This window comes from Falco cherrug, chromosome 15 (genome assembly GCF_023634085.1).
Source record: "Falco cherrug isolate bFalChe1 chromosome 15, bFalChe1.pri, whole genome shotgun sequence".
NCBI classification, from domain to species: domain Eukaryota; kingdom Metazoa; phylum Chordata; class Aves; order Falconiformes; family Falconidae; genus Falco; species Falco cherrug.
This window is the reverse complement of record NC_073711.1, coordinates 1,946,192-2,016,624: the sequence shown is the minus strand read 5'-3', so window position 1 is coordinate 2,016,624 and position 70,433 is coordinate 1,946,192. Positions and strand designations below refer to the sequence as shown.

General features: G+C 50.5%; 1 protein-coding gene and 1 long non-coding RNA gene across 2 annotated transcripts; one reads left to right on the top strand and one right to left on the bottom strand.

Annotated features, from left to right (window-relative positions):
* The first annotated feature begins 29,036 nt into the window (after positions 1–29,036).
* Positions 29,037–34,361, top strand: LOC114016616 (uncharacterized). Its single transcript, XR_003561186.2, has 4 exons — positions 29,037–29,204; positions 30,996–31,037; positions 31,749–31,915; positions 32,416–34,361. It is a non-coding gene; the product is annotated as an uncharacterized LOC114016616 (long non-coding RNA).
* An 8,733-nt stretch (positions 34,362–43,094) lies between these two features.
* Positions 43,095–61,708, bottom strand: LOC102047475 (BTB/POZ domain-containing protein KCTD8-like). The gene is made up of 3 exons (XM_027809310.2): positions 61,594–61,708; positions 54,320–54,442; positions 43,095–43,984 (listed from the first exon to the last, which is right to left on the bottom strand). The coding sequence occupies exons 1-3, from the start codon at positions 61,691–61,693 to the stop codon at positions 43,482–43,484; spliced, it is 726 nt and encodes a 241-aa protein (XP_027665111.2). The 5' UTR covers positions 61,694–61,708; the 3' UTR covers positions 43,095–43,481.
* Positions 61,709–70,433: the final 8,725 nt, after the last annotated feature.

Below are 70,433 nucleotides of genomic sequence, written 5' to 3'. Positions count from 1 at the left end.
TCTGTAGAAGGGCCATTTTTGGGGCTTTCTGTCCGTCCATCCATCCATCCATCCATCCATCCATCCATCCATCCATCCATCCATCATTAATCCATGCATTTTTATGATGCAGACCAGAACAACACATTTTTCAGAGTATGTCCCCACTGTGTGGTCCCACTGAAACCAGCCTGGCCAGCTGTGGATGTGCACAGAGGCTGGAGGGGGGACAATCTCAGGTTGGCAAGAAGAGGCTGAAACAACCCTTCTCCCATGAGAAATAACTCCCTAAAACTCTTCAAGGTCTTCAGTGCACTTTTAGGAAAACATGTCAGTGTTTCTATCTGAGATGCTCAGAGTCTGGCTTTAAGTGTGGTAGATGTCAAAACATACAAAAAAGCCAAGTATTTCACGTAAAAAAGCCAAGTATTTCACGTGTCCTGAATGGGTTTAGACTTTGGGGTTTTGTTTTTGTTTTTGTTTTTTGTGTAGAACTGTAATTAGCAACATCCCCAGCCCAGGCAGCTCTTCCCACAGTGTAGCAACAGACCCGTCCTGCTCCTGGGGGCTGGCAGAAGCCTGGGGACTTTCTATAAACCCCTTTCAGCTGCAGGTCACCATGGGATGGGAATGGACCATCCCTGTGGTGCTCCCTGCATCCCATGGCCACAACCAGCCCCCCTTGCACCCTGTCGCTGCTGTGGGCCTTAAGGGGGTCCATCATAACGAGGGGTGCCTGGGACCCCCCTAACTTCCAGCAGGGCAAGTGACCCTCACTGCAGGGAGCGGTGTCTGGCTGAGTGACAGCAGGGACCTTTCCTATTGAAACCTGTGACTGCAGTGCCATTTGCTGCATGGCCTCCGTGCTACTGAAATGTAAAATAAATGGGTTTTTTTTCTTTTCTTTCCAGCCTCGGCTGGCAGAGGAATTGTCAAGGTTGTATTTATATTTATTAGATTCATCTTCATGGCTCCCAGGGAGTGCTGCGCTGACACCCAGAACAAATCACAGTGCCAGGGAAGGACAGGGAGAGTTACTGGAGAGTTATTGAGGAGAGCAGATGTGCAGTGAGCAACGGCGAGCAGGCACGGTGAGCACGCTGCGTGTGCCTCAGGCAAGCCTCCTGCCCCCCACATCACGGCAAGGCAGAGGAGCCTCCGTGCTCGACCATCGGCTTAGCCCAGGACTGCTGGCAATGGAAACCAAAAGGCAGTTTCCCACTTTTTTTAGTTTTCTCCATGGCATGAACTGCCGTGCTGGGAAATCTCACCCGCAGCAGAAATCTGGAGGCTGCAAGAAAAGTGACTGAAGAAGTCTTGAGGTTCAGGTAAGGCAGCGGCTTTGAGAGTCCTGAAGCAAGAGGGGAGCATCTCTCCTAAGAGGCACTGGTTCCTCTTCCCAGAGGGGCTCCTGGCCATGGCCCAAGTCCCTGAGCTTTGTGGGACTGCTAGTCGCGGATGGATAGATGACAAAATCACTTCTGAAAATGGGGATGAGCAACATGCATCGTTTAGTGCTGCTGTGGGCAGAGGAGGGACATAATATCTGAATCCAGTGACTTGCTTCTGAGTCTGAAGCTCCTGCCATCCACATCTGCCAAGGGAATAAGGCATCTAAATCTCTTGTGTCTGCTTCTAGGTGTTTGTTCTGATTTGGAAAATAGGCCCCTGGACCTCTTCAGTTGTGTCTTGAGCATCCAAATGAATTCCTGCAGGGAGGCAGTGGTACAGGGCTGTGTACCCACCCTGCCATCCTTCTGGAGCACCTACACCCCCATCTCGCAGCTAGATCACCTTGTGCAAAGGAGGATTTTGCAGGAGCCTTGTAACAGACTGCAGTTCCCCTACGAGAACGTAGCGATGTATGTAAGGCATGTAGCGAATTAGTGTTTAAATGTCACAGAGCTTTGGCATAAGGAGGACACTTAGCACAAGCTCATCAGAAGATCCTTTGCTATTTATAGAGGTGGCAACGGTCTTCTACAAAGGGAGCAAGACCCTTTCTCTACCAGTGGGAAAGTGGCAGAAGGACTCGTAGTTGCGCTTGCCAACAGTTCAGCCCCAGATCTTGGACTAAACCCCAGGATTTTTGGTCTTCAGGGCCTTGTGCTGTCCCTAATGCTCATCTCCTTGACCTTGCTGGAGGAGGCACCATGGGTTTGTCACACTGCTGCCTGCAGTCAGCTGTATGCCAGGGACCTGTGCTCAAAGGATCACATCCCTGGGTCCCTGTTTGACCAGGGGAAGGGGAATGACAGTAGAGCCAATGCACTTTGCAAAAGCCTTCTGGGAGCCAAGAGCAGATGTACCAGCCAGGAGGCATTGTCCCATCAACTCCCAAAGTGCCAGTTCTCCAAAATCCCAGAAAAGTTCAGCTTTCAGTAAACTATGCAAAATGCAAGGAGAAAAGACAATATTCTCACTTTCTCCTTTCCTTGGGCTCCAGGTCCATCACGAGCCTTGCTGTAACGGACCACGGATCACAGATGAGTTTACCTCTGGGGGCTTCCCTGAGGAGCTGGATGGGAAGGGTGGGCTGGAGACCCTCAGCATGCACTGAAGAAGCAAGTGCTCCAGGTCAAGGGGTGGCTACAGCGCCAGGAACGGGTGAGGGGATTTGGGAAAGGCTTGGGAATGATGTAGGCACCTCCCCGTGACTGGGACAGTGCTGGGAGGCCTGCAGGGGGGCCGGTGGCAGCTTTGAGGTGCTGCGATCTCCCGCACAAGGGTGCCTGCAGCAGCTCTTTCCCCTGGAGGGGTTCACATCCAAGAGGAGACACTTGAAGTTTCAGCTTGAAATGCTGAAAGATCAAAGCCTGCCTGCGAGCCTTCATCCCAGCAGGCAGGGGGAAGAGGGGTGGGCAGACAAAGCAGCAGCAGACGCTGTCACCTTTACATCCTGGGCTAAAGGCCGTTGGCAGTAAAATGCCAGCCCCGCCAGGCTGCTTTGCATCCAAATCAGCTGCTCACTCCTGCTGCTCTTCAGAGGTGTTGGGAGCCTGTGCTGGCCTTGATCTGCTCCTGCTATTTGTTTCAATTGATTTATTTTTAGATTTGTGGAGAGGAAGAAAGCAACAAATAAATAACTTTCCATCCCCACCCCCAACATCTCAGATCCCGGTGAGCTCCTTGCGGACTGCTTGCAGGGTGATGGAAATCATCTTCACCCTTCCTCCACCCTCTGCTTCTCCCCAGCAGCACCCAGCAAGCCATCCATCACTTGCTGTGCTCAGCCTTGAGAACAGAAGGTCTGTGGGGTCAGCAGCCACCCCCTTTTCTGCCTTGTCCTGCTAAACTCAGACACCTTTGGGTTTGGAGCCCTGTTTCATGGAGCTGCGCTATTCTGCAGATGGTGCTTCAGAAAGCACTAGCCTGGAGGACCTCTTGGTTGAGATGGAGAGGGCAAGGTGGGCAAGGCATCCATATATTCCTCCTGGCTGCCCCCATCCTACCCCATCCTCCCCTTTCCAACAGCTCCAAGAGCTGCCTGGCAGCACTGCAGCAGGCTGGAGGGATGGGCAGTGGCTTGTGGTGGTCCCAGGAAGATCTGTGCTTCATGTGATCGCGCTGCAAGGAGAAGCATTTGCATGAGATGACCGGAACGATGCAACCAGGCCTTGCTGGCAAGAGTTATTTTGACCGTAACCCTGTGAAAGACATGCTGCATCATGGCTGGCACCATGTGGTATCTCCTCTGATGCTGGCCAGCAGTCCTGTCCCCGCCTGCAGCGTGTTACGGGTGTTCTGGTCCTTCCAACAGCTCCAGCGGGGAGGGAAGGCAGAGCTGAGGCACTGGGACTGTGCGGTTCCTCTTTGGGGTGCTGCTGTTGCAAACGAAAGGCTGGGATTTCCAGGTCACTCTGCCTGTTCTCCACATCTGCTGGTACCTGCTCCCGCCTGGCCGTGGCTGCGCGGGGCCAAGGAGTGTGGCTGACCTCCCTCTCTAAGCTGCTGGTGTCAGCAGGCAGAAGCCACCACGAGCAGATGAAGCTAGGGTTGCTTCCACAGCCTGCCTTGCGATGCTGCCGGCTGCAGGGACGTGCCAGAGCTCTCCCGAGGCAGCTGAGCAGTGACGTTACTTCTCGGGTGTGTGTTCCTGTGCTGCAGCATCTGCTCCCATTCATGCACATCACAGTCAATGTGCTGCCCTGGTGCAGCCTGGCATCTTCCCTTGCAGACCTGCTACGAGAGTCTGGGAGGGGTTAATGTATGGGAAACCTGAAGAGGTGGTGTCCTTCCTCAGCTAACTGGAGCAGGACAAAGGTGCAGGTGCTGTTTTTAGAGGAGCCTTACCCTGGGCTGACTCACAGGTTGTCTTGTGAATTCTCCCCACATGATGCATCTAAGACCTATCACACTGGTGGGCAGGACCACGTGTTTCTCTTCCCATGTGCCCCGGAAGGGAGCATCACTTCTCTGGGTCGAATGGGACTGCGGTCCTGGGAATACATTTTGCTTCTTCATCCCAATATTTCAACTGCACCAGCTCCAGCTCCCTTCTCCCCATGAACTGCTGACACCGGGGTGTATCACATCTGCCATGAGAGGCTGCTGGCATCACACGGGAACTCAGGCAGCTCCCTACAGAGCGGTTGTGTCCCCACAGTAGTTAGAAACCTTTGCTCTCTTTAAGTTGAACCACAGCCACTGTCACTTGCCTGGTATTTATTGAGACATAACTTGCAGACTGCATATAAAAAAAAAAAAAAAGAAAGAGGGGGGTAGCAGGGGGGAGTCTGTCTCTGTTTGCTGGCCTGTAGGAAATAAAGGGCAGAGTCCCCTGCACCAGCTTGCAGGTAGCTCGCTCTTATCTGCACTGCAACGCGCTGTTGCATTGCTCTCTGCACTCACTCAGAAAACGCCAAGGCAGGACAGCATTTGCAGAGCTCAGCCAGCCTATCCGGCAGGGTTACTCAGCAAGAACAGCCCTGAAAGCAAGAAAGAGCCCAGGACGATTGCTGTTAAACAGGGACAAATTAAATGCCCCAGGAGCAGATACCATTCAGCCTCATTGAATAAACACGCCTGAGAAGATTTCTATAATAAAGCAGAGCTGGGCAGTGCAGTCTCAATTGGCTCTTGGTCCGGAGCAGAGCCGCAAGGTGCTGCTCATGCATTTTAGGATGCTACTAGTGTAATAAATAATAAATGATTTGGTACGAGCAGTCATTAGGGCTTTTCCTCAGTGGGGGCGGTCAGCTGCTCTGGCAGCGTGCCTGAGGCTGGAGGTGGAGGGGTCAGTCGGGGTACCCACGGGGCCAGTCTGCCTAATCCCCGCGGCCAGACAGCGTGTCTGGGATGCAGCACGGAGCCAGACCTGCTGCTCGGGGACCCTGGCAGCAGTGAGGGGCAGGCAGGACCCAGCTGGGGGGGATGCTTTGGGTGAGGGTCCCCTGAGTCGAGCCGGTGGGAGCAGTGGCACCCAGCCACTGCCTTCCCGGGTGGCCAGGCGGCTGCTTTCTTGTGCAAAAAGGAGAGTCGCTTGGACGAAGGGATGTGAGGTTCATAAATCAGGGACTGCGGCTCGCACGAGTGGCATTTATGGCTCCCCCAGCACCAGTGCGCTGCTGGGGAATGATGCAGAGCCCTTGCCCGGCTTGGCTTTGATCCCAGAGCATTTCGGCACCTCCTGTCCCCTACCTGCTGCTGCTATTCATCCAAAACCTCAACTTCTCGACTGGGAAATGCCACATTGCACTGCGCCTTCACCTTCTGCCTGGCACAGGGAGTCGTGCCCAGCACCCTTACCCCGCTCACCTGCACCTCCACTTCTGGCAGTGCTGGTGGAGACAGCTTCTGCTGATGAACCTGTACATGACTGCTTTAAACTGAAGCAGAAGAAGCTCTTGAATTTCCAAATCTATAAGCACTTGACAGATCCCTATCGCCCCAGGAGGGCAGAGCTCTAATCACAACACGCCACCTGACAGGTATTTTTTCAGATTTAATAACTTCAAGGAATACCAGTTAACCCCAGGGCACACCTGCGGTGGTCCGTATCTTTCCTAGATCTCTGACAGCACTGGACACATTGCCAGCCTTTCCCTTAGCCAATATTTCTCTAACTTAACGTGATATCACCTATGTGCTGATAAAATAACAGTGTTCTTCCCATGATGCAGACAGAGCTGGGTGAGGGAGGGTGTCAGCTCCTTTGGGAGTGTCTGGCCACAAAAGAGAAATTTAGGACAAGAGGTCTGGGCAAACTCCGTGTATCTCTGCAGATGTCCTGGAGACTGAAATATTCAAGCATCCTCAGGCTTAAGGGACCCTCTTTTCCCCATTTGGTGCAGTTTTGCTGAGCTGGGAAGGGTGGGCATGTTCTCTGAGGACCAAGAGCATCCATGTAGCACGTCCTGAAATGAGACAGTTTTCTGTGACCTGAATTGTCTAATTGAGGCAGGAGAAAAGGCTCTTCCCTGTTCTGGTCCCTTGTCATCATCCAAGTATATACAATACTTAACCTTTCACCTGCCCTGCACTTCTTTTTACAAAGAAATGCTGTGAAAGGAGCTTTTTGCACAGACCCATCCAGGCTGGAAATTGTAAATTCAATTAAACACTAAACTGTTTTTTGCAGCAGTGTCTGCTGCATGGTACCTCATCCATCCGTGCTGCAGGAGCAGCAGGGCAGCCATCCTGTGAATAATTGAGCTCTATGGAAAGCAACCAAGACAGGGAAAGGTTTTGATTTCCACTGTGCTGACACCCTGCTGGAAAGGCCTCCTCGGAAAGCTGCCGGGGCTCCTGCTGCAATTAACCCTGCCCAGGGCACCCGCAGGTGGGAGCTCCCCCAGGAGCCCGAGAGTGTGGAGGCTGAGTCTGCTGGGGAAAGCGGCAGCAGCATCATTAAGGTGGCTTTTCTCGAGGTCTCTGTGCGCAGGGGAGGTGGGTCAGCATGCACCAGGGTGCTAACGAGGATGCTGGGGACCCTGCAATGAGCGGTCACCGCAGATGGGAGGGCAGGATGGGGCTGTAAGAGGGAGCAAGGAGAGCAAAGTGCTTCCAGGCACAAATACCTGCATTTCTGAGAAGGAAGATTTGGGTCAAATTTGGTGATCTGTTTTCAGTTAAACAAGCAGAAAGGGAGAGCTGCCCGTGGGGAGCAACCCAGCACCCCACAGCACCCATGGGTGAGACTGTGGAAGGGGGATGTGTGCCGCTGGTGGAACTTCACCATTCCTGCTTGCACCTCCCCAACTCTGCGCTGGGAAGATGATGTATCCAGGGAAGGAACATTATCTGGGGTATTTTTCCTTCTCCCTGTTGCAATCACAGAGATGGTTTGTGGTTTCTCCTGACCCTGCTTTTGGCAGGGATGCTGGGATGATCCTGCCTCTCCACGATCCTGCAGTTCACATCCCCCTTTTCCTTCCCTCTCACTTTTTTTATCTCTGGCTACACACCGAGAGCAGGCAATACTCTGCCGGAGTAGACCTGCTGTGCACACCCTGAGGGAGAGGAGCTGCCGGGTTAGGACCCCTGGGCTCCTTCAGCCCCACAGACCATGCAAACCGTGATGAGCTGCAGGGACCAAACAAGCTTCCAGCTGTGCTTGAAGGCAGCTCCAGGTTCATAATTAAATCCCAAGGCTTGGCAAACCAGGGCAAGGGAAAGCTGCTGGGAATGCCCTGGCTGTGCCATGATGGGAAGCAGTACATCACTTCAGAGGGAAGGTGGTCCAGCTTTCACACCCTGCCCACCCCCTGGGAAGCCTCAGTTTGCAGTAGCATGACCCCTCAGCCAAGGCACAAGGAAAGAGAGAAGGCTTGGGTCGATCAAGCAGAATTTAGGGAGTGGTGTTGTTTGGCAACAGCAGGAGGAGGAAACCACTGTGTCATCCCAGAGCGCTTCACGTGGCCCAAAGCAAAGCACTGTGCTGAGGTTACTGGAGTTCTGCACTTTATGGAGCTCTTTAAAAAGAAAAAAGAGCAGATGTCATTTTAAAGGAAGAAAATGTTGCCCTGAAGCCAAGAAATCATGAAGTATCATTAAGAGATCAAATGGAAACACTTAAAGAAACGTCAACAAAAGATGTCCTGACACTTTCAGAAAGGTTCCCCTCATGTTTTGCACTGGAGCTATTTGTCAGATTTGACCTCAGTTTGCAGTCTCTTTCCCTCCTCTTCCTTTTTGGAGAAAATTTCCAGCAGCCAGAGGCATCACCCATCCCTGAGGAGCACAAAATCCAGCTGGGAGCCAGCTGCGTGTCCCCAGCTCCTGGTCCTGGGCTAGGCACCCAGGCCAGCTTCTGGTCCCTTTCACCAGACTCCCATCTCCAGATGGAGCTGGCAGGACTTGGGGAGGCTTTCCAGCTCAGCCCTTTCTCCTGCTATTCCAAAACATTTTGTAAACTCTTCCCAAGGCTTTTTCCTTTTGTTATTGCCTCCGGGTCAGAAAAGATTCTTCCTTTGACAGATGAAGCTAGTGGAGAGTGAATGCTGCGACCCAAACATTGTTTGCTTTACAGCGCAGCAGGGGAAATTCTGACTGCTCTAGGAAGATGTTATTTTGTTCTCTAAACCATTCCGGGTTCTGCTTTTGTTTGTGGAAATCACATAACACACCTTGAAAAACATAGCAATGAATGTTGCTGCTGATGGCCACCCCTCCCTGCCTGCCTCCGGAGCCTGAGCTGGTTTTGTTCGCTCTGGGGCAGATCAGAGCTGTGCTACCTTTCTGGGGACTGCTATCCCAGCAAGACACGTTCCCAAAGGATAGCCCATATCCCAACAGGGTGTCTTCCCAAAAGTCAGTGTGGCTGAGGATGCCCTGTCTGGGGGGAACCAGCAGAAGATGCAAACGCTGCCCCAGGCAAGGACCCCAGGGCTCGGGGGTGAACCCCGGCTGATTTACTTACAAGCAGAGGTGCAGACTATGAGCCCACCCTCAGCTCCATCCTGAAAGATGATTTCTCTTGTGCCTTTCCCATCTCTGGCTGCAGGTCCTCTAGCCTCTGGCAGAGTTTCTTCCCTGGAGTTCCCAGTTTCTTGGAGCCTGCTGTAAAGAGGTGGCTAGAGCAGAGAGACCAAAAAGAGCAACCCCACAGCAATAACCCCACAGAAGAAAGCATCACATCTGCTGCAGAGCAGAAAGCATGTGGTGAGAGCTGGTGGGTGATAACACCCATGCACCGCTGCAGGGATAAGCCCAAAAGTAGAGGGAGATAAAACTTGATACTCTCAGAATAACTCAATGGCAAGATCACTTGGCAATCCGTTAACCCTCTTTATCACTGACCTGTCACTAACCTGCATCTCCAGGATGCTGCACCTACAGCCACAGCAAAAATGCAATTTCCCAAGCCCTGGACACCCAGGGGCTGGATCTCAGCTGAGACAGCTAGAGGGGAAGAACCCATGCCGTGCCACCTTTGGCCAGGTCCGCTGGCAACTCCCCCAGAGTACTTGGTACTTTGCTGTGCACCACATGAACTGTAAATCTGTGAGTTTTCAGGGGAAAGAGAAACACTGCAAGACCCCAGAGAGGCGGCTCCCTGTGGGGAATCACTCCGTCAAAACAAGCACCACAAGATCAGCATTCTGGGAACCGCTGGTTCCTCCTGCACTCAGGAGCCGTCAATGGTAGATAACTCGCATCTGCTTCTGAAAGCAAGAGATTAGTCTAATTTAGTATAAGCTTAGATATCAGCAACCAAATCTAATTACAAGGATGCGTCAGGCTCATTGATCACTTTAAATGGCAACACAAAAAGTTTGGCCCATTGCATAAGAACTGCAGCGTGTCTCAGCCTGCGCTGTTTTATCAGGGGAAGTTGCTTCCCCAGTTAGCTGGTATTGACGGGAGTGCAGTGCTGTGCCGATGGCAGTGCGTGGCTTGTGTTATATTAAAAATATAATTTGTGCTTACTGGAAATAATAAAAAGCAATTCCAGAAATACTCGGTGGAAATGCAGATTCCAAGGATTTTTTTTTCACAGTAAATGGGATTTCTGCATCAGCCAAACCTCCAGCACTTCCCATGTCTCTGGCTAAGGGAAGAGGCAAAGCAAGGATGCCACAGCTCTTGAAGCCCCTCTTCCCAGTGCTTCCTCTAGCAGACAAAGTACCAAGAGCTCTTCTGTCATCAGCGAATCCATCAGCTCATTTCAGCCCTCTGCGCTCTGTGCAGCAGGTGATGCTCATCTAAATGAAGCCACAGCTCTACCCCTGGCAAGGCAGCTTCTAGCTCTCAGCTTTCCTTGTGATAGTTTAATGCTCCTCCAGACTTGGCAGCAAAAATGGGAGGAGGAGTGCAGAAAGTGACAACTGAACAGAGGCTTTATGGACCCAGGCTCACGTGAGACATCGTATTTATCACCTGCCTCTGCTCTAGCTCTGGAATATTGTCAGAGGTGCTTGGTGGGGTTTGAATGGACAGACTAGCTCATCGTGAGGAGCTGTGGGCTGGAGACCAAGCCCAAAGCCTCTGAGGTCCATCCTTATCTCTCAGACCCATTAAACCTGTGATCTCGGGCAGGCACCAAATAGCCCAGTGCACCTCAATGCAAAGGGTTGCTAGCTCAGGGGGATATTCTGTTTTCTTTCATTTTTTTCTGTGCTCAGACATCCTCCGAGAGCCCATTCCTTCCTGCAGGCTCAGCACACCCAGTGCCACCTCATGGCTGGGGCTACAAAATCAGGGATGGAGGGAGCAAGGCACAGCTGTACAGCTCCAGGCAGGACGTTCAGCTGCTGGGGGATTAGAGCTGCCAATGTGTCTGGGTGCTGAGAAGGGCAAAGAACAGGGGTACAGAGGGCTGGCCAGTCTGACACCTCGCTGCCTGCTGCCCTCAAGAAACTCAAAGCTTTGAGCCTTGACCAGGGGTTGCCTCAGCTCTTTTCTTGTACCTGTGCCCCAGACTGTGATCTGTCATCTCCAGAAGGGTGGAGGAAGGAGAAGGAGGAAGGGCTGCCAGGCTTCGGCAATGGGTCTGTGTTTCTGTGGGCACAGAGACCACTCCAGGGCAAGGGGAAGGGCCGTGCAGCCTCTTGGCGAGGCTTGGGTGCAGGGGTTTGGATGGAAGTTGTCCTGGCCTCCCTCCCTCCTTCCATTGCTGATGTATCCCCTGCAGAGAGGTTCACAGGGAGGGAAAAGCACCTGAAGACATAGGACTGAGCCCAGCATCCCCATGGCTGCATCCAGGGATGCGTGGAGCACCTTGTACCCCACTACACCAGCATATGAGCCTCACTGGCTCCCACAGGGTCCTTATCCAAAGCAGCATCACAGCAGCACCCATGGGGAGAAAAGACTCAAACCCCTCATAATTCGCCCAAACTCCTGCCTGCTTCCCGACACACGGTGCTTAAGCAAGTCTAAAACCAGATTGCCCTGCTGCAGTGTTGCTATAACAAATATATATCCAGTCCCTTGCCTGCTTCTCTAGCATTATTACACGCTGTTAACGCTCTGCAGGGTAGGCAGCCCCCAGCCAAGGGCGTTGGGCACCTTTGTGAGGACAGGGCAGGTCTGGAGTCCAGTCAGAACCAAGCCGTTCCCTACAGAAAACAAGCCCTTCAACATATGCAAATCTACTCAGATTCAAAGTTTACGTCCTCCAAAAAGAGACCATCATAGCCAAACAGAGGGAAAACCCCCATTCTGTCAACATTTACACAGCAGAAATTAGTTTTTGGGGGCTTTTTGCTCCCCCAGGGCAGGAAGGTTTTATTGTTTTGTGCAATGCTTCTGCACAAGGAGCAGTCCCCACGCACAAGCCTGTTGTTTTGGAGTTCCCACCATCTTGCTTTGAGTGCAAGATCTTCCAAGGGACACACTGCCACCCTGCAAAAAGAAGAGAAGCAGACCAGTGGAGCATTTTAAAAGATAAAATAAAGCTTAGTCAGTCAGGTACCCTCTCGATACTGACTCAAGATGCATTTTGGATGAGTTGTTTTATAGATGGGGTGATGCCTGTTCAAGGCAGGAGTCCTGTAGTGCGAGAGAGACGATGAGGATGGAGCAGTTCAGTAATGGGTTTTGGTGTATATCGCCGCAGCTCCTGCAATGTCCAACGAAGCAAATGATTGCATCTGTGGCATCAATCATTTAGTGTCATTAGACAAGAAGCTCTGTCACAAGATGAGCATCTCCTGCTTGGAAAATAAGTGTCTCAGCTTTGCCTTGGTGCTGATGCATCAGCGGGGGACCCATTCTCCTGTGACAATGGTCTCTATCTGGCATTATTCCTGCCTGGGAAAACACAGAAACACAACAACCCTCTTTGCTACCCAGATGTGCTTGTACAAAGGGTATTTCATCTTCGAATTTGAGAGGTACAGGATGCCACACAGCCCAAGTTTGTCACCAAACTGCAGGAAAAGCCAGACGACTCCTGTGCTCTGAGTTTGCTCGCAAGGCTGCTGCAGTGAGCTGGTGCCTGGGCAAAGGGTGTCTCAGGGAGACAAATCTGTGTCTAAAATGGATGTGAGGGGGATGGACAACAGCAGAACACCCCTGATTGCACCTGACGTGCACCATGTTTATCTCTGGACAGGATGATTAAAGTCCCTGTATTTGTGAACAGCAAGTGATACACATTCCTTTATTCACTAACACTTAGTTGTGTCCCCAGAAAGAAACTTTTCTAGTTACATCAGTTGCTGAATGAAGTTAGAAATTATTCACAGCCCTGAAATAATACATACCTCTGATCGGGCAGTTGCCATCCATAAAGGCATGGTCAAAGGCATGAGCTATTATCTGAACATTTGCTCTCCTCGGGAAGCTCATTTCCATACAGAACTGCACCTCGTGCAATATATCTCCAGGAGTGATCACTTAATGCCTCAGCTCCAGGGAACGGGACCAAAAAAGTGAGTGAAAACTATTGATCTGGTTTTAAGTAGAGCTGTATCTATTAATCTGGGAACACTAATCACTGGGGGTTTGACAAGAACACGAGGTTTCCAGTGCCGCATTAACACTCTCCATCCTCTTGGGCAAAGCCTGAGGAAGACAGAGCTGCTTTCACAGCTTGGCCTAATGGCATGCACAGAGCAGTCTCGGAGGCATCAACAGGCAGGAAAGCCTTGCAAGAAGTACATCTCCCTGCACACACACAAACACACATTATTCCTGGTGTTTGACAGCTTCTCTGGCCAGAGGGATAACATGGGAGAGATGTTCCTGGGAAGCCCCAAGGACTGTCTTCATCTTAGTGTTATCCCCATGAGCCTACACTGGATGTAGCTTTGTGAAGGTAGCAGCATGGTGGCTTCATGTCTCCTCAGGGGTATTCATCACTTCACTTTCATCTTTTGGTAAGCCAGAAATGACATAATGAAGCTCAAGACCAACCAAGCTGGGGAATTTTGCAGGGATTAAAAAAAACAGCAAAGAAACTCCTTGGTGGCTGAATGTATTTCTCAATTTTTTTTAATAGGGTAAACACTCTTAGCCAGCCATAAAGGGGTACAATTGAGAACACAGACTTAAATCTGAAACCAAGCAAGCTGGGAGGAGGAAGAGGAGGAGGAGGAGGAGGAGGAGGAGGAGGAGGAGGAGGAGGAGGAGGAGGAGGAGGAGGAGGACCCATTCTTCTGCTGCCGGGGAGGAAGAAGGAAGCAGAGTTTTCCGGAGGGTGTTTTTAACTGCTCTGGGGCTCAGCTGTGATTTTTCCAAACCAGCGCTCCTGCCCCCAGTCACAGTGGTTTCTGCATTGCTTGATTACAGAAGCACAGCCAAAACTTCAATTTTACCCAATTTCCTCAGCTTTCTAGGAGACAACTGCCTGAGCAGGGCAATTGAGGGTGGGGAGAGTCAATTCTCTAAGTGAAAAGAAAATAAAAAAACAACTGAAGCAGAAATAGAAGAGACTAACACAAGCTACCGAGTGACCCTCCAAGAAAAACTCCTCGACATTTTCCCCTGCTCCTCTTACTGCTGGCAGAAACCCATCTTGCAGAGCCATGACTTGTCACCACTCTTCCACCTCTGCTGCTAGCTTGGGTCTCGTCCTTCCTCCCTTATCCCCAACCTCAGGCTCCCAGGCTTCCCTCCCGAGAGCCTCATAAGCATAAAACCATCATGCCCAGCTTCTTGTTTTATGCATGAGTGAAGTCTTTGAAAGAAAGGAGAAGACATTTCAGTATGTTGTGTGAGTTGAGGTCATTCTCAGTGACACTCTCCAGCTCACCCCCCAGCACTGTGGCCGCCCCAGCAGCCAAGGAAAGGCACCGGGCTGGAGCAAGCTGCCTGGGTGTCTGCCCACGGCAGCGCTGCTCCTGCAGTAGCCCTTATGAGAACCAGCGAGGGCGTCAGGCTGGAGCTGTACGAGGCAGTTCTCCAGCTGGATGCATCAGGCTTTGGTTGTCGCTTGTGCTCAGACACAGCCTCTTCCTGCTACAGCCCTGTCAGGTGCACCCTGCCGCTGCTCTGTCACCTCTCCTGGGTCAGGCTGTCACAGAGACAGACCTCCTGCCAAAATCTCAGTTTTATGTCAGCCCTCAGAGCAGCCTGCCCTGGCAGCTCCTGTCTTCCCAGTCTGTGATTCCCAGTAACCCCATTTGGGTCTTTGCTGACCTTTCATGGCAGGGGTAGCAGCTTTCTTTCAAAGCTAACACTGGAGACATCAACCTCTGCTGCTGCAGCAAGTGCTATGGAGCAAGATATGGTGGGCACCAGCAATGCTGGCTCTCCCTGCTTCAGCTTCCTTGACTGTTGTGGTCTCAAATGCCACAAGCTGTGGGACTGTCCTCTTGGATTATATACTTTTAATTAGGTGTTACTGGGCCTCACCAACAGCCTTTCCTCTGAGCACTGTAACCTGCTGAAAACAGTGGTCAGCAGAGGAGACCCCAGAATGAATCCTCGGGGGTTGTTGATGGCAATGCTGAGTCTTCAGATCAATTCTCATGTTCTCCAGGCTGATGCATGCGGTCTGCTGACCCAGGCCAGGCTACTGGCACTTCCAGTGGTGCTTTTGCAAATACCAAGTTAAATCTTTGCCATGTATGCTCATGTTCCGGAAAACCAGATCACTGGTTATTGGTTACAAGGGTTCAATAAAGGCTTCATTTTTGATGATGAAAGGTGCTAGCAGAGACTAGTCCCACCCAGCGCTGCTGATGGGAGCAGATACCTCTTCTGCAGCAGTCTCCCAAGGGCCCTCTACCTTCATCCTCTCTCCAAGGGCTTGTGGAAGGGTTGGATTGCTCTTCCCCGATTAAACAGTTGTGACTGGAGGCTCTAGGTGACTGGAGGTGAGGTTTCAAGAAGCAAGGAAAGCCAACAGCTCACCCAAAGGGTCTCCAGTTGCCTATTCACTTTTTTCCTCCACATTTTCAGCATTTTCTGGTTTCTCTTTAAAACTTCTTTAGGATGAAAAAGCTGTATCTTCTGTTTCTCTTTGACGTAGCCAGGTCCATCAGCCACATCCTGGCTCTTGTCATCCCAGCTCAGATTCTTCTCCAACCTCCCTGGGTGGTCAGGAATTGGGTGAAGACTTCCAGTGTTTTAACAATTTCATTCCATAGGCTATCTTGATTTGTAACTACATGTTTTGCAGGAGGGACAGTCATTCAATGCAGTGGTGAACAGCAAATGACCACCCAACTCTTCCTCCAGAGCAGAACAACATGAATTAAAGCTCCTGCAGATCTGGCCCTGGGCTACAGCTGCTTGGCACAAGCTCCTTCAACAGGCTATGAAACAAATTAGCCCTCAAGAACTCGCTTGCAGAGGATCATACACATAGGGGTCTGCTCCAGCCTGCCTTTTCCTCCTTCGTTAATCCTCATCCTGATGGTGGTTTTTTCAGAGCATCTTCAGTTCTGGGTCCTGAGCCAGTCACTTCACCAACAATCATCACCATCTCCCACCCAAAATGAGTGAAATTTAGAATCCGAACCCCAGACATGTACATTTTAACCTGCACGTCAATGGGGTACCAGGAGAGTTCCATTGCAGAACATCTGATTTTGTGGAGATGGTAGAGCACACATTAAAATTACACATATTTTAAAGCAACCTTTTCATTTTCTACACTGGTCTGGCAGCCCAGGGAATGGCTTACACGAGCGTCCTGTGCCTCTGGCTCCCAGGACACTTGGCCTGGGAACACAAACAGGGATGCCAGCAGCGAGGTGGAGGCTCTGCACAGGCAGGGCGCTCCCTTGCCCGAGCTGTGCATCACAGCCATAGATGAAAGTGGCTGGTTTTTGCAGCCTTGGTGAATTATAAACGCAATCAGCGGCTGCAAAGGTCGCCCTGCACTTCAGCAGAGGCCTTTTCAATGCTAATGTATGCGGCAGGCAGGGAGCAGGCTTCTCGACTCAGATGAGGGGCTCTCGAAAGCCTGATTTCATAAAGTCACCTTCCAGTTTCTCTGCCAGAGGTGGCTGCTGACTTTAGTGCTGCTGATTTATGAATAGGTGGAAGCAGCCAGACTTTGAAGCCTGTTGATCTTTATAGCCTACCCCACAAAGATGGAGCTTTTTCTTTTCCTTACTGTGTTGCTGTAGTTTTGCCCTATTTTCCTGCTCAACAGGAAAACCATCCCACTGAAGATGACTTGTGACCCACCAGCTTTCATTTCCCAGCTGGCTTATGCTTTGTCCAAAGACAAAGGTTGTTCCGGCAGTGTCCCAGGCAGGGATCCTGGTTCCTGGGACTACACACGTGGATACTGCCCGCTGGAGGGTGAAGGCTGTTTTGGCTGCATCAGCAAGGGAAGAGTCCTTAAACCTCAGCCAGTTCCCCCTTCTGCTGGGTTAGTACAGCCAGGCTTCTAAGTACTGCTAGTTTGCATGACATTAAAAGATGTCCTGTCCAGAATTTTCCATATGCCCTTCCTCTCTCTCTCCCTACACTCCAAGAGGAAGAACAAGAGGTGAGTTAGCTGCAGGAAACGGCTTTCTCCTCAAGCCCAAAGTCATTGGTGCAGTCATTGTGCACAGCAATCCCATGTATGATGCATAAAAAGCTTGTTCCATGCTTCTGTTAGTGGAAATAATCCATATTGGCCTGGAATTTAACCTAATCCACCTTGAAGACTGTGAGGGATGAATGGGTGGATGAAAGTGTCAGCTGAGAGCTGCATTGCCTCAGCAGCCAGTTCCTCTTGAGCAGAATCCCTCTGTTCAGCTCCAGACTGGGGGTGAAACCCCATCTCCTCTCGCAGCTGTGGAAGTGGGAAATGGTGACCTGGCACAAAAGCTCCTACAAAAAGCCTCCCCTTTTGGAGCAAGGTGAAATAACATCTGAAGCTGCAGAGGGTATATGAGCAGCCCTTAGTGCCATTACAGGGCAGTAGCACTTCTGAGGTAGTACCTCCTCTCCTAAGACCAGACCCAGAAGCAGTGGGGCTGCCAGCAGGAGCCCTGCCATCACCTGAGAGAAGCAAAATACTAAAATCCAATCAAGTGGATGTGGACAAGTCAGGCAGCCAAAGCCACCATGAAGGTCATGCAGAAAGCTGGTGCTTCAGCCAAGAGTGTTGCAGCATCCTGTGTTAGGTGCCTGATGCAGCCTGAAGCGGATGTCATGAAGATAGCCCCACTGTCCACCTCTTGGGATGTAAGCAGTAGTATTGCTGGTTTTGCGGCAGCAGTATTGAATTTATGACAGGAAAGTAATGAATTCCCTGTTTGGGCTCCCAGACTGTTAGAAATCACTATAACAGCCTGCCTTATCTCTTGCACTATAGACCTGCTCCAACTGTCAGAGTACAGAACAGAGCTAAGAAATGGAGCAGAACCCCACAGAAGGGTCTGAATGAAACTCACCTCCCGCAAAGACAGGAGCCACAGGGACAGCTTCATCCAAAGTCCCACGGCCAAAAAGTTTACCCTTCTGGCTTGGGCTGGCAGTGGATATGCATTAGCTTTGCTGTTTTTCTTTTGGAAATTGAGATTTGTTTCTCTCAGCAAGAGTGAGCAGGAAAAACCCTGAGATTTCCCACTTATTAATAACACTTCTAGCTAAGTCTGAGGCTTTAAGTCTTATTTATTGATTAGAGCTGGTGCAGAAATGGAACATTTGTCTTAAACTTTTGCAGAAAACTAAACCCAGCCTATGACATTTTTCACTGTTAGAAGCCTTTCTTACCCCAGTAAAATCTGGAGGGGGAAAAAACATATTAGGACAACCAGGTGGATCAAACACTCTAACCTACTGTTTTGCATGAGGCAGGTAAAAGCCTGACTGTCCTCAGGTCTTCTGCACCTCTACTCAAACCGGGTGAAAGTGGTGCTCTGGTTTGGGTGCTCTTTGAGGCAGGGAATGATTGACAGAGAGATACAGGTGGCTAGTGCGGTGACAAGTTTTGTTGACTTAGCCAGGCAGGCAAAAAAAAGTTAATTTTCTTGAGGTTTTCTTTTAAAAAGTGAGAAATGTGTATGTTTATTTGTCAGTTAAAAGAATCGGTTTATGGGGACTTCTGAATGACTTCCTTCTGGGGACCTAGTGGGCAGGAGCAGCAATACACAGAGCAGTCTCAAGACCAAACAAAAACCTGAATAAGAATATGCAGATGTTCACCTGTCATCTTTCATGAGAGAAACGCAATAGAAAGCCAGGACCATTCTTGATATGTTACTAAGCTAACAAAGGTATTTAAGCGACTGGATGCTCAAGCAATCCTTTGCAGGAAAATTCTCCCTCTTAGAAGTGCAAAAAAGATGTCATGGAACAAGATCAGCCTGGCTCTTACCTGGTGATGTTATTAGGAAGGCGTGCAATGCTTGCTTACTGGTGGGAAGATCCACGGTTGGCGGTGGCATGGGGAGTGGGGGCAGGGGGGGAGTCTCTTTTCAACAGATGGCCTTCAGATGAGGCCATCCAGAATCACAGCAAGCAAGACAGATAGTAGATCAGTAGTCTATTGAAATTCAGGATGGAGAGAAGAGCCGGAGACACTTGTGGGATTTGAAGCAAACAGTGCCTCCTACAACTCAATTAGATGCATTGTAGATCAATTCAGCTGCAGGACTGAGCTCTTTAACAGCTCTGGGCAGCAGAAGCACATGTTTGGCCCCAGTGTAGCTCTAGGACAGAGGGTCTGCCAGTGCCTTGCCACCCCCAGGGGAGGCAGGATGGCCTGAAGATGCTCCTGCAACAAAAGGACAACTGTCCTCTGCGCATACAAGTGCTCCAGCCCTGAAATGAATTAATGTCTGAAGTATGATTATATTAAGAATCTGAGGGGAATTAAATCCAGGGATGAACTGTGTAGCCAGGAGCACAGAAGTGGCTGACCAAACGTGCCATGTAAGCTACAGCCAGCCACCAGCTAGCGCTGACTGCAGGCTGATACCTGCTGTGGGAATATCTAAACAACCTGCATGGAGTGAGCTGCTCAAGGTCGGCCTTAAAATGGTAAGTCATTGAGACCAAGTTCAGTAGCATGGAATACCCGAGGGGTTAAGGCTATATGTAGCTCTTGGCACAGTCAAGTAAGCAATGCAGTAGCTGTGATGTGGAGGCACCACTGACCCGCAGCCAGAGGCCTCCCAGGGAGCAAGTGTCCCTTTCCCATGCTTCCCTCACTGCCAGCATCAGCGCCAACTGCACCATGTCGGTATGTGCTCTGCAGAGGCAGGAAGGGAGGAATTACAGCATATTGATTTGTCCCTGCCTGCTTGGCTTTGTGATTCACACCCGGCCATCACCTTGGTCAGTGAAGCAATAAGCCATTGACCAGCGTATAATAGAGGGACTCAGTGTGAAGCTTGCAGCCCTTGTGCCATCTCCCCAGCCTGTGCTGCTGGCTTTGTTCAGCAGGTCCATGGCAAAGCTCCTGCCTGCCCTCCTCCCCCAGCACTGCCAGCTGGCTGGACCACTTCTCCCCCAGAAAGCCAGGATCCTGACATTTTCCAAACAATCAGAAAAGAGGAGAAAATAACTACTTGCGCACATCTCAGGGCATACACAGCGTTTTATTATACAGTCTGTGGCTGCAGGATCAACTTTCCTGATTATTTTAATTTCCAGGGCTCAGGAACTTCCCAAGAAAGGAACAGACTGAGATGCTCAGTCACCATAATGCTGCCCTCAAGCATATCCATAGCTCCTCCCAATTTAATGTCACCTGCAAACCTTAAGCAAGTATTCCATCCCCTCCAGGTTATTAAAGGCATTGACTAGGGCAGACCTTTGAAGTATTCCACTTGCTGCTGGTCTCCAGGTAGAGTCCAGTTTCTCAAGCTCATACCCAGGAGTCCCTCCCCACAAGGGCAAAGGCTCTGCCTCCAGAAAAGACAGTAAGGTGCCAAGAGTGTGACTCCACCCTTGAATGGAAGTGACTCTGCCTTTCCTACCACCACCTTTGTTACAGAAGGGCTTAGATGTGCCCCTGAAATTGGAGATGCTCGCAAGACAACACTATGCATTTTACAGCATTGGTAGGTAAAGGGAGAGCAACTGGCATCATCTACCTAGACTTGTGCAAAGCATCCTTGTGTCTAAATTGGAGAGGCATGGATGTAGATAAGGAATTGGCGGGATGGTCACACTCTGAGAGTTGCCATCAACAGCTCAATGTCCATGTGGAAACTAGTGATGAGTGGTGTTCTTCAGGGGTCAGTACTGGGACCAGTGTTGTTTAACATCTTTGTTGGTGACACAGACAGTGGGGTTGAGCACACCCTCAGCAAGTTTTCCAATGACACGAACCTGAGTGGTGCAATCAACCCTCTGGAGGGTAGGGATGCCATCCAGAGGGACCTTGAAAGGCTGGAGATGGGCCCGTGTGGACCTCATGAAGTTCAACAAGGCCAAGTGCAAGGTCCTACACGTGGGTTAGGGCAATTCCAAGCATGAATTCAGGTTGGATGGAGAATGGATTGAGAGCAACTCTGAGAAGAACTTGAGGATGTTGGTTGACAAGAAGCTCAACATGACAAGCAACATGTGCTTGCAGCCCAGAAAGCCAGCCGGATCTTGGGCTGCATCAAAAGCAGCGTGGCCAGCAGGGTGAGGAGGTGATTCTCCACCCTCTGCTCTGCTCTCCTGAGACCCCACCTGCAGTGCTGCATCCAGCTCTGGGGCCCCCAACATGAGAAGGACACAGACCTGTTGGAGCGAGTCCAGAGGAGGCCATGAAGTGATCAGAGCGCTGGAGCACCTCTCCCAGGAAGACAGGCTGAGGGAGCTGGGGTGGTTCAGCCTGGAGAGGAGAAGGCTCCAGGCAGACCATAGAGCAGCCTCCCAGTACCTGCTGGGGCTGCCAAGAAAGCTGGGGAGGGACTTTTTACAAGGGCCTGTAGTGGCAGGACAAGGGGTAACGGCTTTAAACTGAAAGAGGGTCAGTTTGGATTAGATACAAGGCAGAAATTCTTAACCGTGGGGGTGGTGAGACACTGGCCCAGGCTGCCCAGAGCAGCTGTGGGTGCCCCATCCCTGGCGGTGTCCAAGGCCAGGCTGGACGGGGCTGGGAGCAGCCTGGGCTGGGGGGAGGTGTCCCTGCCCATGGCAGGGGGCTGGAACTAGATGGGCTTTAAGGTCCCTTTCAACCCAAACCATTTTATGATGATGATTCTACTTCTTGACTGTGTAAGCCAGATATGGCAAAGCAAACTCAAGTCCTTAGCTGTATGAGCAGAATAATTTCTCTGTATTTACAAGGTCATTCAGGTAAACTTCAGGTACCTTCCTCAAGGTTCTCATGCATTTCCAGGCTTGAAAGAGTTGTACATTCTCTTTTGTGACATGAGATGCACATTCATAATGCATTTTTCATAAAATTCTATCTATATTCATTAATGGGTTGATACATCCTGGTTGCTGAAGAGAGCTCAAGGGATTTGGCAAGGACTGAAGTCTTTGGTTCCTCCTCTAGCTCAGCAGTGGTTGGGAGAGGAGAGCAGTGGATAACATGAAATGCTTTGTCTGTTGTTACCTGTTAAGAAAAAATATCCTTCCAGTGAGACATAAGAGTCTGGATGGTCCCTAAGAGGCCAGCCCTTACCTCTTATGACAGAGCAGGCACCTGCCATAGTGGGGTTCATAAATATGATAAGCCATACCCTATATATTCTGCAACAGAAAGAGGACTTCAGCTGTCCAGAAATCAAAGCATTTTAGTATGTAGCTGAAAGATAACAGTGTTCATAACATCCCAAAAGAGATTTCCTTGGTAGTGGCTGCAAGCTACTATTTCCACCCAGCTAATCATACTAATGTCTAAGCATCTAGCCAAGGAGGGAGAGCTGGGATGTAGCTGGAAAGTTAATGAGAAAGCAGGAGGTGTGGCTGGTTGCATTTATTTTTTCTGCCTTACTCTGGACAAAAACCTTGTTTCATTCAATGGAACGCTTTTTGTCTTTACAGAAGATGTCAAGCACTTTCATAAAAGAACATGCTCCATGCAACAACCTACCTCATTTTTTTCAGGCATTTCTTCTTGTTTGATGCTCCTGGCAGAGGACTTTTGTATGCAGTGACAGCCACACACTTGCTCCCAGTCATCATGGAGTAGCGAAAGCAGGGCTGCTCCCTTCAGGAAGGTGAGCCAAGGGGGATCCCAGAGCCATCAGGACCTGGCCCCACGTTACCCAAGCAAGGGAAGCAGGGCAGACACAGAGGTGGTGGCCAGGTCCAACCCAGAGTCCAGATCGTAAGGCAATACCACAGTGATGAGGCAGGTCCAATGTCAAGCTGGGAAGTCAGTCCATGGGTGAGGAGCATCAGGCAGATCCATAATGACAAAGTCAACCTACAAATTGAGGTCCCCATCAAAGGGCTCCATAGCCAGGCAGAAGCTGGGGCTGAGCTGGAGACCAGCTCCTCCAGCACAGCTCAGGAAAAGAGTAAAAGCCTGGGGCCAAGCTTAAATAGCTGTCCTGGGCCCGTGGATGTTGGTGGGGGTCCCAGGTAAGGCTGGCTGGGGCCGTCAAGGCTTGTTGGCATCCTCAGAGCTGTTACATTTGACAGGGTTTTCAGTGTGGCTTCGCTGGCAAGACACAAACAAACCAGCCAAGTTGCACAAGTGGAATCATTTCCCAAATCTCCTCATTTGCATGTGTGTGTGAGGCAAACCCAAACACCATCTTCCTTCTGACTTGGCAAGTCCTTGATATAGTGGAAGCACGAGAAAAAGTCCAAATCAATGAAGCAATCTGGGAGCCACGAGGCTGTGAACGGCCCAGCCTCCCGATGCCTGGGGAGCTGCCTGCCTGGGGAAAAGTCACCTTTTGGGGATCCCTCCTGCAGCTCATGTCATGGGGCTGCCTTTTGGCCAGAGGCTCCTCGCTCAAGAGAAAATAATTATTATTTACCGAATTATTTCTTTATGCCCCAGGGAGCAAGGAGTTCCTAGCCAGAGGGGGTGAGAGGAGTGGGGGCCCCATGGGATGGATGTGCCGGTGACTTGGTGCCTCCCCACCCCAGGGCACCCCAGACACAGTTTGCATCAGAGTCCATCCCAGGCACTAGGAGGTTAAACGGGGTGAGTGCCTTTGCCATCATTATCTAGGATGGCCTCAGGACCGCCAGCTTTCACATGGCCTGGAGAAATGGTGTGACCCAGCTGAGCAAAGAGGACTCATGTCCAAACTGTGGTGACTGGGGCTGGTCTGCAGCCCCATTGCAGCCCAGGCAATGCCCATTTTGGGTGGTCCCAGAAGCTCCTGGCTGTCCCTGGAGCAGCTAAATCAGGATAGCAGAGCATGTAGACTGGTGGTAACCTCAGCCCTACCTCCTAGTAAACCCCTGCCTAGGAGCATCTTCTGGCATGGATGGGGTCACCCGCAGAGCTACCCACGTGGGCAGAGTCTGAAGGGACCCAGAGGCTGTAGCCTGACACGTGCCCCAGTTCATCTCAGCAAACAGCTCCAGCAGAGCCCGAGTGTGTCCTGTTGCTGCTTTGGGCATTTCCCTCTGTGGCTGGCACAGAAATGCCTGCAGAGACTGGGGCTGGAGTAAGGTTTCTGGCACAGGCCGGGGATAGCTGAGTTATTCATGAGCAAAACCCAGAGCCTCAGTCCTGCTGACTTGAATGGGAATTTTGCCTACGGCATAGCTGCCGGGGTTGGTTCGCGGGCTGGGAAGCAGGTGCAGATTGCTACAGGATGTGGGATCATATTGGCACCTCATTGCTAACTAGTGTTTATCAGTAAAAAGTAGACTTTACTGGCTGCTTCCACAAACGTTACTCATTCACATGTGCTAGAGATCCTCCCCTGGGATGGCAGAGGTGTTCACACACTGATCTTCTCCAAACACCTCACCACCCTTTGACCACTGCTGCAGCACTTGGACCAGTCTCCAGACATATGCAGCAGAGAGCGAGGGATGCCCGTGTGATGCCCACCCTCCTGTCCTCTCTGGCCACCACAGAGCGGAGGATGCTCATCCGCAGCAGTGCGGGGATGTGCAGTGCCTGTCGTCGGCCGCTGCTGGGGAGCTGTTTGTCTCATGCTTTTGCAAGCGTGAAATCCAAGGTGGCAGCTTGACATGCAGCAGCAGGAGGGAACAACCTCCCTCCCTCTCTCTGTGCATCCCCTCTTCCAGGAGGCCTGAAGAGACATCACAGCAGTGCCTCTGGTCCTTCTGCTCATGCCTGCAAGTGCCTTAAGTATGTGACTTCTACTGTACCAAACCCAAATATTAGCCTCCAGGACCCCTGCACCTCTCACTGTAGCCCTTGCCATGGGATGTTGAAGGTCTGACTTGGGTCCAGTCCAAGGAGATCTGGTTGTCTGTGGCTGGAGCTCTTTCAAAACACAATCACTGCTTTATTTTTCAAGATATTGTTTGCTTCAATGAATCCTGAGGTCTTGCTGTTATTTGGCAATAATTGCTTGTTTTGTCCAGAAATGGATTTTTCCAAGAAACGTCACTAAAATTCACACATCTCTGGCACAGAGCACAAATGCAATATTGTGGCCAGAGGTGACACCAGATGGGAGGCCATCATGCTGTAGGTGTGACAAGTGGCAGAAGGGGTGCTAGAGGGCCTCTGGAGCAGGGTGACTTTGCCCACCCCAGCTGCTGATCGGACCAGACTTGCAGGGGAAAGTGCATGTTTGGCCAGGACCAGCAATCAAAAGGCTCAGGCTGGTTTTATTCTGGCTAAGCATGATGCCTCTGCCTGTGGGATCAGCTCCAATCCTGCTGGGTGGGAGGGAGTGGGGGAATGTGCAGGTGCTATTTATATCTTCAGGAGCAGCTGGATTAAACTGACAGAAGAAATGTGCCGTGAAAGCCTTTCTTTTCTTCATACACTATTTAGGAAGCTAGGATTGCAAAGCGTCAGCCATTTGTTTTTTTTTCCCTGGCTGCTGGTGGTTTTGTTCCTGGAAGAAAATGCATGGGGAGCGGGAAGTCCCTGGTGAGCATGGCCAAGCAGCAGCACATGTCCTGGGTCAGCACAGCCCGTTTGGTGGGGGTGCCAGCATCCTTCGCAGCTCCCATGGTGAAAGTTGGAAGGGTTTGTGTCTTAGCGAGTTCTTAGGGGTCAAGGTGTTGTCCAGAGCCTGGGCACAGCAGCATCTGGGTGATGCGCAATGGCTTTTATAAAGAGTCTTCACACAAGCTTTTGTTTTGTTCACCAGAAAGCAGGGTCTTCATGTTTTCTGAAAATCAAGCATCCCTAAGTACCCCAGGCTGGGTCCCTAAACATGCAGCTCTGGAAATCCCCAGCCCATCTGAAGGTCATGGTCCTGTACTTTGCCCTGCTCAGGTCTTTGGGGGCCAAGCCCTGCTTACACCTCCACCCGCACCAAGCCCTGTATTTCCCCAGTGAAGCTTGGCTGGAGGGCCGGGGGGGGAGGATTTGTCTGAGCACGGTGTCTCATGGATCCTGTTGTGTTGTTGCAAGGTGGGAGACTGCTTGTTTCTGTTTGCTTGTATTAATCTGGTGAAGTGTTGCACTGCTCTTTTCCTTTTGTGTTTTTCCCTGCTGCTCCTGGTCGTAGCTAAAGTAGGAACCTGTCTCCTTTGATTACATGTATCCTTTTTATTTGAGGCTGAGATCACTGGTTAAGCAATCATTTGCCCAAAGACACCCACACCTCATTGCCCTTTCGCCCAAGGGTTGTGGTCGGTATCTAAAAGGCCAGACAGGACCTTCCACCACCCTGTGCTCCATGCTGCAACCACTCAGCGGGGCATCAATTAGCATGAATGCTCAAGTTCAAAAACATAGTATCAAAACAATTTCCAAAGTGCTGCCTTTTCCGGAGGTTTTGGTTTCAAAGGCATTCCTCTGCGGTCAGAAGAAATACTATAAAAACATGAGACGCTTCTGGTTTGTGAACGCTTGCGTCTCATTTGCTAGCTTTTCTCTGTGCCTCCTTCATCACGAGGTCTCCAGGGAGTCAGTGGAAACATGAAAAGAGAGCAGCAAGCCTCTCTGACAGACCCAGCCCCAACAATGGTGTTGTTTCCTCAGCATTTTTTTTTCTTTTTAATGTTCCTCCTCATTAGTTTTGCTAGCGTTGCATGGGGCTTCTAGCTCTGTGTGTATTATTTCGTGCTGCAGTGCTGTGCTGAGCATCGCCTGGGATCTGCTAGCTTGCTCGCATGCAGCAAAGAGTTAAATCATGTCCAAAACACTGAGCTGAAAGGGTCCCAGGGGAGCCACAAGCCTTACCTCCAGTTGCCTACATGATAAGCAGCAGGGCCCTTGCTCCCCAGATATCTTGCACACCAGCCCACCGTGCCTGTCTCAGAAGTGTTAGCAGGGCTGTGTGCCTTGCTGTGGCTGTAGCACCTCAGGGTGCTAACGAGGGGCAGAGCAGGTGGTGTTTAATGCCCCTCCCTGATAAAAACTGCTGTGCTTGTGCAGGATGCTAGCTTGAAATTGTCTCTCCTGCATCATTCCCTCATCTCTGCTTGCCCATCTCTTTGCAGATACTGATCTAATGGAGAGGGGAGGAGAGGGGAGGAGAGGAGAGGAAGATGTTTCTGGCCCATGATCTCAGCCTGCTGCCCACAAGAAGCTGTGTGCGTGACAGGGGCAGGCAGGATCCAGCACCGTGATGGGTGTGGGCTCCTGATGCCGCTTGCTTGATGCTTTCCTGAGTTGAACAGCTTCATCCGCTCCAGCCTATACTCCCATAGCCTTTTCCATATGGGAAACAGCCTGAACTCTCTTCTCAGCCGGGTCCATTTGTTACCCATTGTTCCTACCCATCCTCTCAAAATGAGTCTCCCATCACCTCCCATCTCCCCTGCGGGGAGGCTGGTCCTGTCTGCTGGACCCCCAATATTCCCCAGCATCTGTGCAGGACCTTCCACTGACTGTCCTCAGTGTTACAAACCTGAGCAGTTTCCAACGCACACGAGAGAGATCAGTCGTATTTGCAGTGAATGATTTCCCATGTGTGGTTTGTGCAGATTAATGACACTGATGTTTGCCTGCTCTGCGTGAGCGTTGCTGAAGGGCACCTGTGGACTGGGTTGATAAAGGTAGTTTAATGGGAGGAATTATATCTCTCCTGATGAAGTTTCCAGCTGAGCTGAACATCCCCCTTGCCTGGCACAGCACTATGTCCTTCCCACGCTGCAGCTTTGCCCAAGACCTCTTGAGTGGTGGGAGCCTTGGTTTTTCAACCCAAATTCTTGCTGTGTGCTGGCCTTGCTGCTCTAGGCACTGGTACGGTCCAGACTGCCCCATTGCTGCCCCATGCCTCCAGACTGCCCCCCCAGCAGTGATCTGTCCTCTCCAGGTACTCCTCCTGCCCAGCTCTGCTCCCCCAGGTACCCGTTTGCCAGCAGTGGGAGCCTGCGATTGTATCTGCCGAGAATGTCCACATCAGTCCTCCTGCAGCTCGTTTGTCCCCACCCTGATCAGCTTTTGTTCTGTCTGGGTCACTCCTGCAGAAAAAACCCAGCTCTTCTCCTACAAAACCCCCTCTGTGTCTTTTTCCCGTCTGCCCAAAGGTTTCTCTGTGGGGCTCCTCTTTTGTTCCTGCTTCCACCATCTGCTCTGTCCCTTTGCCATTGCATCTTCCCACCAGAAAGCTGAAAGCAGACCCAGGTCTTTTGGCTCCCGACTATCTTCCTGGCACACTCAGGGTTTCTTGTAGCACAGTCTTTGTTCAGGACTCCAGGTCAGAGAGTCTCCATTTCAAGGTTTTTCCAAAGAGGTTCAGAGTTTGTTTTGCAAAAACGTTTTCCTGTTTTGTCTTACAAAAAACCCCCCAAACAAATAAAAATATTATACTTTCCCAGGAGACAGAAATTTCATCTTCCTACCCATCTTTGAGTGCAGTGGTTTCAGGGCTAATACAGAGCTTGGTGGGTTTCAGGAAATGTTTGACTCCTGGTCTGAGGTTTCATGCCAAGCTGGCAGTTCTTTAGTGCTTTTTTCTGCATTTTGGTTTCTCTGGATGGTGAGGCGAGCTGTCACCTTGGGAGGTTGCCACGAGGACCGAGTTACTTTATGGAATCTTCTCCCATTGACATCTGTGTACAGCTGGAGATTGAAGCCAAAGGAGTGACTCCAGGCTTGTGCTCAAGTGATTGAAAACGGAAATCAGAGGTACAAACAAGAATAAATCCTGCTATTCTTAATAAATAACATTATAATAAAGCCTTGTACCACTTTAAGTGACTAAAAGCAAACACTGTGTATAGGTCTAAATTATCAGTGTGATCTCTTTAGTACTTTTTGCAAGTCATTCATCTCTGGAAACTAACGTCATCCCTCACTCTCCAGCATACATTGGGCTTGAAGCAGAACATTCTGGTCACGAAATTTCAAAAGAAATTGTCATCTGTCTTGGGGGGAAAAGAAAAAAGATTCAAGAGAATATATGCATGGATCCTGCATTTTTATAAAAATGTGGGTATTAGTATTCGAGAGTATCCTTTTAAAGCATTTCAGGAAGATTTTGAGGCTCTGTTAACTCACCACCATACAACTTATGGAACTAGGAACTTTTCCCACAAGAAAAAAGAAGGAACTATCAATAGAACCAGAAGCTGAATGACACTGCCTTCCCTTAAGTGATTGTCATGATCTACTGACCCACAAAGTAAATATTGATTGAGGCAAAACCATGGCCAATATTTACTTGTAAGAAAGATATATTTGTTTTCAGCAAACAAGAAGTTGATATACTTGTGGTCTGTGACCTGCTTCCCTACCAGCACATCCTGTCCTGGCTTGAGATCTGGCATGAGGGCCAGCCGGCAGAAGTGAAGGAGCCTTTCCAGATCACCAAACCCATCTCTGCTGATGCAGGCTTGAATTCTGTAGAGCTTTTCCTACGATCTGCTTTATTTACCTATGCATCCCTCTTCTGGACAGTTGCACCATGGCTGGCTGCTGGGAGGTAAGTCCATAAACCATCTCTTGAATCTGAGGTGTTGGTTGCCAGCAGAGCTGAGTTCACATCTCCCCTGCTTCAGCTGGCCACGGCTGCTTCAGTAAATCAAGGGCCACCATCAGCTTCTGTCAGGATGCCGAGAGCCCTGGGGTGAGCATCTGCTCTCTTCGCTCCTCAGATTGATAGTCAGTCTTTACATCTCAGACTCTTTCTGCATCTCTCACTTCGTAGTGCTTTCAAAGAACAGTGTTTGAAAATATGTGACAAGGAGTGCCAAGGAGAAAATGTGCAGAGAAGATAAAACCCCAAATCCATCTGACCGCTGTAATCCTCTGCCTGGAAAATCCACTCAATGACCCCAGAGATATTTGAGCCCAAATGTGCACTGGCACAGGAGGTACTGTTGTTTCTGCTCATACCCCTGTTACCTGCAAGGACCAAGCTGTCGTGCCAGGACACCCATTTCAGCACAGCTTCTGTCTGTAGTAAGGTTTTGAGGCAGCTCGTGTCCCTCCATCTCTGGGGCCAGGGCTGCTTCCGGTGTTGGAAGGGACTGAGAGCTCTGGTTCACGGCTTGTGGGCTGGCCTTAAGGGGATCTTCTTCCCCAGAGGAAGGGTCGAAGGGGCAACCACCTCCCCAAGATGCCAGTGACAGGCACATCACTGCGGTGGGTGGGCTGCTTTTCAGCCTAGATGAGGTCTATGTCCGATGGAGCCCACGCAGCTGGCTGCAAGAGGGACCCGTCACCGGCCGAGGCTGAGCCCATCAGTGACGGTGGGAGCCACTGGGATAACGGATTCAAGAAGAGGGGAAAAAACTGCTGGAAAAAACAGCAGCTGGAGAGAGGAGCGAGGCCATGCGAGAGCAGCAGCGCCGCAGCACCCGGGGCAGGGCAGGGCAGGGGGGCTCCAGGCACGGAGCAGAGACCCCCCACAGCCCGTGGGCAGCCCCGGCGGGGCAGGCTGTGCCCCCAGCCCCCGGGGGAGCAGCCCCCCCCCCCCCGCCCCCCGCAGCCCGGGAGCCCCCCCGGGGCAGGGGGTGCCCGCAGGGGGCTGTGACCCGCGGGCAGCGGCGCTGGGGCAGCTCCTGGCAGGAGGGGGGGGGGCAGGGCTGGGGCCGGGCTGGGGACCCCATGGGGACCCCCTGGTGCCGGCTGGGCCTGGGGGGCTGCGCCCGTGGGGGGACCCAGGCTGGGGCAGTGTGGGGAGACCTGCGGCCCCTGGGAAGGAATCGGGTCGGGGCAGTTCGTGGGGGGCTGTCTGCCGTGGGGGGACCCCGGCTGGGGCAGGGCAGGGTGTGAGGGGGAAGCAGCGGCAGAGCCAGCGTGTGATGGACGGACCCCAGCCCCATTCCCCAGCCCCTGCACTGCTGGGGGGAGGAGGGAGGGAAACCGGGAGTGAAGTTGAGCCTGGGAAGAAGGGAGGGGTGTGAGGAAGACGTTTTTAAGATTTGGTTTTATTTCTCATTATCCTACTATGACTTAATTGATAATAAATTAAATTAATTTTCCCCAAGTTGAGTCTGTTTTGCCCATGGCGGTAGCTGCTGGGTGATGTCCCTGCCCTTGCTTCGACCCAGGAGCCTTTCGTTGTATGTTCTCTCCCCTGCCCAGCTGAGGAGGGCAGTGACAGAGCAGCTGGGTGGGCACCCAGCATCCAGCCAAGGTCAACCCACCACAACCTGACTGTGCTCTGGGCTGTAGGACGTTCAGCCTGCCGATGTCTGACCCATCCAAAGCCTGGAAACCTTGCTGACCATAAGGAGTTAAACATCTTTTGTTTTTTCTTTTTGTTTAGGGGTTCTGGAGGAGTATCTAGCATCAAGCTGAAGGTGTACAGGTGAGTAGTGTGAGGATTGGGGTGTCAGGTGCTCAGTGAGATCTCATGTCCTGGTCTGCATCTCAGCTACCCCAGTCCTGCTGCTTAAACACCCTACAGTGCCACTCCTCTGACAGAAGAGAAGTAGGCCAGCTCCTCACCCCCCAAGATGGGTTTTCTCTGTAGTCCTTGAATTGTCCCTTGATCCCAATCACTTAGTTGAGAAAATCAAGTTAACATTTGCTATGCAAAAAAAAGGGGAAAAAGTGATGTTCAGTGGCAGCCACCCATTGTACTCAATACCAAAATGTCACCCGGCAATAAAAGTATTCCCGTAAATACTCTTTATTAACAGGGGAGACATTTAATACCTCCCACACACTGTGCTTCTCTGGGCCGGTTGTTAAAATGTTAAAGGGACAATGCTCTTTGGATTGATAGGTTCCCATTTTTTTTTTTTAACTTGCTTTCAAGGGGGAATTGTTTGATTTCACAGTATTTGATGGATTCATGAAACAAGTCAGGCAAGAGGGTCTGGGTTGCCATACAACCCCTGCCAACCCCTCTGCACATACCTGCTACCTCCTCCCTCCCTCCCTGGGCTCTGCCTTTTTAATCTGATTTCACAGGCAGGCTGGTCTGCTGAGATTTACAAGATCCTGTCTTTCTCCTGGCTGCTCAGTGAAGAAAATGCACAATAAATTTTTAACACCTCCCTCCCCACTTTTCAAGCTCTAATGACCACTGCTGGGGCTGCACGGAGACACCTGGAGGGACAAACCCAAAGGCTTTGCTGCTTCTCACTCACCTTTCTTCTTCTGAGAACCTGGGGGCAAGCGCACGGGCCATAGCTGGGGCGGACAGTGGCCGTAAGAGCACCAAGCCCCGGCCAGAGTCAGGTGAGAGCAGTGCTGGGAGGAGATGTGTGTCTCTAAGTGGTGCTGGGCTGCCTTAGCAGGTCCCTGTTCATCTGCTCTGCAGAGGAGGGAAGGTATTTTTACTGGGACATTACAGACAGGCCCCTAATAGAAAGGGGATTTTGCTCCCGTAAATCCAACAGTGGGTGATTATTTATCATTATTTATTTATCTATTGTTATTTATGAAGCTGTGTGTGATGGATGGGTGAGGAGGGTGTCCCTGAAGAACAGGCAGCCCCCCGTGTGTGGGGACCTCATTGCAACACTTGTTGTGGGGTGACCTCCCCTCCCTTGGCAGGAGGCGTCTGGAAGAAGCCTGTTGTCCAGCAAGGGACTCAAGCACTCAAGCAGACACCCAGCCCTGAAAACGCATTTCATTTTAAATCTCTTTTGTCTTGGCCCCAAACAAAATTATTCATGACTTCCCAACTTGGCTGTGGTTTTCTTAGCTTAAAGCAATTCCTCCTTATAACCTTGCAGGTTGGCCAGCAAACCACCTGAAGTACTTCTGGAGGAGCTCTTGTCACCAGAGGAAAAGTACCAAATATTGCTCAGAGCCCCTCGCTGCGGCCCCACCTACACACATCTGCTTTTTATGTGCATTAAACTCTGTGCCCAGAATACCTGCCAGCGAGAGTGGGCCTGGCTTTTATAGGAACCATCGTCAGCATGTGAGAAATGCGCAGTAAATGTTAGCTATAAATCTTTCTCTGGGACACCTGGAGAGCGCCGGCACCGCTGCCAGCCCTGACTCTGTGAGGGGTTTCGTGCTGCTGCATGTCCCCCCTCACTGCTGGCTGTCACGGTCCAGGCACAGACCCCAGCTTTACCGTCTGTAGCTTCACCTTTGCTTCTGCAGCAGCAGCTGCTGGTGATTAAAGCTGGGGAGGGGGCTGGCAGCTCCCAGACCACTTTTGCCCACTGGTCCTCAGCTTGGCTCCTCTTCCTCTCGGTCCTGTGCCTTTACAGCTGTCCCTCCCCGTGAGAGCATCAGGCTCTGACTGCCCAAAGGAGGTTTCTCCTCTTGCCTCTGCTTGACTTCACAGAATCACAGAGTGGTGGGGGTTGGAAGGGACCTCTGGAGATCACCCAGTCCAATCTCCTGCTAAAGCAGGTTCTCCTAGAGCAGGTTGCACAGAGTCACGTTCAGGCGGGTTGTGAATGTCTCCAGAGGAGGCTCCACAGCCTCTCTGGGCAGCCTGTGCCAGTGCTCTGTCACCCCCAAGATAAAGAAGTTCTTCCCTCGTACTCAGATGGAGCTCCCTGTGCTGCAGTTTGTGCCCGTTGCCCCTTGTCCTGTCACTGGGCACCACTGAAAAGAGTCCCATCCTCCTGACACTTGCCCTTAAGGTGTTTGTAGACGATGAGATCCCCTCTCAGTCTTCTCCAGGTTGAACAGGCCCAGCTCTCTCAGCCTTTCCTCATTAGGGAGATGCTCCCTCCCCTCATCATCTTGGCAGCCCTCTGCTGGACCCCCTCCAGCAGTTCCCTGTCTCTCTTGAACTGGGGACCCCAGAACCGGACCCAGTATAGCAGAGCGGAAGGATCACCTCCCTCGACCTACTGGCCACGCTCCCTCTGATGCCCCCCAGGATCCCACTGGCCTTCCTGGCCTTGAGGGCACACTGCTGGCCCACAGGCAACTTGCTGCCTGCTGGGACCCCCAGGTCCTTCTCTGCAGAGCTGCCTCCCAGGGACTTCATGTTCCTTCTGCTTTGCTCCGTGCGCCTCGCAGTGCTGCTGGCATCAAGGTACCTGGGAAGTTCTTCCCAGGGGAACAAAGGAGACACCAAGTCCCTTGGGAAGATGATGTGCTAGGCAAGCTGGCAGAGGGATGGGGGTGTTTGCCAGCTGCTGGGCATTGCTGCTGGAGAAGCTCATCAGCAGCTGGGGCAGGAGCTCGTCCAGCACCAAAGCGGCTCCCTGCAGCGCCCAGCTCCTGTGCACCGAAGGGACGTGTGGGGTCACCTTTGGCACTTCAGGTTACGCTGCTGTAAAATGGCAGCAAAGTCCAAGGTGAAATCAGGAGTGTCTAGAAAATGTTTGAAGTCCCCTTGGTGGAAAGTATCAAACATATCCACAACCCCCTCACACTGGCGTTTCCGAGGGACCGCTCCGATGCCAAGGCACGGGGCACTGCGAACAGCAGTGAAGCCAGCCAAGGCAAGGGCACAGGCAGAACTTGCCAGAGAAAAAGAGGATGGGAGGTGTGTTGCCCAGCTCAAAACCCCCCAGATTGCTCCCTTTTGATAACACAAGCTATTTTCTTTCAATAAAATAAAGTTCACTCAAGGAAGGGTGAAGCATAATAAAAGTTGCAAACCAGCTATGTTATATATTACTGTATCTATATGTTAATGCTGCATTAAGCTATGTGTATGTTAATACCTAGCCAATAAATATTACACTTCATATTTCACTGCAACGTAAAACTTAAGTAAATTAAATGAAACAAAAACGTCAAACCAAAATGATTTGATTTTACATGTTGGAAGCTGTATTTGGCAGCAGCAACCCGGAATGGGAGTGGCAGAAGACTTGCTTTGATTTTCCTCCCTCCCAGTGGATTTATGCAAGATGTTTTAAATATTTGTGCCTTCCTGCCTCTCCAGTGGAAACCCTTTCTGCTGAAAACTTCTTGGCAAGTTTTTCTGAGGACCAAGTAGCTGCTCAGTAAATGCTTTCTCATCTACTGAGCAGGTTTTGTTTAATTACACAGCAGCTACAGCGTGTGGCTGTTCCTGCATTTTAAATGGCAGAGTGGGTCCCACTGCACCTCCTCGTCGTAATTTACTTCCCCCCACCCCCCCCACCCCCTTTTTCCCTGTGGGTAATATATAATTGCTGTGAAATTACATAGTGTTAGCTAGTAAAATAATGTGACTTAACTAGGAGCCAGGATCTTCACTGGTCCTCAGCAATGTGTCCATAACCATGAGGTCTGTGGCCAAGCCTGCTTTGCTCTTTTGCCCACAGAGGTAGGAAGGGGACACCCGAGGGCCTGGCACAAGCAACGTCCTCAGCGGAAACTTTGGGGTGAGGCTGGATGGCTGAGCACCGGCTGAGCCTCCACGCTGCGCCAGCGCATCGCGCTCTGGTGCTGCTGGTTCTGTGGGGAAATGGTGAGAGTGAAGAGCAGCAAGAATAAGAGATGAGAATAAAACCCTCCGCAGAAACAGATAAAAGCATTGGCCTTGGCCTGGTGAGGCGAGTCCCGGGAGATCAAAGCTGTTTATCTCTAATAAGAGAGCATGGAAAAAGCATTAAACAAACAGCTTAATTTCCCTGCGGTGTTTAGACTGGCGCTGCCTGTAACTAATGGTGGTTAGTTATAGGCTATAATAAGTTTTCCTTATGTAGGCAAAGTCCCGTTGGGTTTCTGGGTGTCAATATAATAGGAACTAAGTGATTTAGTCTCTTCCAAGCAGAAGACAGTATCTCTCTTTCCTCTCTACTTATGAAACCCATCCATCACTCCTGAAGGCAGGCTGCCCGTGGTGGCCCTGGCCCCCATTCCTGCTGGGGTTTCCCTCTCCTGCCAGCAAGGTGCCCACAGCTGGCATCAAAACCAAAGGAAACTTCATGCATGGGAAAGGAAAGAAGCTTCTGTCCCCGTCCACCTCCTTGGCCCACTTTGGCCAAGCCCAGGATCCCACTGAGCTCTTCTGCCTTGCAGCAACCCTCTTGAAGACCCTCTGTCACAGCTCCAGCAGCCGCTGCCCACCCATGTCACCCACCAGTGGGTCAAATCTGGGCTTTTCCTTTTAATACAAGATTCTCTGAATTATAGTTTCCAGGAAGTTCATTGATCCCAATTTCAATCATCCAGTGCTCAGAAAATAGACATGTCATAGTAATTCCAGAAGAGGAAAAAAATGAGTTTATTTGACATAACTCAGGCTGCAGTATTCCTTTGGTAGAACATTAGGATCATTATATCAATTATATCACTGTATGCATTAAACCAGAGGAGGCTTCTTTTCTCCTTGCTGGCTGAACAGTGAACTATTTTGATCAGATACTCCACTTTTTTGAAATGAAAATAAGCAGTTTCAAATTTCCTGACTCCTCAGAACTTGCCTGCTGCGTCTGCGGCTCAGGTAGCACTGCTGGGCAGAGCATCGGTGGTGGCTTTGTGGTACCTTTGGGATGGGAAGGCGATCTGGGAAGTGGATTATGGTACAGTTAGACAAGTGTTTGCAACCACGTTTGCCCGTCACCATTCCCTAGCTGTGCTTGGCAGCTTGTCTCGTTGTACCCATCTCTCTGGGTAACGCATACAATTGATTGCGTCCTCGGTGTGTAAGACTCTTATTGGGAAGCCTGGGAACACTCCAACTGCTGTGAAAAATGGTGAAATACGTGCCTAAATTTCTGAGACAGCCTTGAAAACCTCTGCATTGCTTTTGCAAAGCCAAATGATTCACTGCAACGTTTTCCGAAGGGCATTCCCAAGACTGCTGTGCTAAACCAAACCTAATTCTTACTTGTGATTCTCTCTGTCACCTGCAAGCAAGTTGCTCGTGCAGCTAAAATCCTTTGCCCAGCCTGGGAGGGCACCACTGTTTTGGGTTAATGCCAGCCTGCCCAGGGAAAGCATCCCTGAGGAGGACTCTGAGGTGGATAAACCGCTGCAAACTAGAAACAGCTCTCTCCCTGAGTCCAATCCCCAACCTTTTGTTGAAATGGACTGATTTTCCTGCTGGCAGCAGAGCTTTCTGATGCTTGAAGGAGGAGGCAGAGTGAGTTTATAAGCACTCCTGCAGTGAAGATCTCCTTGCAAGATAAGAGTGGAGGAGAGAGTTCGAGCACTTGGGTCGGATGAAAGGTGTCTGATGGTGACCTTTAGAAACAGAGATGTTTATACAGGGGGGTACTTCTGGAAGGCAAGCTATTCCATTTTCTGCCTTTTGCATCCATGGATGTGCCTTTGTTTCCCCTCTCTGGATCTGTTCCTGGCTTTACTGCTAGTTTAAAATAAAAATATAATCCATTTACAATCCTCCCTTACGGCCATTAAGCGCTAGTCTGAGAAAGGCTATTATCTCCGCTTGGCTGGCAGAGGATTCAATTCAGAGCCACGTAAGGGTTTAACTCCTGCATGGCTGTGCAGCAGGAGCATCCCGCTTGCCAGGCTGTTGGGGATGGGGGAAGCTGGCATGTGCCCGGCTTTGCTGCCTTTCCGCAGGGCCAAGAGCTGCGAGACCTCAGGGTTGTCTCTCGTCCCCTCTTCCAGGCTCTGTCCCATTGCTGCCACGAGCAGAGGGGCTGCAAATCTGCAGTGTCCCCAGGGCGAATGCCGTGGGGGCTGCCTGCCTGCCAGCAGTGGGGAGGTTTTGTCCCTGCCTGGCCAAGGCAGAAGCTCCAGCCATAAATCTACGGCTGTTAAAGGGAGCAGAGGACCCAGCCCGTGGTGGCTGGGGTTGGCTTGCCTCAAGACACAAACAGGGTGGCAGAGCTCGAGGCTCAGATCTGACCTGTCCTGTGCGGTTTGGGCCAAGGAGCATAACCTGATGGCTTCACCCTGGAAATGGCAGCAACCCGTGTGCCTCACACCATGTCCCTGTGCTCAGGGAGTGCTCTGGAGCAGGACTGTCCCCAGTGCTGCTGTGTGCAGAAACCTGTCCTGCAAGGTACGTTTCTCCTTCGTGGGGAAAAACCCCCACAATTTCTATTTGTTCCAGATTGGGAAGAAAAGTCAAAATTTTGCATTTTCTGGCATATGAAAATTCTGCTCGGTACAAATACTACACAACCAAGTGAGGCAACCACTTTTTTCACCATTGTGTGCCCATGAAATATTTCAGTTCCCTTAACTCCGCATCAGTGGCAGGGGGCCTGAGCTACCGGGACATTTTGGGCCAGCTCTGAAGCCACGTGTGGTACCAGAGGACACCAGCTGAGGCTGTGCCTGCCCGGGCTTCTGCCTGCTTGAAAAGCAAAAGCCCCTCCAAATTCCCTGGAGGGATGTGAGTCTGGAGGGAGGCTTTCCCCACCAGCACATCCCAACCTGCCCTGAGGGGAAGGACACCAAGATCATTATTGTTTTCTTTGCTGGACAATTCCTGATCATTATTATTTGGTCCATGCTCACCAGGTTTTAAATTATTCTGTCTCAACTAGCTGATGGCATTTGTTACATGTCATGCAATGTTCCTGGTAATTAATTGGTATTTAATTAATTAAGGGATAATGGCATTCAATTAAGGGATGCTTGTGGAACACTGTCACTGGGTAATTAATGGCTTCCTGCTGCTCAAGCAAAGCCGAAGCATTTGGGGAAAATAAATAGAGAGGAGAAGCTGAGATGTTTATTCCCTTGGCAGGAGGCAACCTTGTGTCCCAGTGATCTCTGAGTCTCCTGCACTGTCACCAAGACAGGGACAGCGTTCCCAGCTGCAGGCAAGAAGCACTGCGTGACCTTGCAGCAGCCAGGCACCCATTCACCAGCTCTCAGCTGGCAGCAGCCGTGATGTGCAGTCACTGGCAAGGAGGAGAACTGCACAAACAGCGAGCACCTGATGTTCCCAGCATCACACAGCAGGCCAGTGGCAGAAACAAGACCTGATTTCCAGACCCTGTGCTCAGGGTTCTGCTCGGGGTGAGCCAGGCTCTGCCCCTGACATGTGTGAGTTTGAAATTGCTCACGCTGGTTCAAGGACCAAAGTATCTGGGGGAAAATGGGCCTTGTGTCCTATCGACTTTGGAGGAGAGCACAGAAAAAATATGAATTTCCTGGGATGTGAAGATAAATTAAAACAATTTCCCTGAATCAAACAGAACAGAACACCATTTTGAATAAAGAAGGACAAATATTGAAGGATAGACAGGAATGAGTCACTTTACCAGCTGTTCCCGGCTGGCTAGAAACACTCTATGATGTTGAATGAGCCCTGTGTGTGATGGGTATAAATATTTCAAGCACCTCTGGCAGGGCTCAGAGGGTCTGAACCCATCTGGTCCCTGCTAGCACTGCACCCTGTGCGAGGGACCAGCCCGAGGCAGGGGCTCCTGCTGCTGCTGCAGAGCAGGGGACCGCCCGAGAAGAGTGACGGCCACGTCTGCCACTATGACCCCTGGTTGCCCCAGCCATCTTTTTGGACATGTGCCACTCAGCTCTGATCTCCCTCTTTGGGAATGAGGGTATTTCTGGGCAGAACGGGAGAATGGTCCCTGGGCACTGAAGCCCTCTCAGATTCCTTTTCCAGAGCTGGGGTGCAGACAACAGCCCAACGCCGCCCCCTCAGAGCAGAAGTGCTTCAGAGCTCCTGGTTCTGTCCCATGCCACAGCGATCCCAGCCCTGCTTTCCCTGGGCGGCTCTGCCAGCAGCCGGCATTAAAGATGCAGGAGGCTCCGCTCCCCGCTGCCATACACACGCATAAAGCACATCGAGGCGAGGATATCTGTGTGGCCTGCATTAGCATACTCTTTTCATTCCTAATCCCACCAGACTCCAGAGAAGGAGTTATTGCAGCCTAGGAAAGGAGCACGGATAAATTACAACACATAGTATTTAAGATGCTGCTGCTGTGGGGACCCATCTTCTTTATTTATCACTGACCTTACCCCAGAAGTCCACGTTGGAGCATTTCTGAGGTTGGTTTGAGGCTCAAGCTTCTGCCTTCCCAGCACAGAACCAATGGAGTGATAAGGATCCTGACCACAGCTCAGAGCAGCTGTGTGGCAGGGTGTCCTCCCAGTAATTTGTCAACACCTTGGTCCATCCTTGGGGATGTGGAGAGGATCAAAGCTGGGCTGGAGCACCCAGCTCCTGGGTGGACAGCCATTTAATGTTATTCAATGAGGTGCAATGTGAAAATTGCCAAAGACTGCGGTGTTTTTGTTCCCTGGCAGCTTGCAATAGGTTTTCCCTTAAAAGCCCTCAGCCGTTTTTGTATCAAAAACACATTCCCAGCTGAGAACTGCAAAACAATTGGGGTGGGGGAGGGAATGTAAATTGGCATTTCATAGTTTGATTGCTGATGCCTCCTCTGAAGGAACTGCTTGCTGGATCTAATTGTTTAGCCCAAGAATTTAATGATGCTATTAATAATTAACTGTTCCATACACTTTACACTGGCTCCTTAAACGCATTGGATTTTTGTTATTCTCTGGCACTCCTGTATAAACAATTTTTCCCTCCTAATTCCTTCTCATATTTCAGCTTTACTTGGTAGAATTAGTGTGATATGCAAAATATAGAAAGCTATTGCTGGTTGACACCTTTGCTGCTACAGCAGACTTAAAGTGTGACAGGTCCTTTCCAAGTGCATGCCAGTGAGTGGCAGCTTTCCCAGGGAAGGGGGGAGAATGATGAGCTAAAGAGCACATCAGCGACCTCCCATCTTTTCCAGTGGTCTATGCGACAGGACAAAGATGCAAGGAAACTCCCAGGGCAGAGGAAGGTCGAGGAAATTTCCACTGTGAAGTTATAACCTAGAAACCATCAGTGTTAACCATTTCTTTGTTGTTCTGCGTGTGTCAGGAACATGCGTGTTTCTGAGTACATGTGTGTATCCACGCATGGATGAGAGGTACTTCTAGTCGCTGATACCTCAGAGCTCCTCATCATCTGTGTAGCTGCCGATGAACCCTTTTTTTTCCTGGGGTAGGTGTAGGGGATGGACACGGTGGGGTGCAGGCAGTTTCCTGAGACCTTTGGGACGGAAGGTAATTGTGAAAATGTAAACTCCCATTTCTAATTAATTGCAGATTAAGTTAAAAATAGAGTCTGTTATATAAAATGTATCTTGAAAGCCCTGGTCTGGCTGGTTACACAATACCCAGGACAATAATCTCTAATTAGGGGTGAAAATGCTCCAGGTGTGATTTTTGAAAACAGGCAGAGCAAAACAGTCGGGAAACAGCTCGTTTTCCTGGTGTGACCCACTCTTCACCCCCAAGTGCATCCTCATGCCAGGCTGGGGTTTATCCTCTGCTCCATCCCCAGACGTCCCATCTCACTCCGTGCAGCAAGCAGAAAACTCTCAGGGTGGTACCTAGTCACCACGCGCAAACCTGGAGGTCCCCAAACACTTTTAACCCCCAATTTCCCTGAAAGGCAAATCCCACCTCAGGGCTGAGGACACAGCCTTTCCCTCCCCGCAGTTCGAGCAGTGCTGGTGGTTCTTCATGGCTGTTTAACAGGCATGGCCCCTGTTGCGCCACAGCCCGACGAACCGCCCCACAGCTCCTCTCCAAAGGTCGTTTGTGTTGGCCGGCGCCCAGCTTAAAAGCAGTTCATTTATCTCTTGTGTGCGTGCAGAGCTGGCTGGCTCTCAGACGGGCAAATTCTTTTGCTGCTTAGCGTTTGCCATCGGAGCGGTGACCTGCAGGCACGATGGGTGCCAGCAGAGAGCTCCAGGAAGGATGCAGAAGGACCTCAAAGGGCTTCTGCCAGAAGCAAACCTCTGCTTCCCACCCAAACCCCCGACTGACCCTGATACCAAGGAATTGGTTTTAGAGCAGGGCTGGCACTTCTTGTAGCTGGAGGCTGATCAAAGCTGGTAGGAGAGCCTGGCTGGAGCGTGTCTTAGGGTGGGAGAAGCTGTGATCCTGAAGGCACAGATCCTGGGGAAAGCAGACAGATGGGGCTGGTTCCAACTGCCAGATCCACTGCAGGGATGTTTGGCAGCTGGTCCTAGCACCAGCAATGCTTTCCGCAGCCCTTTCTACTGAAGTGCCTCCAGTGCAACCATGGACAAGCTCCAGATCCGGTGGCCCCTGCCTAAGCCCCCTCCCATGACACTTTTACTCTTGTAAGTTCCATGTACGCCTGTCTCCTGGGAACTGAAGGTCCTGTGCAGGGGATGATGTTGTTCCTGCCACCCTTTATGGAGCCTTTTGCTGGCTGCCAGCTCTGCCCAGGGGTTATCTCTCACTGCTCCAGCTCTCTGCATTCTTGCAAACACTTTCCTAGTGTGGCTGCATATAAAAGGAAGAAGAATGCAGATCCAGTCTCTCCATCCACTCCCCAAGAGGCCAAGCAATTCCTTGCTGCTGGCAGAGCCTCACCCCACAGCAAACACTCGTCGGGTTTTTCATTTAATTCATTTTTATTTAATCTGAAAAAGGATTATCTGTCACCTGAGGAGCCACTTGGAGATCACAGTCAGAGCACAATGCGGTTTCTTTGCAATGTGCAGGGGTTTCCCTGAATCATCCCAGGGGCCACGGACAGACACTGGGGGTGAGGAAAGTTGCTGTTTGCAGAGCAATGGACTTCACTGACTTGCTGGAGGATGAGGCAGGTGCTGGGGGTGGTGAGATGCAGGACCGGGGGGACTGTCTCATGGGGCTCCCATGGGCAACAGGGAACAGACTGACTTCAAGTGTCACAGCTCAGATCAGCCCAGGTCTGTACTCTGCTACTCACCTTCCTTGCTCCACCCAGGACCTTGAAAACCACTGTTTCTGGTTGCTGGGACCAAAGCTTCCCTTGACTATCACAGCCCCAACTAGGTCTTCTCCACTATCCAGCTGTGCATCCCCCAGCTGGCCTATCCAGCACCTCTATCACAAAGTTCTCTACAAAACTCCCCAGAAATCTCTGGGACTACTTGTATCCTGACCCGTTGTCCTTCCAGCAGGTATCAGGGAGGCTGAAGTCTCGCATGAGAGCAGAGTTTGTCACTCAGAGGCTTCCTCAAGTTAAAGGCTTTGTGCCTTTCCTCCCATTGATGGGGTGGTCCGTAACATGCTCCCACCCCAAAGTCACCTTCCCACACCGTCCTCTGATCCTGACCCATGGGCGCACACCCAGAGGGTCACCCATCCTGTGGAGGAGCCCCATCCACCTGAGCTGCTCCCACTGTCCTTGCAAGGTGGGGCTCCTTGGTCATCAGAGGCGATGTCAGCCTGCTCAGCCCGGGGCAGGGCAGCACCCTCCCTCTCACTGGCTCATTTCTGGCTGGAGGCCCAAACGCAAGGTTGGGCAGTGTTCAAGGGTTCGTGTAAGAAAAGGAACATATCTGCAAAACATCATGACCTCTCATGAAAAGAAGGTTTTGCTGAATCCACTTGCAAACATTACAGATGGAGAATGTATGGGACTCGGATATAAAAATTCCATTAATTTCAGGAAAATTGAATGTCTAAACCACTTGTAGAGTTTTGAACGGCTACGTTCAAACATCTGTACCAAAGAAAGAGGTGAGGAGACTGGAGTTAATTTTTGACACAAACTATATTTTATTATTTGAAATGCCAGGAAAATTCATTCTCATTACATGTGGGAACTTCTGCTGGGTGGTAGCTTTGGCCCTGTACATTCACCCTGGACCTCCTCCTTTTTCTCTATGACCCTCCATATATGCTTGTGCCACTTGGGATATCATACGTCCCTCCGGATGGCCATGGCAAGGAGCACACTGTTGTGGGTACAGGCTTGTAACCCTTTTGACTTCTGGATGGGCTTAATGAGCAACCTACGCTCCTCATTTTGGGAGCATGGACAGCCTTTACCACCTGCTACCCAGGGGATGTCGGTGGAGACACTCAACGTACCCAGGACATCCTTCTCCAGAACAGGAGACAAGGTCTCCTCTCATAGCTGGTATTTCTTCAGCAGCTCGCTTTGCCACTGCCGCTTCTTGTTGGGAAAGGCAACAGGGATCTTGATCTTACGGAATTCCTCAATGCATTTCCCCAGCTCAGACTCCAGCGCCCGTCTCTCCTCGCTCACTGCTGCTGCAGCCACAGGACTGACCTCCACCCCGTTCTCCTTCACTGCTGTGTGGTCGCTGTTTCTCCTCTGCCCCATCTGCTTCACCTCCTCCAGCTTCTTCATGGACTTGGAGAAGTCCAGGGTGTTGGGGCGGGCTGGGCACTCCTCGGGGGCTTCTGGCCATGGCAAGGAGTCGGTGGGGCTGGGGTCCCTCACCTCTGACTGGGGGTCTTTACCTAGGAGAGTCTCATCTGTGGCAGGAGTCAGGTTGGGCTCGTTGTAGCTGCTCATGCCGGAGGTTGCAAAGTCATCCCCACTGCTGGGGTCAGCTGGGTCCTGCCTCGTCTCATGGCTCTGCTCCGGCTCCTCTGGGTTGCCGTGGGCTGGGGAAGGAAAGCAGAGAGCTGCGTGAGGAGTAGGAGCTTGCACAGCCCCTGGTGACAGGCTGCATCTCGAGCCAGGCTGGGGTGCAGCCAGGCTGGGGGGCAGGTAGCTCGTCTCCGTTGGGCACAGGGCACGTACAACTGGGTCCCTGTGGGGTGGCCAGCTGGGCAAGCAAAGCCCAGCCACCACTCTGGTGAACCTTTCCCCAGGCCCTGGGGCCAGCCCCAGGTGGGCTTGTGGGGTCCTGGAAAGGTTATGGGCTTCCTGCGGTCTGTGGTTTTGTCTGCAGTGGTGCTGAGGGATGCTCAGCATGGGAGTGGTCCAAACCAGAAACCTGAGATGCAAGGGGCCCTGAAATGGAAGAAGAAACCACACAGCCTCCCGCAAGTCCTCGGGCAGGGCTTGCACATGCTTTTGTTTGTTAACAACAGTGGAAAACAAGCAGTGACTCTGCATGGGAAAGCCTCTGTGTTTCAATTACCAGCTGCCAGGGAAAAGCAGGGAGAAAAGTTAATGGGAGCAGCTAAAAAGGCATTTAGCAGAGGTGCCCCTGCTCCCCTCCCCAGGTCTGCAAAGAGCAGCAAATGCTTTTAAAGCCGAACCTTGGGGAGTGTTCACTAATGCCCGTGCCTTGCATGGGTGAGAAGGTGAGAGGGGTCTTGACCCAGCCCAGCAGACCCTTCCCACACATCCCTCCTGACTGCTGGTGGCAGCCAAGCCATGCCATCACCTCTGGTGCTGTCCCACCAACAGTGGCTACCACACTGCTCTCATCACCCGAGGGATGCGGAGGAAGCTGAAGATGGGCTCGTGGGGCTCTGGAATTACCGTGGGATGTGACAGGCTCAGTGGTGGGACAGCCGAGGTGTCCACAGTGGGCTGAGACCACCTGGTGGGTTCAGGTCTGTGCCTGCCTAGGGCCAGACCCTGCACATCTGGCAGAGTCGTTCTCAAAATGTTGTTTAGCAGAGATTTGTTTTGAAAGTTGTTTTGTATTGGTTTTCTTTTTCCTTCCCCCTTAAAGTTCTTGTTTTTCTAAATATCTTTGGTAGAAACATGGGCCTTCCTGCTCTTTGGAGGCTTTGGGACAAGGGGCTGTTTCTTGTCATTGTTTTCATTTGCACGGCTGCTTTTTTTGGCCAGTGACTTTCTTCCCCTCACAATAACAAGAATTGTTTTTCCGAGCAGCAGTATCAACCTGGCAGCGGTATTCATTGCTTCCTCTCAAAGCACTCAAAAAAGCTCCGCTTTAAAAAAACCCTGTGTGCAGCTTTAACCTGAGTAGTGCCTCCCATCTGCTGCTCTCCAGGTTGCCACTCGTAGTACCCCCCGCCTGCCTTTCGGTTTCCAGCCCTCCTCCTATTTCCACCGGCGCAGTGCTGGGGCTGAACAGTCACCCTTGCATTGCAAACACTCTGGTCGTCACAGCAAAAGTGGATTGTGAAAAAAATGTTCTGTGGGGTTTCATAGGAAGCGATTACCACCGGGGTGTGAATTATCCTCAACCTTTTCCCCTCCTCACGTTGCAGTTTTCCATACAGGACTATACAAGGGAGCGCACAGGACTCGGCAGTTACTGTCGGTAGCTAACGTTGCATATAGGCAGTCGATGAGCATCACCCAGTAATGAATCTGCCCAACGATGAATGGCAATTAGTGCTGCAACATCTGCCCTGACCAGATGTGCTCCAATCTTTGCTATGAACACGTGAAAGCAATCAAAAGGGAGTTTGAGTCCTGATCAAAAGTGTAGATCTAGTATAGGAAAAGCAGCGGAGTCTGGGAGAGGCTGTCCTGGTGCCACCCTCCCCCTGGCTTCTCCCAGGGGAGTTTTCCCTGTCCCTTTTCTCTCAGGTTTGTTCCTCTCCTTTCTTTATCCCTTAAGGCACTTTTGACTATCGAGCTGCTGGATGCCCTCAGTGATGGCTCCACGAGCAGGTCTCCCTGTGGGAGGTCTGCCCGGGGGAGCTGAGGTAGGGAGGACCCCAGAGCAGCTGAGGTTGGCTTCAAGGTGAACCCACTAAATCCTGCTGGAAAGCCACTGTCCCATTTCTCCGAAGAGCTCTGAAAACAAAGATTTTTCTCTAAAATATCTAAATTCCTGACCTGCTGGGAATTTTTTTAAGTACATCTGCTAGCAGAGATACAAGGCAGGTTATAAAGTATTTCTATTTTAAATTCCTCATCCTATACTTTGCCCCCCTCCATGGAAGCAGAAAATGTCAAGGTGGATTTTCTTCTTCCTTGAAAACTTTTTGTAAGGACAGAGTTTGGTTTTTTCCCCTCTTCCTTCCTGTTCTTTCTTTCTTTCTCTCTCTTTTTTTTTTTTTTTTCATTTTCTTGAACAGCTCCAGCACTGAAGTTACTAGAGGTGGAAAGCGTAAATGTCATCCATCACTGGGCAGAAATCTTGAAGGGTAGATTTTCTTTGCCAGATCTCTCCAGGAAGTTACAAGGATGCATCTTTGCCCCAAATTCTTTGACTGATGGAATGAAGTCTCTAAAGTTCTTATACTGCTTTAAGCATCTTATCTGCGAGCCTCACAACTGCATTTGTGCAATGGGGAGCTGAAGCGTGGGGAACATAAGCTGATGAACCCGAATTCATACACGGAGTCTATGGCTTAGCTGGAGACTGAATTAAAATCTCGTCAATTCTTCTCTAGCATCTTAGCTCCCAGACCATCCAGTGACTGTAGCTGCCTTGGTATAGCGGTTTTTTTCTAAAGCTTTCAAAACATTTTACATCACATTACTCCCAATTGAGGCACAGAAAAGTGAAATAACTTGTTTAAGGTCACCAGGCTGAGAACAAAACCAAGTCTCCTGAGTACGGCTTCTGCACGCTCACCATACCATACCATACCATACCATACCATACCATACCATACCATACCATACCATACCATACCATACCATACCATACCATACCATACCATACCATACCATACCATACTGCTTTCCTTTGTGTGGTCTGGCAAGGCTACTAACTGCAGCCTCCACACTGTTGCAACCTCTCCGCTCTTGCTACATTCCCATTGCACCTGGGTCTGCCCGAGACACACAGTGGGCTGCCGAGCCTGGGGAGAGCAGCACAAGGGTGTAGACCCACACTGAAAGATCCCGTACTAGAATACAGGTTTGCTAAAGCGTTATTTCTTTGCTTTGAAACTGCTGAGGAGGTGGTCTTCAGGCCTTTCCTGTGCTTCTCCAGTGCACAGCTTTGTCCATATCTTTTGCAGGTACCAGCAGTATAATTATGCTAATTTAGGTATGATGAGGTAGTTTAGACTATCTGTAGGTAGCCAAGGGACTTTGCGCAAAGGAACAAGTGAGTCTTAATGACTTGTCTTTGGAAATAGTCATTAATTGCCCATAACAACTTACTTACCTTTGTTCTTTCTCACTCACCAAGGGCATGTTATCCAGCCTGTTCTGGCTGGTTCTCAGACTCACATCTGATCTTGCACTCACTGCAAAATGAAGACCGCAGCAAGTTTTTATTTTCTCCCCATCACAGAACCACAGAATCTCTCAGGTTGGAAGGGAACCCATCAGGATCATCAAGTCCAGCTCCCTGCTCCTTGCAGGACCACTTAACACTAAACCATATGACTATGTTTTAATAAGTCCAGATGCTCCTTGAACTCTGATAGGCTTGGAGCTATGACCACTTCCCCAGGGCGCCTGGACCAGCAACCGACCACCATATGGTGCTGAAACACGTGGTTCCTCTTGGCCAAGCATCCTGGCCAAGCATCACAGCCCAGGAGTTCACCTGCATGGGCACATGTGTTTCCAAGCAGCAAAGGACTGGAGGGGAGCCAAAAGCAATGCGGATTTGCAGAAGTCTTCTGAGGAAAGTCAGCTCCATGTTGGAATTTGCAGGCTCCAACAACAGGCAGATGTCAAGGGGTGGATGTTCATCTTGGCCACTCTTGTACACTGGCCACCAGTAGGTATCCCATGACTGGTACAAGACACTTAGGTCTTGAAGTCTGTGCTTAACCCTGTCCATGAAACCAGAGTTTTTCTGTCCGGGGTGTGCTGTTAGGATGAGGGTGTGCTTTGTTCCATGTGTTAGTGATTTCAAGAGTGTGGGGATCTCTTTGGCTGTCTGACCTGAACCAAACCTGACACCAAATGCCCTGGACTCTGAGGCAGTCCAGGTCTTCCAGGGTATTTCCTTGTCATTGATGTTCTTGATATCTTTGGACAAATAACTTCATTTTTCCTCAGGCTAAGCTTCCCTCACATTTGTGTGTCTTGACATTGAGAGCCTGGCAATATGGGGATACAGCTCCTGGGATGATTCTAGATACCTCACAGCTCTTCTTCTGACTGCACCTCACAGCTACTGAACTGGGAAAAGAGATCTGCTATGCAGACCAAGTTTTTCACCACTTTTTACTTTTCTTAGACTTCGCTGCCTATGTGATGCTTCCGTCTGCTTTAGAGCATCAATTAGAGTGCAGAAGTGACACTTCCGACGCAGCCCCATGGTGCTGGTAGAAGCCCTGCTGAGTGCAATTATCGGGCTCCTGCACACGGTGAGCTCGTGCTTTGCAGGGGGAAGCACACACTGTCCCAACCCCTTGCTGCTTTTTTGGATAGCATTCTATTTTTCCAGAGTGTTTGACGAGATGAGCTCATGATGTGCCAGGAGCCTGGGGCTCAGGCTCACACTCTTGGGTTTGCTTCTCTGTCTCCGTGCTTCCAGCTGAAGGGGGTTGCCGTAAGGTCCTGATGTACACAGCTGAAGAGGAGGTTCATTCCTGGGGTGCCTCCCCAGCCAAACAGGGGATCTTCAGCTCAGACTGCGTTGGACTCAATGGTTGCTTTTCCTTTTCCATCATTTCCTGCAGAGACCCAAATTTCCCCAAAACAGAAAAGGAGATTCTTCTTTTTTGTCCCATACAAAAGTATTCTCTGAGCAAATACCAGGCAGCCAAGCAGAGCTGGGCATCAGAGGGAAAGCCCCACCAGGGGTAGAAGCAGAGCTCTGTGCATCTCAGACTATTTCTATTCCATGGCTTTACTTCAACAGCTCCTTTCCTTCTGGTTTTTAAATGAAAAAATGCTGCAACACATTGCTTGGGGTCAAACAGGAACATCTCAGTTCCTTCACAACCTTATTAAACTCCTTTCCAGCCTCTTAAACTTAGGGTGTTGTGGCACAAAGATGGGTGAAAATTCCAAAACAAGAGCTGGAAGAACATGTTTAGTTTGTGCATGTGTGTGTGGCTGGAGAAGGGGGACAGGAGCCTGAACAGTTCACTGCAATCAAAGTTTTGCTTGCCCTAAAAGTGCATTCAGAATACAGATTTGCTTTTCATCCAAAACTCTTACTTGAGATCCTGATAGTGACGGGGAGCGTAGACTGTGTCCAGAAAGCAGGGGGTGATGGAAACAGTTGCAGGTTTTATATGTATATAGAAAGAGCAACTTCCCCCAGAAAGTGCCAGCCTGTGTCTGCCCCGAGTTAAGCGATCACCGGTGGTGGCCAGCACAGGCTGGATGTTCACCAGGATGCACAGGGGGTATCCAGAGCTTACCTATGCCCGACGCAATGCAGATGCTTCTGTGCAAGCTCCTAGACCCCATCGATCTCAGGTCCTGCCTCTACCTGAATTGTTCATTAAAAAGTCAAGCTGAGCCCAGAAAGCTGGGGTTTGCTCTCCTGGTTGGCTCTAATCTCCCTTATTTTGTCAAAGAAGGACAAGACTCAGCATAAATAAGTGTCTTTGACCCTATCTGCCAGCAGCAGTAGCCTATGCGTTCCCAAGAGCCTCGGTTGCACCAGTTGTGCCAGCAAATGTTGTTGCTAAATCTGCAGCATCGGTGACTGTTGTGAATGGATTAACTGCTATGGCAACCCCAGCAGGACCCGGGGGTGCCAGGACCAGGACGGACAAACAGCCTTTGGCTTTAAACTTCCCTGTTAAAACCCAAGGTCCCTTCGTTGCTCTGCAGAGTAATATATATAAATTTATCAGCACAGGAGCTGCTTTTGCTTTGCATATTCTAAAAATGTCTGTTTAATGGCTTTAATCTGGCTGGCAGATAGTGCTGGGAGCTTCATGTGCAGTTGTGCCAATGCCCTTTGCTCTCAGGCTGGTACCCGGGCCCTGCCACGCAGCCCTGGGAATGCCCGTTAGTGCTGAGCTGGCTCTCCACAGAGCCCTGGATCCCTTTGCAGAAGGTACCAAGCTCAGCAGGACACACCAGCTAGGCTGGTTATCTGAGAAGTGCAGGTGGAGAGAGTGGCTTGAGCCCAAAACTCCTTGCATGGGTGGCAGAAAACCTAGCTTGATTCTCCCCGCTATTTTAATAATCAATTCCTGCTGTTACAAATCCTCAGCCAGAACCAGGAGAAAAAACCAGCAAGGGGCACCTCTTGAAAGACCCAATCTTGCAGCCTTGAACAAATAATCCAGATTTTTCTCCATCATTCAGGTTGTCCTTTGCTGTCAGGAGGAGACAAGGTGGGTTCGGGAATCAGGGATTTCAGGTTTTTTTCCTGAGGGCTGATCGAAGCATGAGCTACTGTCCTTGGAGTGAAGGTCCAGCTCCCAAAGGCAGAGGAAAGCTGGTCAGCAGTATCTGCTGGCGTTGGTACCCTGTGTCCATGGATGCTCAATGCCCTGCAGTACCCCTTGGTGGGCAGTAGCTTTGTTTCCCCATTCCTCCCAGGCCCTCTGTGGTAAAGATGTTAAGAACAGTTTGGGAAGTGTGTAAATGATGGACATGTGCTCACAAACATCACCCTTTTCACCTCCTGTGGGTATGACAGTCACAACTTCACCTCTAATACAGATGTTTAGCTTGCAGGATCGTGGTACATGTACAGGCAACGTGGCTGCAGGAAAAAAATACCCTCAAGAGCGTTCATCTAAATACAATAAGTATTGGCTGGGCGCTTGTGAATATACACACACAGGGCAGGAATGGGTGCGATGTGAAAATGCCTCCATCCTGCAAGCCTGTGCACTGGAAAAATGCAGCAGCCTGGTGGAATGGGCATATGAACGCTGTGTAATTCAGACCTTATTTGCATTTAAATCAGCAAGTCTGTCATGAAGAACCTATGGATATCTAACTCAAAGCACCTTTTGTTCTATGTGACTTCTGTCAGTACCCAGGGTCTGTCTGGAGATGGAAGAAGCACCATAAAGGGTGCGTTTCTGCTGCTAAAGCCCCCGCCGTGATCTAAATCAGTGCTCACCATTCTCTAAGCCCCTCAGTGAATGCTGACACGATATCCATCAGTGGGCTAATTGCTCTTCTGAGTTCATGCCATGATGGTTTTAATCTCAACTTTCTCCTTATTTCCTCTGCTCCCTGGAGCTGGCAGAAGCTGACACGGCACAAGCGGAGCTGTGCGAGGGCTGTAGCCTGCCTGCTGAGGAAGGAGAGAACTGTGCCTGCGTGGCGTCTGGGGCTCTGACTGTGTGCTCTTTGCCTTAACCACACAGTTTATTGCTGCAATTCAAATCCGTGCCTGTGAAACTGTTTATGTTTCCCAAACATATCTTTTTTGTTGTTGTTTTGGAAGGGTACGAGCTCTGCTGCCAGTTTTAGACTGTTTCCTGCTCAGTGTGGATCTGTGCAGTCCCAATATTTCTTCCCCCTTATTCATTAGCAGTGGTATTTGCCCAAGGGATAATGCCACTGGTTAATGTAGCATCTGCGCTAATTTGCTTCAGTTCTGGCACTCCTGCGGAAGGTGGGAGAAGCAGCAGCAAATCCCCCCCTCCAAGGGTCTCCCAACTCTCGCTGCCTTCTCTGGCATGGCTAGGCAGAAATTTTGCTTCCCCCTGGTGCTGGGGTGTCCCAGGTCCTTGCAAAGTCCTTTCTGAGAATAACATATGCATGCAATCTGCTGGAGGAGTGGCTGTGAAGTATCTGTGACATGCCTCCCAAAGTATGGCCAGCTGAGGGGTGATGAATACATACATGATGGACAGCAGCTTTATTGGACCAAGACTTTGCATGATTGCTTCATTTGGACAGGCTTTTTGAGTGCAATGACTCTAGCTTTATGGCAGGGATGGGAATTACAGCACGTTTCATTTTGGCAAAGCAGAATGGTTTCAGACACAAGAGGTCAAATTCCGGTGACGGTGCAGAGCCAGGCCCTCAGATGTTGTAAGCTGCTGCAACTGAGGCCAATGGAGCCATGCTGATTTACATCAGCAAAACATCTGTCCCAGGGTAGACATTTCAATACCACGTGAAGGAAAAGCAGCTTTCACTAGGCACTTCTTGTCAAGCCAATCAGTATGGGTAAGACCTGCCTATTTCTTGGCAGGAATTAATCATCAATACTGTGTATGGCCAAGCCTTGCCATGAGGAGCTGCTCAGCTAAGAGGAGCAGCTTGAGGAGCTGCTCAGCTAAGAGGAGCAGCTCCTGGTCAGCCTGAGCTGGGTCCGCAGCTTGGAGTCCACAGGAGACAACAGCAGCTGGGGAGCAGCCACCCCTGTGCTGAGTCCTTCAAGCTGGAAGAGGCCAAGAGGTCTTTCCAAGGGCATGAGCTGGTGTTGGGAATGCCTACCTGGAGCAAATCATCGCTAAAACCCAAATGGGTGTCCCAGTGGGAGTTATCACATCGGTTATTACCACTCTGTTTGGTGCCCTTAAAGAATTGCCGGGTTTCTTAAACAGCTGAAATATTTCTTAACCTTACTCTAACAACCATAAAGGTATTTCAGCATATACTTAAAAGAATCATGGAATCGTTTAGGTTGGAAAAGACCTTTAAGATCATCAACTCCAACCATTAAACCAGCACTGTCAAGTCCATCACTAAATCGTGTCCCCAAGCACCACAGCTACGTGTTTTTTAAATGCTTCCAGGGATGGTGATTCCACTGCCTCCCTGGGCAGCCTGTCCCAGTGGTTGACTACCCTTTTGGTGAAGAAATTTTTCCTAATATCCAATCTAAACCTCCCCGGTCGCAACTTGAGGCTGTTTGCTCCTGACAATCATTGGCAGACTTTGAGGGTATGCACCCTTCTCAAGCCACCCATTTCTGTCCAGGATGAATTTGTCCCCAGCCACAGAAGATCGTCACTGGACATGTCCCTGAGGTGGGATGACAGTTTTCTGCCTGCATCCACAGCTTTGAAAAGGTTATAGAGGAAATAAATTGTGCAAATGAAAAAATGAAGCACAGAAATTGTTTGGCATTGATATTTGGGGGAGAAGAGGGATTCTTGGGCTCTCCTAGTCATTGGCTGTAAGGTCATGGAAGGACATTAAGTCTTACATGGTTAGAAGCCCCAGAAACTAATGACTACCCGTTGAGTTTCTGCTTCACTGGGTTCCCTCTACATGAGCAAATGAAAGACAGGTGAATCCAGCAAAGCAGCAGGTCCCCACACCGGGATTTGCATCTTCATGTCTTTTGTTGGGAAATTCCAGCAAACAGGTGTTTGTACTTTCTCCCGTGTCAGGAAACAGCAAAGGTTGTCTTGTGGTTTCTCAGGAGGAGGTCAAGGCTGATCCTGTTTTTGGGAAGGGATGAACGCTTGCAACCCAGGAGATGTGATTCAACCTTTTCACCTGCTCTCTGCTATGGCATGCACACTGGGAAACTGATTTCTGGAAGCAGCTCAGCATGGGAAATCTGTTGAGTGCGGGAGAGCCTATAGTGCCCTGGTGTTGACTTACGATTCACTTAAATATACAGCAAGTCCGCACCAGTACAGGTACATCTGGTGAGAGTGGTGACTTGGAGGATCCACCTTGCCCAGGATCGATGCTCATGAGCAGAGACCTCGCACTGCCTGGAAGTCTGCCAGAAGACGCCCTGTCACCCTCCTGTGATAAAGCTGAGCAGTAGGGTCGTGGGAGCTAAACTAGAGCACCCCAGGTTGCACAGCAGGCTATGAAGAAAACCATGAAGCTTGCATACAGGAAGCCTCAAGCCCACATCCCATCTTCCCACCTGATGGAATGAGGTTATAATAGCAGTCCAGACCCAGTCACAGTTCTTCCAGAAGAGACAGCCCTTACCGTGCCATCTGCCTCTCACCGGCCAGTTCTCCAGTCTGGGGTGTCCTCCCCGAACTGAGTGCAAGCCAATGAGCCTTTAACTCCAAGCCTGGGCCAAGCTTGGCATAGGTGTAACTAGAATCAGGAGTAAATTGTTAGGGATGAAGGAATGGGATACAGCAGGAAGAGGGAGAGACTATGACACGGGGCTGGCAGGAACACGTGTCCCTGTCGAGCGCCTGCTGCTAAGGGCAGGTCCCTCGAGCTGAGCAGAGCAGGGCTCTGCAGGCTGTGACTGCAGGCACCCCGGCACAGCACACTGGCATGTTTCTCACCTGGAAGTACTTCTGCTGTGTCTGTCTTGAGATCCAGGATGGGTTCAGAAGAAGACATGTGCTTTTTGGGGCTGTACTCTGTTTCTGAAGGCTCGGGAATAGGCAGGCTAAGCCAGGAGCTACCTAAAAAAGTCAAGACCGAAAGAAGAAAATCTTAGATGGCAAGCGATGCTCAGGGAGTGTGACAAGGGACCAGGGTGGCGTGCAGTGCCCACACTAGACATCTGGTTGCCCACAGAGTCTAAAGCACCTCCCGAGGCAGCGCACTGGGTGTCTAGAGCAGGGAGTGATCTGGACAGCATCTGCTGTGATCCTCCCCTGTGCCTCTCCCAGTCCCCTTCTTAGGGTGGTATTTCAGCTATGGGAAGTGCCTGCAACCACCTCCCACAGCCTCCCACTGTGCATTGCTATTCTTCCTCCTTCTTTGAAGCTCTTCTTCTGCCTCTTTCCTAAACCTTTACACCACTGGATTTCAAGACATTGCTTCATTACCACTGAATTTGCAAACAGTGAGGAAATACCAAAGTGTTTATCCTAAACTAAGATTAGTGCTCCAGTTCTTCCATCTTTGTCTTTCCTGATGTTTCTGTGCAGATACTTAAATTTCCCGTATAGCACACATACAGCTTTGGTTCTAATTGTAGTTCCTACCCCACCCATAAAAGGGATTTTCCTCTCCATGGCAGCCTCAGAGCTGGATCATCCCACTGGCATGCAGCACAATAAATCCAGGCTTCTTTGTTTCTACTTGCTCTGCCCACAACAGTGGCTGCTGCCTCTGCAAGACATGCTTGTGTGGGGCAGTTCTGCTAGAAATCCCCCCAAATCATTTGGGATTGGCATCTCTGGGCTGCTCACATGTCCAGAGGCTGCTGTGTGCACTGCAGGAGTGAAGTCAGAGTGGGACACACATATGTGCATACGTACACACATACACAGCCCAGCGCGTGGCCCTCCACACCCTCTCATCATTGTAGGTCTCCTTTTTACTCTACAAACACACATAGCATGCTGGAAAAATAGGCTGTGTCTGGCAGGAGAAGTTTCAAGGGTGCTAGCGTGTCTGCCTGCACCCCACGTCCCGCAGTGGCGCAGGGCAGAGGCACGTGCCTTGTAAGCACATTCATGTCCCCACTTTCCCCCCTGGCTCCCATGCATCCGCACGCTGTATGCTGACACCGTGTGACACACAGGCACACTCTTGCTTTCATCTAAATATTTCAGTGCTAAATACCCCACTGAAGTACTTGTACACTGCTGCGGGTCCAGCACAGGGCACAACACAGCCGTGACCCAGCCAGGTCCCTGCGATACAGCCACTGTGTCCACTGATCTCACTGATGCTCTTCTGAACTCCATTTTCACACACTTGAAGCTGCTGCTCATCTTCGGGGCAGGTATCTCCACTCTACCACACCCACAAGCTAAGAATCACTGTCCAACAGCTAATGAGCAGCTGTAGACCAGAACATAGGCTCTCCACGCATCGGAGATGGAGACACCATGTGCCACACTGGCTCTGCCTTTCCAAAAGCTGGACCACTGCTTGCCCAACTGACACGGCAGCTAAGTGGAGCTTTCTCAGTGCAGCCACCTCTGCTCTTGCGGAGGGATAAGCAGCATTTGGCCAAAGTGCCCCTGATTTGGCACGCAATGAAGATGTGCTCTGCCTCGCCATGGGAAGCAAGGGGTGGAACTGCGTGCCCCAACCTCTGCAAGACCAAGAGCTGAGCAGCTTTCTATGGCTTGTCGTTGTCAGAAACCAGGACAAAAAACTCTGACAGACAACCTGGTCATGCCTGACCTCCACGATCCAGCACTCATGGACCAGAATAAGATGCTCTATCCAGGAGAGGGCAGCAGAATCCCAGCATGCTCCATGCCTATTGCCACCATCATCAGCTGTGGTTTCCAAGAGTCAATTTCTTACTCTGTCCTAAGATGTAAACACATCTTTCTACTTCCCTTGACAACAACCTTCATCCAGAGACTCTGTCAAAGTCTTTGTGGTCACTGTATGTCAGTGCATCTATAAAAGTTTCTAGATAATCATAGAATCATTTAGGTTGGAAAAGACCTTTAGGATCACGTCCCAGAGTAGCTGGTTTTGTACTCAGTTAAGCAGAGGGACTGTCTGCAGTCCCAAATTAAAATCTAGAGGAGGAAGGCTGAGTCAAATTCAGTGCCATGGGGCCCTAGCAAACCCTTTTGGGAGCTGCGTGGGATGAGCAGGGCAGAGCTCAGCCACCCAACAGTCACCGTGAGCAATGTCCTTTCTGGCAGACCTGACCCCTCTCTCCTGCGGTTGCAGATGCCCCTGATCACAGGACACAGGGAACAGCAGCCAACCCCTCCGCATGGGACAAGAGAACATGGGGTTGAGTTGAGGTCCTGGCATGCAAGTGGAGGAGGAAAGAGTTTTCAGTGGCATGAGAACTGCAACACTGAGGCTCCATCACTAAATTTTCATGGCTGAGGTTCCCCAGGCACCTTCCAAACACCTGCCCAGCATCCAGCAGACCTTCAGCAGGGGCCAGGCCACTGGGTTTCTTCTTCCACATGCTGTCATGCAGCAGATGAGAGTGGCTGTGCAAGCCAGTGCTTATTAAAGATTTAAAAGGCAAGCTGTCAGCACTGCTGCTAAAGATGGGCTTTTCCTCATATAGCTCTATCCCTCTCTAATACTAATAGGATTGGAAGGAGGGACATGGCAGCGTACCGACCAGCTGAGGGTGAATGTTTTTTCCTTGCACAGGCTTTGCACACCTTGAGGGATCTTTCCACCAATTTGCTTATCTTCCAGCACCCTCCTGGGTTTTCTGGGATTTTGGGTTAATCCCTCATACTCTGCAAAGGGAGGTGGTGCAGCCTGGGAGCAGAGGCACAGAGGAGAAACTGCTCTCTCCTGGCTGTCCCTCCTCCTGACACCTCTGCCAAGCGAACACAAGATGCCCTCCCGCCTCCCCCGCAAGCTGGCAGAGGGGTCTGTGTTCTCCGTGTCCGTCACCGGAACAACTGCATTAATCCCCATTTTGTTTAAAATTACAGCTGGGCAATGGCTGGAGTTTCCATTTTTGCAAGGACTTTTTGGGATCGGAAGCCTGGATTTGGACCAGGCTGGAACAAACACAAAGAGTTTCATCCTTCTCTGCAAAGGAAGATGCTAAAATCAAAACCCATTCCAGCATCATTTCTCAAGCTATTAAACTTTCTTTTTTAGTGATAGATCCTATAAACATTTTTTCAAAAGGCATTTTGACACGATGCAAACTGCCTGAATGTGTGATTTCCTTCTAAAATGGAGCAAAACTAGACCAATTTCAGGATAAAGTTAAAGTTAAATCTATGGTGATAGAGGTCAGTTTCATCCCAGTTTTTCTTTCCCACTCCACTTAGTATATCACTCTCTCACTCTCCCCTTTGGTTAAATTAATTAAGTTTGTGAATCACTGAGATTAACTGATACTGAAGGACACAGTATAAATAGTTTTGCTTAATTGCCTGTAGCCAAAGGTGGGGCAGCAAACTTCACCTCTTCTTCACAGATAGGGTTGGGGTTTCTTCTGCAGGGAGTCAGCAGGGAGGATAACTGGCACCCCCCTGCCCCGTGCCCCTGGAATCAGCCTCCATGTCTGTCAGGGGATTCCCCCGGTCTCTGCATCCTCCTCCTGACCTGCAGGATTTCTCCCATAGCCACAGTCGCTCTGTGCCCTGCACACCCCTGGACCTGCCACAGCTTCCCAGCAAGAGCTACCGAGAGCACCCAATTCCCCTGGTCTCTGCATCCTCCTCCTGACCTGCAGGATTTCTCCCATAGCCACAGTCGCTCTGTGCCCTGCACACCCCTGGACCTGCCACAGCTTCCCAGCAAGAGCTACCGAGAGCACCCACGGTACCAGCTCAGCGGGGTCAAACTCCCCCCTGCACTGGCCTGGATGAGGCGTTACTGCCGAGAGAGCTGCCCAATTTGCAGCATCCAGGATTTCACCCACTGATGGGGGAGACAACCAAATGCCCATGGTCACATAGGGATGCAGAAACAGAGTCAGGAATGAGCTCAGATCTCATGATAGAAAAAAACTCCAACCTCATAATGACACCACACAATACAGTGTAGTGTCTTGGGAGTTTCTGTGCTGCAGAGCTCTCCAGGCGTATGAGGGATTGCATGTGTTCATAGCAATGACTTCAACACCATTAGCTCATCTTGCTCTTTAATCAGTGCCATATGTGCAACGTATAGGCAGGCTGTGTATCACATCCAGTTTATGGCTGGATTGGAAGTGACGGCCTTGAAACCATAAAATGGTAGTTAAAGTCATCATAATCCTTTTGCTGTCTTTTACCTTCTAAACTCAGGACACGCAATTGGCTGGTGCTCTTGGTCTTAGTCCTGGGTTAAATGTGTCTTTGGTGATGGGCACAGCGACAGAGGAGAGGAGAGGAGAGGAGAGGAGAGGAGAGGAGAGGAGAGGAGAGGAGAGGAGAGGAGAGGAGAGGAGAGGAGAGGAGAGGAGAGGAGAGGAGAGGAGAGGAGAGGAGAGAGGAGAGGGGATGGGGAGGCAAGCCAGGAAACGAATGCTCCGTTGGAGTCAGCCAGAGCAGGGCTTGAGGAAATCCAGATCTTGGCTTGTCCATCTGGCAGGACTGAATCACGAGAAGGCAGTTATTAAAGAGATACAGGTTTTTGTTGGTCCCCTGCCAGTCTCGTTCAACAAGGAGGCAAATGAGCAAATAAAACAGAAGCCCCCCTGGTTTCACTGACACCGTGTGGCAGGTGAAGCCACCTCTGCCTGCCGGTGCCAGAAGCCTGGGGTCTGTCCAGCCCACAGTGAGAGGGTCAATGCTTCCCCCACCTCACAAGCATGGAAACACAGGTCAGGAGGCATAAAGACTTGTCCAGGGTTGAGATGGAAGCCCCTCGCCTGAGCTAAAACTTTATATCCTATCCTTCTGGGGCTGTACACACCCCTTCTCTGAGCTGTTTTCCCTCATCAAGGCACAGCTTCAGCCATAGTATTTGAAAAGTCCATTTCAGCAATAAGGAGATGGCAGAAAGGACAGCGTTGTCTTGGCTCAACATTTCCACCTAGCCAATTTCCTTGCTCTCTCCAGGGAACACCATCCAGATGGTCTAACCTTTCTGTTTTCTGCTAAAACTCAGCTATACTGTGCCATTTTGAATGGAAAACAGCTCCCCAGTCAAGTGCTTCTTGTTCTTTGGGCTCACCAGTTTACAAAAAACCCAACCAATTCCTGCCCACCACCCCCGTGTGCAAAGAGGAAGGTTCCTTCAAGAGCATCAAGGCAGCACTTGTATGGGAGTCAATGAGGAAAGGTGAGGAACGTGTTCCCCATGTCACAGCTTCCAGGAGGACTGTACATATGAACATGCTGTTCCCAATGATCGTTCCTTGGCAGTGTCTGCTGCACAGAACAGCCTCCAGCTGTCTGTCTTTAGACAGGAACCTGCATTTCTCTGAATTTTCCAGGAGTCACTTTCAGAAAGCGGCCCTATCGGCAGTTTCCAAGTGGATGTAACTGCCCTCACTTCCTATCCAGATGTTTTTGCCAAGCAGAAAATCCACAAACTAATGGCCTCATGGGGAGATCCCAGGCAGGGCTGGGAGATTTCTGAGTTTGGTGGCCAAATTGGAAGTGTCAGCCACAGGAAGGCAAGAGGGAAAGGTGGGGATCATTGCAACTCTTAATATACTGGGGGGAAGAGCAAACTGGAATCCTTTCTTCATGTCAAACCAATTTTTTTCCTCAACACCAAAGGGAAGAGTTGCATTCTGCATTTGGTTAAGAAAAGCAAAGGGCTTAAATTCCCCAAAGCAAGGCGGCTGCCCAGGAAAGGCACTGCCTGTCTGCACGGAGCAGGCGAAGTCCTGTACATGTAGCATGGATCCACATTTCCTTCATCCAAGCAGAGTCTTAGCTTCTGGGTGAGAAGAAAGGGGAAATGGCCTCTCCTCTTTCTCCTCCTTCCAGAAATTCTTGTCCTATTTTGCAGAAACTCTGCCCAGTTTGACCCAGATCTGTGAGAACTTTGGGGTCAGGCAACACAGCAACGTGCTGCAGTGTGCTCTGTGTTTCGGTGCCCCTGGTGAGCATCTTCCTCTTGGAGACTCACACCAGACTTCATGGCTTTCCCTTCTCTTTTGGTGTCAGTTTGGGGAGCTAAGGTCTGCTCCTAAGGTCTGCAGCTGCATCAATTACACCAGCTGAAGCCTGTCCCAGTACAAAGAGATGCTCTAGGTAGACCCCTGGGTCCAGCTGAGCACCCCATCCTCATGCCAGGCGTCCAGCCCAGACGTGTGAACAGATACTCCTTCTCCAGCCAGAGTAGACAGAAGAAGCATCATTTCTTTCCAGCAGTGAGCTGTAGAGAGATGAAGCAATTTGCAGAGAACTAACCCGCTTCACCCCCCAAAAAGAGACAAAGCCTACAGACTGCAAAGTCTCCCTCCCACTTCAATTTTCTCCGACTCTTTGTGCCTTTTCCTACTTGAAGAGAGTTCGAGGCCAGTATATCACTCATTGGAAAACGTACCAGAGTCTAATCCAGCCCTCGGAAGCCTCCCTTCCATGTTACAGCTGCAGTTCTCCCCTTTCCATTTCCTTTTTGGAGCATTAAGTCCTTTGGGCAATGACTATTTGTGGTTCTGGACTACAGCCTTTCCCAAAAGCTGAGGAATGTGCAGAATAAAACCTCCCTGTGCAGCTCTGGGAGCCAAGCACGAGCTGAGCAGTGCAGGGGAGCTGTGCTTTTGAGTGAGGTACAGCCTCATGCAGACCGCCCTGTGGGCCAGCACCCCCACGCGTGCAGATGCTTACTGGAACGTCTGATTCACCGTCCCCGCTCCAACGTCCAAGGTTTGTATGAGCGGAGCTGCCTCTCCTCCGAGCCTCCTCCGGCTCTCCTCACCTTTTCAAGAGACTAAACCCCAGGGTTTGGGAAGATATCGAAATCCCTGCTGAAAGGTGTTGGCTCAGCTCCACTTCTGGTCTCAAACCCAGTTTGGCCCACAAACCCAACCGCTTGGGTGATATCCTATGGGTGTAGCGAAGGGACTGAAGCCACCGAGGAGGTTTTCCTGGCCAGGGAGACCAAGCACTGGGCCACCTGGGAATCATAAGCAGCACAAAGGCACTACTGAATCTCAAATCCTCTAGACACCTCCTTGCCCAGAGACACCTGAACCCCCATCTACACCAGCACCCTCACCTGCTCCCAGGCTTGCCCTAGGACATCCCTGGTGGTGATTTACCTGGAAGGCTGCAGTGCCTGGACAGCTGCCGGGAGACATGGCCTTGCACAACAGGACCTAGAAACAAAGGAGAAGGTGTGAGTCTGGCTCTCCACTCCATGTGATAGCTTTCTGGTAACCTCTCTTCACATGAGCACACCCATTTGGGAGGGATTGAAGGAAAGAAAAAGAGTGCTGTGGTCCTATACTGTGAAAAAATTATTTTCAGGGAATTCCCCTGGGATGTGCACCATGAACCTGGCCAGGTTTTACAGTGCATGGCACATGGTCTTCTTTCAAAATGTGTCTGGTAGGTACCCTGCTGCACTCCTCTGGAGCATCTAATGCCTTTTTGAGGCACAGAGTAAGCTGACACCCTCTTTAATCCAGGAACAACTTCACCAGCTCAAACCCATCTCGGTGCATCAGCTAAACAGATGCCCTTGCACTAGCAGAAACCAGCAGTTTTCTGAAGGGAACATTTATTGTCAAAGATGCCCTGTAGGCCAACCAATGGGCTAGGACATCCCTTCCCCTGAGATGAGGAAGATTTTGGAGCAGGTCAGCCTCTTGGGTTAGGAGGTCTTCCTTGGGACTCTTGGTGGGGTCACAAGCCTGGGCATCACAACCACCACATCTCTATTCATGCTTTTCCCACGTGGAGGAGCGAAGGAGCTGCCCTCCTGCTCCCTGGAGGCCTGGAGGATAGCCCCTGCTTTTCATCCCTGGAAGCCTGAGCTGTAGAAAGGTACAAACAGCCCATTTTCTGCTTGCAGGGGAGGAGGGGGAGGTCTGGAGGTCAGCCCCAAATGGTTTATTCATTCATTTGGTTTCGTCATGGAAGAACGGTGGGCTGAAACAAGACATCTCTCCTCCTCTGGCTGTAGCCACTTGCTACTGAAAAGAAATCTTCCCTAGAAACTCATTAATACAGTGTGGAGAGGCAGGTTAAAATTAAACTTAATCCTGAAATATTGTTTGAAAAGGTGAAATTAGAATATTTTGCTTAAAAGCTGCAGAAGGAAACACATTTTTCACATGCCAAAAAAGGGTTTTTCAGCACTATTTCCTGTACTTTTTGATGAATTTGCAGCTAGTTTTAATTAACCCCAAACCTGCATTTTTCAGCTAATAAATGGTTCACCTGAGCCTGTTTGCAATGATCCATTTAGGAATTGTAACTGCTTCTGTACGTAGCAAGCAAATTGAAATAATAATTAAAGACAGAATTAAAAGCCGCCTGTGTGCTTCTAATACACGGGGAAAAAAAAAATCTGTTCGTCTTATGTTAAGTCAACAAACTAGTGGATAATGGAGAACAGTTAATACATTTTCCTGAGGGCTTTTTGATAAAGGCCATCAAAGAGGCTTTTAAGGAAACTCAATAGCCAAAGGGGGATTGTCTAACTTCCACAGTGTATTAAAAGCTTATTAAGACAGAGAAAAGAAGAAATGGAATCAAGAGTTCATTCTCAACATATAAATAATATAATAATAGGGCATCCCTGAGAGTCCATCTTAGGATGAAAGTCTTTTATGAACGATGCAAGGGGAAAAGGGCGAACAGTCAAGTGGAAAAATTTTGCAGGGAAGAGAAAACAGTATCAGCTGGCCAAGGCTGGTGTAAGCTCAAGGGGACTTCGTGGAGGTAAGCTAATGAAGAGCCTGCCAGCAGGTTAAACGAAATGGCAAGCGGTGAAAAGAAGGGCACATTAGAAAAAGTCACTTGAACTTTTCATACACCTTCATGGGTTTTAAATCAGCCTCAGTGATTCAGGAGAGAGGAAAAAAAAGGATAAGACCCCAGTGTACTGATGAGCAGATGAGGAAATGCTGGCTCAGCAGGCAGGGGCGGCACAGACAGTAGGCTGCACTGGGGAAGCGGGATAAGAAACCACATAAAATACAAAAAGTACCTTTAGGGAATAGAGTAGCACTCTAAGTTTAGTCCTGGCCACTTCTCCTTAGGACAGACAGTCAAGATTAAAGCCTGCCCAAAGCCGTTCAGTAAAATTGCAAAAGGCATAAAGGGAGTTTTACAACGAAGAGAGTGAGATCAGGGTAGTGAAAGCTAGAGAGGACAGAAATATGGAGAAAGCTGATGGGAGCACCAGCATCATCATAAAAAGACATGTTTTTTCAGAGAAGCTCCTTTTAAGGAAGTCAGCCTTCCAAAATTATTCGAGATAAGATTGAACATGATAGGAGACAGAAACCAGGATGCTGCGGGGCACTGGGCATCGCCCACAGGCTGGGGTTAAGGAGGGATTCTCCTGCAGCAGGGCTAATGCAAACCAGAGCAGGGGTTTCTTCCAGCTTGGCCTGAAATCTCTCAGCCAGGCACCATCCAAGGCAGGACACGGAGCTGGACACGCGCTCTGCCTGCTCCTGCCTGATAAATCCTCCCCTCCTGATCTTGTTTTCTAATGTAATAGCTTGCATTTTCAGTCTGCACATGTATAATTTCTAGATGGGCCAGGGCACTTAATACCCGTTGGTTTATTCATTAATAGAAAGCTTTTCAGTTTTCCTTTAACATCATTCAGGTCTGATATGATTACAGAACATGTCCAGTGCTGAGCTCATATTTCTGAGAAAGGAGTGATAATTAGATGATGGTCGTGCAGCCTGGAGGGAGATGGGCAGGAGGAGATGCCTGGGGAATAGAAAGGGCAGCTGATGGGTGGAAAGGCTCTTGTGCCAGTGGCTGAACCCTGTGGTCCAGCCTCTCTGGGTCCAGCCTCTCTGGCCCCTGCCCATCCTCAGAGGCTCACCTCAGAGTGCAACGTGTCTTTAGCAGAAGCAGGGGCAAGGCCAGGATGTTTTTTACCCCTGTTGTTTGTGGAAGAATTAATCAGAAAATTGCAGCCCACCAGGCTTTAAGGTTGGAGCTAAATCCCTTCAAATCGGAGTCACTGAGCTCCCATCCACTGATTATTTAAATAATGGCTTGATTTTTATTTTATTTGATTCTGGTCTTCAGAAGAAAAAAAAAAAAAAGAAAAAAAAAAAGAAACCTGGATTTTGTTTCAGATCAGATGTAAAATGGCATGACACATAAACCAGCTTTGCTGGATTACATCTCCTTGCCAGCTATGCAGGTAGGTGAGGGCGGGCACTGCCCTGCATGCAGGGAAAAGCCAGCCTGGTAAACACTGGGAATGTGGGATCACCAGGAGGAAAGGCAAGGGAGGAAGCCAAGCCTGTTGCTCTCCCTTCCCTGTTAAAATTTACATCAAGGCTGATTTCAGTCTTGTTGTGGCAGGTGAAGAGCAAAAAGATACTGCTGGCCACAAAGAGGTACTTTCAGATGGTCTGGGTTTGGTGGCCTCAGGCGAGCCATAGCTTCTCCTCCGAAAAAGGGGTCTAGGCAGAGAAAAGTGACAATATTTTCGTGAAGACATGAAGGAGAAAGCGGTTGGCTCAGCAGCAGGACTCCTCCTTCACTGCCCTTCCCCACCGCATCCCATGGGCAGAAAGGGCTGCGCTGCAGCAGGGCGGTGGGGGGGGTTGCAGAAGATCTGAGTGGAGGGGACACCACCACTGTCACATGCCATTCAACACTTGCAGACCAGGCCGAGGGGCTCAGGGGCTGGGCCAGCACAGTCTGGGGGGGCTCCTTGAAGAGCTCGTGAGCAGAGGCAACCCTATAAGCTACTGAGTGGCATGAGTTCACCAACAGGCACAAGAGCTTTATTTGGCTGCTTTCAGTTGCCTGCTGGAGTCCTCCACCCCCTGTTTATTACACGGCAAGATGGTTACATGTAGGTGCTGTTCATTTCCTGCAGGAAGCCAAAAGAGATGCCGGTTCAGATAGGGTTGTGGGCAGAGGTGTGGGCTAATGAGAGGACCTCCTAGGCAGCAGCAGCAGGGGGGTGTGCAGGTAGGTGCTAGCAGAGAGGAGGAAGAGAAGGTAATGTAAAACAGTAAGATCAGAGATAAGGCTGAGAAGGAAAGGAGAGAGCAGCATCCTCTCCGCTGTCACACTTGCAGGGCACTGGGGTGGTCCGACCCAGCAGTGCGGCAGGTGCAGACAAAGAGCATCCCTGTGTGCACCCGTCAGTGCTGGCTCTGGAAAGCATTCGCATTTAAACTGCCGGACCTATGGCTTCTCCTCTGTCAGGGTTTGCACATGGCAGGATATTTATTCCAGGCCACGGCTAGATTCAGTGGCAATCCTTGTTAAAATATCAGGGATGCTTCTTGCCTTGGGACACAGAGATGTGGCCCCTAGTTTTATGGTCAATAATTTCAGAGGTCTGAATGGGTGTGGATGGATGTATTAATCCTCCCTTTCTCAGCTCATAGATGCAAGATCCTAGGGGATCGTCTCTGATGGATGTTTGTTTAACCTTAAATCTTCCAGGAAGGAGACACCAGTCCTCCCTCAGAGACTCGCCTCACTGGTGCTGCATGTTACTAGTGTAGCTGATGGAAAGCTTTTAGGAACATCCAGCCCAAACCTTCGCTGCAGTGAATTAAGTGTTTTTATTCTCATCCTTTCTCCACTGACCTTACAGTACAATTGATTACCATCCATTTTATAATTAAACTTTGCCTGATGATGGACTGTTTTCACATCTTCTATTTTCCAGACTAAACAAACACCACTTCTTTAACATTTCCTAATAAGCTATGGTTACTGAACCTCATCTTACTATTCATGCTTCTCCTCTGGACTTCCTCCAGTTCATCAACATCTTTCGTAACCCGCTGTCCCAAAGCAGGCAGGGCGTTCCAGTCCCAGCGTCAGGCTGAGGGGAACAGCACAGCCCAGGTCTCTCACTGTTCAGGCTCCTGCAAACACATCGCTGCCAGACACACATCTTTTTGCAAAAGCCCCCACCCTTCTGAACTCACGCCTTTAAGCAAGCCCTCCCTGCTCACAGCCACCCCGTGTTTCACACGGGTGCTGCCTCTTCCATCAGCAGAGCTGATAATGAAGATATTGACTGCAGCCATTCTGCAGAGACCCCTGCAGTGCCCGCGTGCTGTGTGTTCCTGCTCCAGTAGTGAACTGGTGATAACCGCTCCAAGAGCAATTTAAGAGCTGGCTGTGCATTTGCTTTCCGCTGAATTCATCTAAGCCATGTTTCTCCATGTACTGCTGCAAAATCTTGCTTAGGAGATCAGTGTCTTGTTCGTGCCCCACTGCGAGAACTTCTTGCAGAGAAGTGGTGAAAAGTGAGAGCTCAGGGAATATTTGTGTGAATAAGGCTGCGGAGCTGAGGTCACGCTCCTGGGCTCCTGTTCTCATGTTATCAGTTTGGGGTTTTATCCAGCTATGTGCTCCCAAGTTCAGTAGGTTCTCAGCTTGATGCCAGGATGCCTCGGCTGAAATGCCACCTGTGGGGCTGAAAACAATGAGTTTCCAGCTGACACACTTGAGAGGCTGATAACTGTGGTGAGAAGCAGTATGGAGCAGCACAGGAACAAGGCAAAGACTGTACCCTGGGATCAGAGAGAGCACAGCCTGCTCCAGCTCTGGACATGGCTTGCAGTAGCATCCTGGCACAGCCTCAGAGCTTCTGGGAATTAAAAATCACACCCAGTGCCAGGGAGAGTCTGAGGATGCTCTTGCAGTGTGTTGGTCCTACCTGAGTTAAACCAGAGTCCAACAGGTGTCTGGCGAACAGGGAGTGAGGGAGTATTAACAAATATCTTTATTTTGCATGACATGCGTGTCAACAGTCTCCTGTACCCACTGCAGCCTGGGGTGGCTGAACAAAGAGCCACTGGCTGTTTTTACTGATAAAAACTCCAAACTGGACAGCATGTTATGCACTTAGCTAGTGGCCACAAGTTCTAAAATATCTCTGCCAAATAGTTTTGCGGGCATCTGCGGAGCTCCAAACCCACAGTTTCTCATTTGTACGTGCGGTTCAGGATGGCTCCAGGCTGCAGGGGCAGCAACAGGGAGGGGGCAGCAGTGAATCCTGCCAGATCACCCTGAGGAGCCGCCCCCCCCCCCCCCCCCCCCGTGCCATTTTGTGTTTAACGTATAAATTTAGCTCTGCTTTGCCTCTTGTTTAATTCAGTTTGGCTGGCAGCAGGCTGGCAGGCTGCCCGGGTGTCATGAACCATGACCGCCACATGATGAGAAACACCTTGGGCAGATGGCAGGTCTGGAGCAGTCATCCTATCCCATCGAATCCCATCGAATCCCATCCCATCGAATCCCATCGAATCCCATCCCATCCCATCCCATCCCATCCTCCTTGTCGATGGGCAGGAAGGAACTGGCGATGCTACAGCTCTGCAAACTTGTTTCCTGCGGCGAGCACTGCAGGCTCCCGAAGGGCAGGCGAGAAAGCTCATGTGCTGGAGACGCAGGGAAACAAGACCCTGCTCCAGGTGGGGTGGATGTCCCGGGGAGACCACCTGCTCCTGTTCCTGCTTGCAACATGGCTGTGTCCCTCTGCTTTCCCCCATCCTGCTGCCTGAGCCCTTGGGCATGTGAGGGGACGCAGGGCACACAGCATGTGGCAGAGGGACGGAATGGGTAGGTGGGCCATTCCCCATGAGATGTGGAGGGAGAACAGGAAACCATCTTCCCCAGGAGAAGAAGGGCTTCTAAGAGGCTCCAGGTCAGGAGAGGCCTGACTCTGAGGGTGCAGGGCTGTGGGCTGCCATGGGTAAGGAAGCTGCTTCACACCCTGCTCTGGGTGCTTGATGCTCCCCTCACAGGGTGCTGACAGCCCCAAGGGGCCAGGGGGACTGACCTTCCCATGTGAGTACCATGGCTGGTGATGGGCACGGAGGAAACCCAGGGTGCTTCTGCTCTCCTCACCACAAAAAGAACTTCGGGAACCCATGAGGATGCATAAGTCACAGATACTCGTGTTTACAAACCAGATCTGAACACCAGTACCCATCACCTCGTGGCGTCCAGCATAGCTTACCAGAGCCCATCGAGGATCCCACCCCTGGGTGCTGCACGGGGCTACGTCAGGTGGACCCAGACCTGCCTGCCCAGACCACAGCTCAAAAGCATCAGTGCCAGCCCCAGCATACAGAGATCAGAGCTGCAAGACCAGTCCTAAATCTAAACCCATTTATTCTGGATTATTTTTTGGTTTTCCTTTGTCCCCTGCTGTGTTTTCAAGGCTTGCTCCCTGGCCAGCAAGGCTTGGATTCGGTCAGAGGCAAGGTCCCTGCACCCTCCGCAGGGGATGGGCCTCACAAACTCATTTCACAAGTGACTCAGCCGCTGACCCGGGGTCCCCAGATTACCAAGGGCTGAGCTAATGCTGAAAGCTCCCAGACAAGCGGCTTTCTCAGGAAGTGCTGTCCTGGAAAACGCAACCCGAGAGAAAATAAACTCCCCTGAGCCACAGAAAAAGACCCAAGCCTGCAATTTCTTCCGTGCTGTCTGGAAAGGGCTGGGGCTGTGTTTTCCAAAAGGTTAAAAACAGGGTAGGAATGTTATTTTAGGGAGCGGCTGAGCCCCTTCAAACCTCCCGACAAATGGACACGTCCCCGAGTCCTGTTTGTGCAGATGCAGTGCTGGGCTGGGCTCCAGGCCACGTCCTCCCCCCGCGGGGATGGCTTTGGGCTTTGGAAAAATTACACGCAGGGGAAGTGGAAAAGGGCTGTTTTGCAGGTGGTGCCGAGTTATTCCAGACACGGAGTGCAAACACAATTGCAAATGAATGGAATTGCCTCTTCCCCCCCACCCCAAAAGCTGGTCTGTGCCAGTAATTAAGGCTGGGGATTACTGGGAGGGGGGCAGAACAGGAGGCTGTGGATTTTGGCTGTCTGTGGTGAGGGGATGCTCTGTGGAGGATGGGACCCTCCACCATGGCAGGCACCTCCATGGTGATGGAACTGGGCACTTTTCTGAAGCTCCCCAGAGCTCCAGGGCAACAAGCCTGCACTTTGTCCTTTGCTTGGCTTCCCACAGCTCCCCTTGCTCCCAGCCTCAGTCTTGGTCAGCAGCAACCCTTTCCCCTGCGGCCCATCCCCAGCTGCACCCCAGCGCCCTGGCATTCACCTACTTTTGACAAATTCCCTTTGAAAAAGACACCCTCAGAGGTTGTGGCTGGACGTGCCCCATCAGCCATAGACCTGAGGGTACATCTGGTGGGTGCCAGCCCCAGCTGCCAACAAGGGAGGGAAGTCAAATGTGGAATCTCTCTGGAAATTTACAGTGAGTAATAATAAAACAAAATAAAATAAAATAAAATAAAATAAAATAAAATAAATAATATTTTTAAAAGCGCCATGTATAGATGTGGTGCTTAGGGACATGGCTTAATGGTAGACTTGACACTCCTGGGTTAACCATTGGACTTGATGATCTTAAAGGTCTTTTCCAACTGAGATGGTTCTGTGGTTCTATGATTCTATAGTTGCTAATGGCTCAGCCTTGTGAGAAACAGCTTTAAAAGTAAATAATTGCCTGCTCCAGGCACCAAGGCAGGATGAGACCTTGCTGTTTGACACAGTCATTCAGCAACTGTATGCATGAAGCATCAGGGCTCTGCTCGCTGCCTTGTCTTGTTCAGCGGCTGACAACCATCGGGTCATTAACTCAAATTAGGACAATCTAGTATTATTACTACACGGGAAACCTTGCACACAGGTTGCTCCAGCACACTATTATTTTATTGTGTGTAATCAGGCCTTCCGCTAAAGAGCTTGCTCTTTTGGTTTGGTGCCTGGAGTGTGTGTGCGTTTAACGGCCTCTTTCAACACTGGGTCACTTCTCGGTTGTGTCTTTCCTGGCATGGGACTGATGGTAACGGCTTTGTACGGCATAAGGTGAGAGCTGCAGCCTTTCTGGGTAACGTGGTGCTCGTTGGAGAGGTGTCATCATTGCTGAGCACAAGTGGGGAACCTGAGATACATCCCAAAGAGCT

What these genes read in the sequence shown, in the direction of transcription:
- LOC102047475 (XM_027809310.2), bottom strand. Translation starts at nt 61,693, where the DNA reads ATGGAGTGGAGAGCCAGACTCACACCTTCTCCTTTGTTTCTAGGTCCT. An exon ending in CAGGCACTGCAGCCTTCCAG is followed by an intron (nt 54,443 to 61,593) that starts GTAAATCACCAC and finishes TGACTTTTTTAG; the next exon opens with GTAGCTCCTGGCTTAGCCTG. An exon ending in CACAGCAGAAGTACTTCCAG is followed by an intron (nt 43,985 to 54,319) that starts GTGAGAAACATG and finishes TTCCTTCCCCAG; the next exon opens with CCCACGGCAACCCAGAGGAG.